Below are 70,544 nucleotides of genomic sequence, written 5' to 3'. Positions count from 1 at the left end.
TCAATTCTCCCTGTGCGAAGTTTGTGCCATTGTACGTGATTATGCTTGTGTGGGATGCCGAATCTCATCACGAGGATGCGAGACAAATTTTAGTGCCGTAGCACCATCGGCTTTCCTCACGGCTTTGCCTCGATCCACTTGCTTGAACTTGTCAACGGCGACCGGAAGGTATTCAAAACCGCCAGGAGATGATCTTTTTAACTTACCAACCATATCGAGCCCCCGGACCGCAAATGGCCAGGTGATAGGTATGGTCTTCAGCTCTTGGGCTGGAGCGTTTGGTTGAGTAGCGTAGAGCCCGACAACCTCGGCGGGTCTTGACTATTTTGTCGGCATCTTCTTTAGGCGTGAGCCGGTAAAAACCTAGCCGAAAAGCTTTTGCAACGAGTGACCTGGGGGCGGCATGATGCCCGCAATCCCCTGCATGGATCTCTCTGAGGATTTCAATGCCATCTTGATTGGAGACGCATTTGAGAAATACCCCTGTTGCACTTCGTTTGTAGAGCTGTCCATCAACAATTGTGTAGGATCTTGCTCGTCTGATGATCTGTCGCGCGAGGACCTCGTCCTCTGGCAGCTTCTGATCTGTGAGGTAGTCCATGAAAGGCTGTGTCCAAGCCGGAATGATAGCCATCACTTCCCTAGCCGGAGATACTGCCACATCTGGGTTTTCCGGGTTAGCGCCCTTCACCGAGGGTATCCGGAGATGCTCCAGGAAAATTCCAGGTGGAATTGGCTTCCTGCCGGATCCGAGCTTGGATAGCATATCTGCCACTGTGTTATCATCCCGCCTGACGTACCTGACTTCGTATCCGAGGAAATGTTTTGCGATCTCGTCAACTTCGTCTCTGTAGGCCGCCATGACGGAGTTTCTGGCGTTCCAGGTTCCGGCTACTTGCTGTGCCACCAGGTCTGAATCTCCGCAACATATAATGTGCTTGATCCCTATCTCCTTGGCGATGCGCAATCCGTGTAGTAGAGCCTCGTATTCCGCCATATTGTTTGTAGCTTCGAAGTGTATCTGCAGAACATACTGCAGTTCTTCTCCGGTGGGGGACTTCAGGGTGACTCCGGCTCCCGAGCCTTGATGCTGCTTGGATCCATCGAAGTGCATGACCCATGTCTCAGGTTCCGGCTCCAGGTTTGTATCCGGAGCTTCTGTCCAATCTGCAACGAAATCTGCCAAGACACGGGATTTGACCGCGGTCCCGGCTTTGTAGTTGATGTCGAAGGCGGATAACTCAATGCCCCATTTCTGCTGTGCGTCTGTTGCGTCGGCGTTGTTGAGAATCGTTGACGGCGGAGCCTTGCTCCACGGCCATTCTCGGATGCTCCTGGAAGTAGTGTCTCGGCTTCCTGCTGCCTAGGAATACTCCGTATGCTAGCTTCGAAAGTGAGGGTAGCGGCTTGTTTGGACTCCGTAAGGACTTCGCTGATATAGTAGACTGGCCTTTGGACTCCGTACTCGTGACCTTCTTCCCGTCGCTCCACCACGATGACGAGGCTGATGACCCTGCTGGTAGCTGCCAGGTAAAGGAGCATAGGCTCTGACTCTCCTGGAGCTGCTAGGATAGGTGGGGAGGTGAGTATGTCCTTCAACCCTTGAAGAGCTGCATCCGTTGCCTCGTCCCGGACAAACTTGTCTGTCTTCTTCAATAGCTTGTACGGGGAAGTGCCTTCTCGCCAAGACGGCTAACAAACCTGTTGATTGCTGCGACACAACCAGTGAGCCGTTGCACGTCTTTGAGACAAGTTGGCCTTTTTATGCACAAAATTGCCTTGATTTTTTCCGGGTTAACTTCGATGCCCCTGTTAGAGACAATGAAGCCAAGGAGTTTTCCAGTGTGAGTACGCCAAAGACGCACTTCAGCGGATTCAACATCATCTTGTACCGACGGAGGTTCTCAAAGGTTTACGTGAGATCGCTGATCAAGTCGGATCCTTTCCGGGTCATGACCGCGATGTCGTCGACGTAAGCGTGTACGTTCGGCCTATTTGGTCCTTCAAGCACCGCTGCATCGTACGTTGGTAGGTGGCACTGCGTTTTTCAAGCCAAAAGGCATAGTAACATAGCGGTAAGTACCAAATGGGGTAATGAATGAGGTCGCCTTTTGGTCGAGACTCCTTCATCCGGATACGATGATACCGGAATACGCATCAAGAAAACACAGAAGTTCCGCCCTGCCGTCGAATCAATGACTTGGTCAATGCGCGGCGGGAAACGGATCTTTCGGGCAATGTTTGTTCAAGCCAGAGTAATCGATGCACATTCTTAGTATTTCAGTGTTCTTTTTGGGTACAAGGACGGGATTTGCGATCCAATCAGTGTGGATAACTTCTATTACAAAACCTGCCTCTAGTAACTTTGCTAATTCCATTCCTATGGCGCGGCGCTTCTTGTCTCCAAAGCGTCGCATAGCTTGCTTCACCGGTTTAGCCCCGGGTTTATGTTGAGGTAGTGCTCGGCGAGTTCCCTTGGTACTCCGGACATGTCGAAGAGCTGCCATGCGAAGATATCCATGTTAGCGCGGAGGAACTCGACGAGCGCGTTTTCCTATTTGGGGTCCATGTTGGCTCCGGCGAGACCTGCTTGGAATCGTCGTCTTCCTTGAAGTTGACTTTCTTGGTCTCTATCGCGGCCTTGAAGGAGTTTTTGTGCTCGGAGATCTGCTTCTTGGTGGTCTGCATCTCAGTCGGATCCGCCGCGGCTCGTAGCCTTTCGGCTCTTCTCCGGATATCACAGACTCTGCGAAGGCGGCTTCGCCTAACTCGCACTCATGAGCCTTTTTGTAGTTTCCGGATATGGTAATCATACCTTTAGGACCCGGAATCTTGAGCTTGTTGTAGATGTAGCACGCTCTTGCGTGGAACTTGTGGTAGGTGGGCTGCCGAAGATGACGTGGTAGGAGCTCTTGAAGGGCACAACTTCAAACGTGATCTTCTCTTCGCGGAAATTGTGAACATCGCCAAAATCCACGGGAAGTGTGATGCTGCCGAGGGAATTCGCCTTCTTACCCAGAACCACGCCATGAAACTCAGTGTTGCTGTGTTTGAGCTGTTCCTTGGTGAGGTTCATCCGCTCTAGAGTCTCCAGGTACATGATGTTCAAGCTGGCTCCACCATCCATGAGGCACTTGGAGAAGTCATACCCGTCTATGCGGGGACTTACAACCAAGGCGTAGCATTCTTTTGGCACAATGGCGGGGTGATCCTCCCTATCAAATGTGCACGGGACTTCCGACCACCGACATGCGCGGCACGGCCGGAAGCTGTGGCGTTCGGGATCCGGGTAGCTGACTTGGTAGCGCGGATTGTTGGGGTTCCGAGGAAAGTGTGGTAAGCCCCCACGCTCTTTTTCTCGAATGGGTTGGATTTACTGCGGACCACTGCCTTGGGATCCGGCGAGTTATCATCCTCATCCATCGCCTCGGAACTATCTTCCTCTTTGTCCTTGTTCTTGCCCTTGCCTCCCTTGCCGCGTGGGCGGTGCTTCCGGGCTCGCTTGTATCCTGCCTCCGGGTCGTTCTTTAGATCATTGACCCATTTGCAGTTGCGGTTGGTGTGAGTGGACTTCCCTGTAACCGGATCCAAGTGGGCCAGGCAAGGCATGTCTCTGTACTCCTCATAGGTTTGCGGGGCGCGGGATCCACCAGCCGTGACCTCAGTGCCATGCTGCTGACCCCTGCCGGCTCCGCCTCCGCGGCCGCGTCCTCTTCCGCCTCCTGAACCTCCGCGTTGAAACGCCATGGCGACCATCTCGGATCCGCCACTCTTCTGGTCATCAGGGTTCTTGCGCTTATGGCTCGCTCTTCGTTGCCGTTATCACGGTTCTTCTTTTGTTGATGTAGGGGGATTGTTGTAGGCTGCGAGATCACCGCCTGCATCATCATCGGCGGCGGTATGATCACCGGCAATGGAGATCATTTCATCCAAAGTTAGTTTGTTTGAGTTAGCCAAACGAGTGAGCGTATGCCTCAGCAATCCTCCCTCTGCAGTCCACCAATGAAGGCGTACATGGCGGTGGTGTGGTCGACGTTTTCGCACTCGTTCTGCATGCCAACCATTGTGTGAGGTAGTGTCTTGAGGTTTCTCCCTTCTTCCGGATGCAGGCTTGCAAGTCGCTTGCCGTGGCGAGGTCTTTTGTAGGTGCCTCCGAAGTGTTTCTCGAAAGCGGTCTTCGGGTCGAACCGGCAAAAGATGGAGTTCTTCTCGAGGTCACCGAGCCGGATCCGGGCTGGACCTACAAGGTACAAGCTGGAGCATGCGGCAGGCGATATTAGGGGTTCCTCCGGCGAAGGTTACTGCATTATAGTAATCCTCAATCCAGGTATCCGGCCTTTCGGTGCCATCATAATGCTTCAAGTTTCCTGGTAGCTTGAGGTTCATCCTTGGCTTTGGTTCCTCTCGAATCATCCTGCCAAAGCACTTCGGACCAATGTAGTCGGTTCTGTATTCGTTAAGGCGTTCCCGCGCGTCGCGCGGGCCGTGGCGAGGAGATTGTGAGCGAGAGCGAGATCTCCGGCCGTCGCCTCCGCCTCCACCTCCGCCGCCACCGCTAGGTGGTGGTGAGGGAGACCTGCGAGGTGGTCGATCCGACTTCTTGCTTCCGCCTTCCGATTCTCCTCGGCCTTCCCGGTGCTGGCTCCGGCTACGTGGCTGCCTTCGCCATGGCGCCGGCTGCCACTGGTCGTTCCGGCTCCGGCGAGGCTCCGGGTCGCGGCTCCAGCGAGGCTCCGGGTCGCGCTCATCATTCCGACTCCTCCTGGGCTCGGGCTCACGATCGTTGTTCTGGTTCCGGCGAGGTTCCGGCGAGCGCTCCCTGTTTCTGTTTCTTGGCAGCACGTTGTCGCGGATAACAATCCCACCATGCCCTGGGGGCCTGGTGTTTCCGGCTGGACTGCGACGGCGAGGGGGTCGCGGGTAACCATTAGGCGGATGAGAGGGGTTGCGGTACTTGTCTCGTCCAGAGTACATTGCATCCTTTCCCTTTCTTGGATCTGACGGAGGCGTCTTTGACGGCACTGGGATCGGATTTGGGTGTTCCCTGGCTTTTCTTCTGCGCTCCGAGGATCCGGTGTGTGATTCATCGTCGGGATGTCGATTGGCGCGAGCATCCTTCTGCGCGGTAGATACACAGTTATCCGGATTGGATTCTAACCTGCGCGAGGTATCCGCCTTGCTTTGCTGCTGCATTGCTGAAGCGACAAGTTTGCGGAGGTAGTTGATATCAACCTCTTCGTCTTTCTTTTTCAATAGCTCCGCAGCTTTTGGCATGTTATCCTTTGGGGTTTCCAGCGGCTGCTGCTCTGCGGGCATGGCGAAGTTGATTACGCGGGCGGAATTGCTTCTCTAACGATTCGATCGGCCTCCGCCTCGCGCATAGGTCATCTTTACTTCCCACTCTTGCCTCATGCTCTTGACATGCTCGAGTGTGTCGGCGATTTCGCGATCCTCGTCTTTCGAAGCGGTCCATCAAGTTTGCAGCTTCTGCCCTTTCATCCATTATTGCGGCTACGGTATTGGCGAGCTTCTTGGCTGTGGCCAGCATTTCCTTTCTCGTGGCCTCTAAAGCCTCCGGATCTGCGGCGTCGCCCGAGGTTATGGGTTTGTTAAGAATATCCGAGCGATAAAGCGCATCCATGCTCGCTTGTGCAACCATCTCTTCGGGTGACGGGAGTTCCTCCGAGGAAGAATCCTGCGGGGTCGCTCCCGTGACATTGGAGATCCTTGGCGGGATGGGCTGAGGGTCGGATTGGTTGGTTGCCCCTTCGATCCGGGTTCTCCCGGCGCGCTACGGTTGCAAGGACTTGCTTAGGCTGGGCGGAGTCGACTTCAGGCTGATCACCGAAACCGTACTCCCCTAGCTTGCGGTTGAACTCGTCACTATCCATGGAGGGGGTATCTCCCGAAATTGGGCTCAGATTGCCCAAAATCGACTCTTCAACCGGAGTTTCGCTTTCTCCGACAGGCTCAGCCTGATCCGGATCCGCGTCGTTTTCCGGTGCCTCTACCTGCTCAGGACCTGCTCCGTCTTCTTGAGGGGCGGTTCCGGCGGTATGGGCCAAGAAGTGTACGAAGTGGCACCTCGCTTTTCTAACACACGGGAGACCCGGGCGGATGCGCATTGGTCTTCCACCGTTGTTTCCTGCTCGGGGGCGGATTGGGTGGGCTTTGAAAATTCCGGATCCGAGGCGGAATCTTCCTTGGGAAGCTCCTCGCATCTCGGATCGGATCTTCGCGACGGCGTCCAGCTCGCGGCGGTCGCGTCGCGTTACTTACCGGTGGGTTTCCGTCGGAATCGACGGTTTCCCCGATGAAGATGTGTATGCCGCCAACCGGGACGATGGAGAGCTTGACGGGGTTTGTCCTAGCCGGAATCCAACACTCGTCCGGAGGGACGATCGGCAGATTTCCGGCGTAGAGGACGCGCCCCACAGCGATGGTGTCGTCGTAGCTTCCCATGGCGGAACCCTCCCGGTTCCGGCCTCCAGACGCCGCAGACCCCACGGTGGGCGCCAACTGTCGTTGCCTAATCGACGGTACCCCGGAGGAGGGATCCTCACGAGGGGGAGAAGAAGTAGGGGCCATAGGGCGGAGTGCACACGGGATGGTGGTTCGCGATTTACCCAGCTTCGGAACACCCGCACGATGACGGGGCCTACTCGTCGCTTGTCCGAAATTATCCGGGCGCTTTCGCGATATTACAATGAGTTGAGGTTCCGCCTCTAGGGCTCCCGGGATCCGGCTTATAAAGGCGCACGGATCTAGGGTTTACATGGAGAGTCCTACCCGGATACAGGTTTCCTAACTACGGTACAATGTCTTGCCGTGTACGTCAAGGATCCGCCCTTCCATCTACGTCGTACCGGATCCGGGTCCCTTAATGGGCCTCCGTGGATCCGGGTTCCTCCTCAATGTCAGTTGGATCCGGCTTCCTGCTCCTGGGCCGGACATCTTCCGTCAGGATCAACAGCAACTGGGCCGTCCGATGGGCCATATGCCTCACCACCATCTGTGGGCCACCCGGGCTTGCCGGATCTAGGTACTATCGATGGTACACCCATGAAGTATACCCACAACAGGTGGACTGCAAATCACTCATGCAAACGTAGAACTTGGCAAAGCACACGCACCGAAATAGCGAATCAATAAGTCACATCCATCCATCGGTCGATCGATCGATCGATGTGTAAGCATAGCTCGACCCACGGCATCGGTGGGTGACACGATGGATGTGAAGGACTGGACGGCAACCCGCTCGATCGATCTGCTTGCCGGAACGATCGACGCCGACGAGGCAGAACCACCCCAGCGGGTTCAGGCACCGAGCATATCCCCTGCGTGCTCGTGCTCGTCCCCGGGCATCAGGGATTCCACCGGGCGCAACGCGACGCGGCGCTCGGCTCCAACCGCGGGCGCCTCCATATCCATTAGTCAACCGCCCATGCGCGCGTATGCGTCCTGCGTGCATGCATGCGCGCGCCCTCGGGAACCGTACAAAAAGAGTGGAGTGCTTCAACGATCCATTGATCGGCTGGAGGCCCGGACCATCTCAGTGCTAAATTAGGGTGCATAGTGTATAAGGTAAAAAAACCGCTAATTTAGCACGCCTATGTTGGAAAGTAGCGCTCCAACACTCCAACACACGTTTGAAAATAGAGCGCACGGTAAAAAAAAAATCCAACGCGCGTAAAATTGCGGCCCATCGCGCTAAGTATTTGGCGCACGCGGTACTTCGCAGTAAACCAAAAGGAGAGCGCGTGAAAGCAAACTACCGCTCTGAAACTGCTTCGCCGCCGCTGAATCCTCCACCCATTTCTCCTCTGCTGACTTCCGCTCTGAAACGTGGTGTTTGAAGAGGAGGGCTTGGCCGTCGGTGGAGACGACGTGGTGGATAGCCATCGCAAGGGTTTTCACATACTAGGGTTATTCCAGTGTCTTGCTTTTCAAAAACATGGGATTTAGGTGGGATCATGCGCCAGATGTGAAAACAAGATCACGTAAGAGTTTGCATGCTTGGGAGATTCCTCGTCGCCCTTCTTCCTCGCCCGCCATGCCCCGACCTCGCCACCCTACATGTGCCCCAACCTCGCCGCACCCACTTCCTAAGCCCTGCCCCGACCCTGATGCCGCCTTTTCTTGCACGCGCGACGATGTGGAGGCACTGTAAAAATGCGGAGCAGCCGCCAAGAACGAAAATTATTCAGAAAAAGGCAAAAGTAATTCAAAAAAGCGGTGCCAATTTTTAAAAATATACCCGTGGCGCACCACGACGGTGCGGCACGACTATATGCGTTACCCCGTGGTGCACACGGGATGTTCGCCATGGGTAGCAAAAACAGGGGCACCACGAGTTAACCTTTTTGTAGTTGTGACTAGTGAGTTGATCCATATTGATATATGGATTCATAATTATGATCTCTCGGTCGGTTTAGCTCCTATGATTAAAGCTCTAGCCTCAAAAGTGAGGAATTTCATAACATCTAAAGGAATGTCGAACAACCTTGAAGGGAACTTCTATCGTGTGAGGGTGAAGTTTTTTTTTTAGACTTGTAAGGGTGAAGTTGAATGTGTAGAAGTGATGCATGTAAAATGCATACATGAATTTTGTAGTTTATTGATACATATTATCATATTTTTGCATCATATACAATGTTATATCCATGTTTTATATTTACTTTTCGGATTACCAATGCTCCTCTTTATTTATATTATACCTGCGGAACATGTAAATCATGTTTTGTTTATTCTTCTCTTTGAGGGGCCTAAACAGAGTCAAACGGATCTGGGATTTTTCGAGGATTAATATTTCATCAAGAGAAACACCTGAAGCACTGGAACCTCGCGAGCGAAGCCTTGAGAGTCAAACGGGCCAAGGTGGCGTGGCCACTTACCTTGGCCACGCCACCCATGCTCGTTGGAGCATCGAGCGTCCGCAACGGTTCTTCTTCGACCCTACATCAAGGTCTTGACCTAAAACGCCCATGTATAGGTCCCCCAATGATCAAAACCTAATAATAGCATCACAAACACCACCAATACAAGACCATAAGTCCAACCTCTCCAATAACGGCACCTCCAAGAAGGAAAACAATGCACACACACTGTCGTCGCCGATCAAAGATCATAAGTTTTCACCCTGGAGAAAGTCCGTGCTCACTAAACAATGCCTTTAACAAGGCCATTGCCAGACACAACCAATTAAGACCAGACCTTGTATTTTCACCCTGCAAGGTAGATTGTTGAACTTCTCGCATGTTACCGCCCCTACTAGCCAAAGTCGTTGCTACGAGGCTAGAACACTAAGCAAGTTCCTCAACAGTGCAGAGACTCGACCCTCCATTGCTAGTCCTCTAATCCGGCCTTCATGATATTCCCCGCCACTGACTTCACCATGGACCATAATGTCACCTGATGGTAGCACAGAACAGAGCTTCGCGCCAATACCTCGAGAACCAAACGGTCGGAATAAAAGAATGGTTGCGCACGACCGAATACCACACCATCCAACAAACTCCAGGCAATAGATGCACTGCTAAATTCGTCGGCAGAGCCTTCTGAAACTCACCGCTTCGACCAGATCAAGAAGGACATGCCTCAGGAAGATCTTCATCTTCGCTCAAGAGGACCCCTAGGACCCCCATCTTTATTCATGCCATGCCATCAGTCCACACGCCACTAGCTGGCCGCAGAAGAGATGACACGCACATAATCCAGCGACGGTTGCGGAGCACCTTGCACCTCCCGAACGGTGCGTAGCTAGCAGTGCTGACCCGCAAGAGGAGCCGCACGCACGGCAGCAGAGTGCCACCGCGCAAACGCAGAGCCCGGGGCGCCGCCGCACCAACTGCCCGAATCCTCCTGTTCGCCGCACGTCCGGGGACCGGCGTCGCCCCATCACCGTTGCCGCGCCATCAGCCACGACTGAGCAGCCCTTTGCTCGAGCAGCACCCGTGCTAGCCAACCGCCTCGACTCCCCGTGCGAGAAGACGATGCGGCGACCCGCCCACCTCCCCTTGCCAATGTTTGCCGACCAAGGCGCCACCACCATCGCCAGCACCAGCGGCGGCGACGGCGAGAGAGGCCCGGCGTGAAGGACCTGTGGAAGGAGATTGGATTGCCCGGAGCCGCACGCACGTGCAACCTGGACCGTTATGTTTCTTTTTTTTGTCCTCCTCAATACAGTTACCATAAAAAACACCAGATCCCTTAGTTTTTCAATATATCTCTTTTGCATGAAAGAAAAAGTATATACGTAAATGGTATAAATTATGTAGACTTAAATTATTTTTCCATAAAACTTATATTGGTATATATAATGTTGAATCTTAAAATAAATTAAAAATAATAAAGTGGTATAATTTGTTTATCTGTGTGGTATGTTTGAACGTGGAAGTGCATACACCAATGGGACAAACTTGCAATCCAAAACTTTGTCACAAGCGGACATATTTCATCCGTTCCATAGTTTTTGTCGCAAATTTTGATATATGTAGACATATTTTGCAAATATATATGTCTGAAACTACGACCAAACTTATAGAATGGAGAGTAACAAATACCGGAATTACAGCTAAAGAGCGACCTCCCACCAATTATATCAAACCCACATGACGGCTTTCTCTAGATAATTAAAGCAGTACTCTAAACGCACAGGACCACGCTTCTCTTGAGAGAGCTAGGTGTAGAGCTGGCATTATCGATTGGCCGACCTAGCGCTACGTACGGACGATCCCCGCCCAAAGCGAAAAAAGCGAAAGAGTGCTGCTCTCTATGTTGTGTTGCGCAGCCAAGCCACGCAAAGCTGCCAAGATCACGGGAAGACATAGATGGAAATAGAATACTCCGATAATGGCGAGCTAGAATCACACGAATGATTGCAACGCAACAATCAACCACCACGGATCGATCGATCAATCCGGTCCTTGTCAAAGCTCTCGTTGTCTAGTCTAATGTCTTTGGCCTGGCCCCTCCAGATCATAGGTTGATGCCGATGGATTTGGCCACGACGAGACGAGTGAGCTATTGTTTTGACAAAATCTTTTTTTTGCGAACTAATGCCTGGTCTACCCACATAATTTTGAAATCTAACTCGTAGGTTTGGCTTCAGTTAGAATGAAACCGAAACTGTGTTTTGTCAGCATCAAAGAAAAACAACACGAAAGCGGTCAGCGCAAAGTCACCCGACGCTAATGTGAGGTCGGCGCCAAGAGCAATAGCTCCAAACTTTCAAGAGTACTTCGGTGTTGCTTTTCTCGGCGCCGACCTGCATAACTCTGGCTTATGGTAGTTGGCGCCGAACTTAGTAGCCAGATTTTAAAATAGTTTCGCCGGAATCAAATGAGACATTAGTTTCGCTAAGCGGTCAGATTTGCCACACAAAAAAAGAGTGAGGGCGTCTCTGCATGTATTTGCACGCATGCGTACAGTGATGTACATTCATATATCCAACCTCTCGCTCCTCGAAATAGGCTTTCGCCCCGCTATATTAATATAGCAACCACGATACAACAAGCATGCTGGGGCCGCAGCACAACCAAGCCCAAAGGAACCAACAGAGAAAAAGAAAAAGAAAAAGAATGCCAACACCGGCAGCTCGACAAGAACGAGGACAACCCGCGACCGCTGCGCCTCCCAGAAAAGTCCTACCACACTCCTAGCACTCCGAACTACCGCGAACCAAACAACACCTTCAACAAGGAGGACGACGATGACGCCGCCGCCGTCCGACTAATCCTAGGGTTTCCCCGGTCCACGGAGGGGATTGGGCGAGGGGTACAACCGACGCCCTCCAGGAAGGCAAGGCGGCGCCCTCGGGCGTCACCGCGATGGCGTCGGCAAGGCCAACAAGGATTTCTCCCAACCCCCAACACCACCACCCCGTTCATCCGAAGTGCTCCGCCCAACCAACCGCCCACAAGCGCGCGCCACCACGATCTCGACGTCGTCCCGCCGTCTCCCGGTGGTCCTCGACGCAGGGCCTAGGATGAGGTGACCGAAGATGGCAGGGCGGTGGCGAGCACCATAGCCTAGCGGGAGGGAACTACCTCCACCGCACCGCGGAGCCGACCGGACATGGCAGCACGGGACAACCAGGCCCGCCCGGCCCGGCACGCCCACGCCGCCAAGCCGCTGCTAGCCGGCCATGGCGCCGCCGCCACCCCGCCACCACCGCCCCGACCACCAAAACCCGGGAACACCGCGGCCGGCCGGGGAGCTACGGCCCGCCCAGCCCGGATGGGGCCCGAACCGGCCCGGATCCGGCGCGGAGCGAGATCCGCCGCCACCACCCCGGCCGCGCCGTGCGCCGCCAACGGCGACGCCGCCGCACCTCCGACCACCCCGGCGCGCGGAAACCACGCCGCCGCGCCGCACCGCCGCCGCCCGAGAGCACCGCCGCCGTCCCGAGGCCCCCGCGCCCCGTCCTAGCCGCGGGTAGAGTCCGGCCCGCCACCGCCGGCACCGCACGGGCAAGGCCCGGCGGCGCACGCCGACGGCGGCGGCAGGGGAGAGAAGGGGAGGGGGTTCTTGCGCTGGAGGCGGAGATGCGCGCCCGGCCGCCGCAGGGGGCGGCGCGGGTCGCGAGAGGAGAGGGTCCTGCGGCGCGGGTCGCGAGAGGAGAGGGTTTTTTTCGTCCTCCCCGCCTATCCAACCTCTCGCTCGCTGTAAGTAGGTAATCCAGGACAAGCAGCTAATGGACAGCTTCTGATCACAGGTTGCCTACTGTGTCTGGGATTGGTCGTTAGCAACCGAAAGCCCTACGTACGACCGGACCCCGGCCCACGTGCGAACAGAAGCCGCCGCGCCATACGTCGTCGTCTCCCTTGCGCTGCAGGTGTGAACTTGAGTCAAGTGCCAGGTGAGGCACAGTTGCTCTTCTCTTGAACTCTTGCTTCAGGTGACTGCGACACCTGAGCCAACAGAACCAGCCGAGGCTGATTGAATGGTGCATTCATTCACTCGCTGCCTGATCGGTGGTGCTATAGTGCTATGCATGCATGCTGCTCCAGTGTAGATCAATACTATATGGGAGTTTTTGGATTCACCACTGCAAGACTTTGAGCTTTTCGCATAAGAAAACTAAGAGAGAGAGAGAGGTAGAGGATGTACATGTTATTCATGGGCCATGCATAGCTGACTCAAAATCGGACCAGTAATGCTACATCTACGTAAACTTCCTACGGGAAAAGGCTTACGGGCTGACGTGGAGTCCGACCTGGAGGCTACGATCCCTGCGGTGATGCCGTGAAAATAGATGGAAGTGGCCAGAGAAAATAACTGCCCCAGCGATTGACGGAAACCGAGAAGAATACGGGGCTGAGGTTCATTGCTGTTATGCTTTTCATCCTTTCAAATCAAAGATTACGGGGGCTGAAGATCTCGGGCTGCTTTCGGCGAGGGAGAGCCCACCGCGCCGCTGCCGACGAGGAGGAGGCTGCTTCCCAGCCCGCCGCCGCGCCTCGCTAAAATTCACCGTCTAACGCCACCAATGGCGAGCTCAGTTCGCTCCGCCGCAACGGGCACCTGGCCACCAGCGCCGCATCGGAGGACCTCGCCGCTTGCGCCGCCGATGTACGACCCGGCGACCCGCCGTAGGGAGAGAGGATGGGGATTGGGATTTTTTTTTCCTTTGCGAGAGAGACGAAAACTGCTGGCCTTTTTTTTTCGCGCCCACTTCCTTCTAAATTCACGCTAGCGAATGGTAACCTCCAGGTCGGACTCCACGTCATCCCGTAACATTTTCCCGTAGCTTCGTTTACGTAGGTGTAGCATTATTGAAATCGGACTAATTGTAAGAAAAACTCTAAGTTGTCTTTTCTTTTGGCTTTTGGATTATGTTATCTGTGATGTTATAGATGAGTTGTGTGACTTGTGTCGTGTGTGAACCAAAACTGCCCCCTTTTTTTGAAATTTTTGAAACTCGCTAAAAATTATAAAGTTACATAAATACATCGAGATTCTAGGCTAGAAATTTCTTTTGTCAATACATTGTATTTTGGAAACGGAAATATTTTTGTACTTACACGCATTGGTGTGGGTGTTACCGTCACCATCCGTTTTGCTTTGAGACTCAGATAAAATGAAGAGAGAGAGACAGAGAGAGAGAGCTACTTTTCTATCTACCATGGTGAGCAGGGATCTCGAGGAACAAATCGACGGTGACGGAAACACCCACACCCATGCTTGTAATTCAAAATCCATTCTCATTTTGGAAAATACAAAAAAGACAATTTTCTGACAAAAAATACTCGTATATAACTTAAATATATTATTATAAATTTGTTTTTTATAGCCCAAAATATAACGAGTTTTCTACGGAAACTTTGCAGTGATATATGGGCCATGTATATGTGTTCCACAATTTAATTTTGAATTTTTGGAAACTCAATAGTAAATTTTCAATTTTTTCAAAAGAAAGTCATAGTGGTGCCTCGGGGCTGCAAATTCGTGCCCAAGAAAGGAGACAAAGAGAGAATCATTTAGCAAATAAGAGAGGAGCGATTGGCCTATCTAGAGGGGAAGGCAGACCCGGCAGCAGTACTTCTGCAAACGATAAGGTCCATGTGCAATTTGCTGGCGAGACCGTAGTCAGCGTCACGAAGAAGCCGCCTTTTCTAGCGATAGTGCACGGTAGGAGTTTTTCTTTTCTTTTCTGAAGACCCAGCAAAGTGGTGGCATTTAGTGTTAAGCAGAGTAAAGAGGTTTACAGTCCAGCTCTAATGCTGTGGCGCGGGATCCGGCTATGGCTGCCAGTTTCGGCTCAACGTCGCCTTGTCCTCGATGTGTGCTGCTGCTCGTGTGGCCGTGTGTGTGTGGGGGGGGGGGTCGTTTTCTTGCCGGCGGCTAGGTGGAGTCATGTTTCTGCAGGGCCTGTGTTTGTGGGCAGCGGTCTCGTGTAGTTTGGGCTTCGAGCTGCTGGGTTGTGCCACGTTGTGGCTCGAGCTTGAGCGTGACATCTATACTGCTTTTTACTATTATACTAGAATCATCCTAAAGTATTAGGAAAAAATGTTTGGGTCAACAATGTAAAAGCTGTACTACTACTAGAATCATCGTAAAGTATGTTTTAATGTTATGTGTATTTGCTGTCAACGATGTGATATTATTTTACTATTTTTTTGGTCAACTTGATAAAGTTAGATTTTGACTAAACCTAGAACGTGAACTAAGTTTTAAAAAAAGCACCTTGGAAATTAACCGACGACAAATAATGTAAAGAAAATTGAATGTACTGCGTTAACAAATAGGACTAGGGATATATACCGCAATTTCATCCCTGTGCCTTCACAGGGACCATCGCGTCTCGCCAATCTACCGTAGCCGGTACGTCGACAGCCCTGAAGATGAAGTCAGCCACGCTTCTGGTCATAAGGCTCAGGAGTAAAAGAAGAGTGGAATTCCGCTACTAAATCTAAGTGAATGAGGAATAAAGTGTAAGTTAGTTATTCGAAGTCCACGATTCCGGAAACTAGCGGAGCTGAGTGCATGTCAAGGGGGCCCATGCCCCCCCCCCCCATGATTTGAATGTGCATTGAAGTTTTTTTTTGGAGAGGTTAAATTATAGAATTTTGTGCATTTTGCCCCCCATGAACTCATGTATTTCATTTTGCCCCCAACAACTTCCACCAAGCTCCGCCACTGACTCTGGACATTGGTACTATATACAAGAGGTAGATGAGTAGATTATTTTGTTAGAGAAATAAGAGTGTAACCCCTTTCAGTTTTTTATGGGGTCCTAAAAATTTCACGATCGATGTAAACATATTGTAACATTATCCTTTTAATTTAAGAGCGGTAGGAGCCTCTCCTGCTATATATTCTTAAAAAAATGGTAGATGAGTAGTTGTCAATTTCAAAAATATGGACATTGATTTTGTGTACAATGGGTAGATGAGTCATAAAAAACAATGTGACTGATAAATAGCTAGCATATCTGAATTTTTATATAAGTGAAGGTTGGATAGTTGAGCTAGTCAATCTTGAAGAAGATCAATGAGTTAACGTAAATTTTCTTGGTTAATAATGTAGGTAGGCTTATTTCCTTGAATTGGTCCGGGCCAACAATCTTACCAGCAAGATTAATAAGGGGAAGGAGGTGGTGCAATAACATGAAACCCATTGTGGAAACACTCGCCCTAAAATGTCCACCATGGAACGAAAACCTATTAGCACTACATAACAAGAGTTTTAACTTGTAACAACACAATGTCAACAAGATGGAAACAACACAATGTCAACAACATGAAAATTAACACCCAAGAAATAGAAAAGGAAACATGAGGTTGTAAAATACGCCTGAGGCGTCAAAGATAATAAAGCCCCTCCATCCGGTGGAGATGTTTTCATGCTTTGAACTAACAATGTGTAGCTAAATTAAACAAAAAAATCCGGTTTGATTGAAGGAGAAAATGCCTTTACAATCAACAAAACGAAGTGATAAAATAAATAGATGAATTCATGCTATATTGTTACAATGATAGTAAATATTGACATTACCGGAGCACCATGTGTACACCAACACGTGTTGGTTCCACATGGTGAAAACTGAACCCACAAATGAATGTAGTCAAATATGTTATTATTGAACTTTTTTTCAAGAGTGAGAAGGGGAATTTGATGATCACAAGAGTTGAGACTGCTTATTAGTTGGATTCTTAGTGTGAGAGAATTACTTTCATGGTGTTCATAGGAATGTTAGTTAGCCCTTGATGTTAAGTTATATTTTCCATGGTTTGATAATATTATTGTTTGAAGGCACTAAAAAATACTTGATTCATATTATATGCTTTTATACAAACCCCATAGTGCCACATCGTGATACAATTGATTCTTATGGCTTTTAACTTAAACCACTGAATGAATAAATAACTAGTATGCAATTTTTATAGTGCAACCTAAATGTCAGTTGTTTCCATAAAAACCCTCAATGAAACTTCTGGACATGATAGTATACATGTCTAACAAGACACCAAATAAAAAAAATTGCAACTCGGTCATGCAACATCCAATTTTGACGGTTAATGAAATCACTATATCGATGATAAAATCCTAAGCTATCTCAATACGTGATTTTTGTGGGATAGCCATCCCCATACCATGACTAAGTTTTGTGGTATTCAATAAATTGTCACTATCTCGGTAACAAAGGTGACCATTCCAATAAATGGGTTTCCACAAGAGTTTCTATGTGTGTGTGCGCGCCTATATTGCTCTATATTTGGCCACAAGAGTAACTCATGATATAACTTCAACAAAATAAACACGACAAAAAGAAAATGTATATATGATTCAAAATTTAAATTGCAGTGTAGTATGTGGAGCCTCTCCCCCGTCCCCTCCGGTGATACATAACGGTTGGAATGGGTTTATCAATTAAATAATAGATAGAATGCGCAGAGGCTATACATTTTATATTTTAGAAAAATGCTCTAGTCGCATGCCGATATCGATAAAAGACTTCACGATATGGTTCGACATGTTATTTAATATTTGAACCGAGTAAAGAGTGTGATTTTCATAGTCAGAACTCGTGGCAATTGGGATCATGACGATAGAACTTGGCAAGATAGCCAATCTATACATGATTGAAACTCCGTTAACCACAAGAAAATCATTGCAACATCAAAGAATTTCTTTCGAGATGATAAATGTGAGTATGTCTCAATACATGCTATTACTGGATATTCGTCAATCATCACATGATTTTTTTATGGTACTCCATAAATCGTCATGATCCAAGCAACAGATGGCGACCATGCCAATAAATGAGTTCCGCGTGGTGGGCGTCCATACGGCTCTAAATTTGTCCACACATCAACAAATGACATGAATTCCTCATGAGATCATCCAACATACCAATTTGATGTACATGTAGCTAGCATTTACGTGATTCAAAATTCAAATTGCTGCGCGTACCACATGCGGGCGTACACATAACGGTTGGATTGGGACTATCGCATTAAATGAAAAGATAGAAAGCGCAACGGCTATAATATCTCAATTTAAGAAAAGATACGCTCCAGGCGCGTGTTGGTTATGTTCTCACGGAGCTCTCGGCGGCGTCGGCGTTAGGAATTTCCGTCTCTCGAATGACGGTGACGGCGTGTAATTTGTTACTACATAGAGATATATATTCCTTTTTTGTTGGAAAAAAAACAAATATGTTGGAACGCATAAAATTTGGTCATATTTTCCTTGAAAATCAAATATCTTCTCTCCCTTTGGACGGTGTCTTCATCATGGTTAGACGCAGAGAGACACTCAAAGCACGCAAATCTTAGGTTAGCTAGAACTAGAACTATGGTAGTCAATAGGAGAATGATGAGGTGATTTGGGTACCAAGCAATGACCAGAGCTCAAAGTTTTGTTTTTCATTACAAGTGACACATATTATATAAAGCTCAAATCAGAAATCGTCACGGCCACAAAGCACAATCCCAATATAGAGCTATAGTTGCTCATCATGACATAGACAATGATGGTGAATTCAGAAAACAAGGAGAATTGAGTGATACAAAAGCACACAAAGGCGTAAAAGGGCGACTCCTGAATAATGACGCACTAACCACGGAGCAGCAATCAGCTTAGCCGGCCGGGGGAAGAAGGACACGTACTATTAGCGAAAGTCGACGACCAAACCACGGTGGACAGCGCGAGCAAACAAACGAACGTCCGTCCGTCCGTCACCGCTACCTTCACCGCCGTCAGCTCCCTAGTTAAACGGCTCCCTCGCCTCGCCTCGCCCCGCTCCGCTTATAATACTCTCTCCTCCTCCTCTGTCTCAGGCCATCGCCTTCTCTTCTTCCCCGGAAAGTTTCTTCCGCCACCGCACTCTCTCCTTCGCTTGCCACAACACACACACACACACACCCCGCTCCATCTTCACTTGGCGAGTGAGATGGCGAAGGTGGCTGCCATGGCGATGGAGAAGGCGGACGGCAAGGAGCGGGAGAAGATCGAGGCCGTGCTTAAGGCCATGCGCAAGCAGGCGCCGCTCACCGCCAAGCAGGTAGCACATCCGTCGTGCCTTCCTTCCTCCCTTCGTCTCTCTTGGGATTGATCGTTTTCCTGACATATGCTGGTTTGCTCTTCTCTCTTGTGTCTCTCAGGCGCAGTACTGCAACGACGCGTGCGTGGAGCGGTTCCTCCGGTCGCGCGGGGACAGCGTGAAGAAGGCGGCGAAGCAGCTGCGGGCCGCGCTGTCCTGGCGGGAGACCATCGGAGCAGGTTCGTCCAGCTTCCATTCCGCTCCCTCTCCTACGCTATCTGATTATCCGTCCAGTTTTTTTGAAATCCGTGGCGTGGGGCGTGAACAGAAGAAGAAAGGAAAGGGGCAGTTCATTTAATGGCGCCCGCCCTGTTTTTGTTCTGTTCTCCCACCTGCGAACCAGTGCATTTTAGTCGAGTCACTGTGGCGTCGAATTTATTGCGCCGGGTTACTTGCTTGCTTGCCTTCTTCCCTCTCATCTCATCTCGTTTGGCAATCAAGTACAGTTCGAAACAGTTGCGCCCTTGTTGTTACTATGTTCGGAGACGCAGGCTAGCGGTTTTGATTAACTGTGTTTGCGCAGATCACATCATCGCGGACGAGTTCTCCGGCGAGCTGGCCGACGGCATGGCGTACGTCGCTGGGCACGACGACGAGAACCGGCCCGTCGTGGTACGCTTCTACATGGACCTGTAGCAATCATACTCCAGTTGGGCGTAAAATGTGCACGCGAGCTTGTCTCTAACTGCAAATTTTATCGTTGTTGGCAGGTGTTTCGGATCAAGCAGGACGACTACCCCAAGTACCAGCCTCAGAAATCGTAAGTACAAGATCAAATCACCCTCAAATCCTTCATACCAACTGTCAGACTCGGACCTAACGAACACATCACTGATTGATTGTTGGATCCAGGTTCGTGCGGTTCCTGGTGTTCACGCTGGAGGTAGCGGTGGCGTCCATGAGCCGCTTCGTGGACCAGTTCGTCCTCCTCTTCGACGCAAGTAAGCACACACTCGATCCACTCCGCTCATTACCTTGAGACCAAAGAGGAAAGTGGAAGCAGAGGCAGGTAACGTGCAGCGATGGTCGCGTTTGACATTGCTCTGCAAACTGCAAACGCGGCAGAGCGCACTGACTCTGGAGTGGCATCAGTCATCAGTGCCCTCTCAGATCGGTCAGAGCGGCGCACATGCGGCCGGAGCGGTGAAACCTCAACACATTCGCATCGCACGAGCTGCACAATCGTTCTGCAACCTGCCCTCCCTGTCTCCCCCCTCCACTTCTCTTCTCTGTCTCCGGCGCATGGTCAAGCGCGGCGCGGTCCCCGACCACCGTATGTGTGCGTACCGGCCGGTTGCTTTACGCACCACGGTAGCCGTGCACGGTTCTCGCTACAGTTTTACTAGTTTGCGTGGGCTTCCCGCCGGCGCGGTTTGAACTCGTAGCGAAAATGATTGGGCCCGAGCTCAGCTTTGCCTTTGCCCGAGCTGAGCTGCGTGGAGTGCAAAGCGATGAGCCGTAGAATCTGCAGGAAAGCGGGAGTGCGTACTGTGTCTGCGTGTGGGAACGTAGCCCAAACTGGGTCGTTGACGGGACACGTCGTCGAATCCGAATCTTACTTACTCTGTGACTGACTGAATGATGTTTGCGCAGGCTTTTTCCGGTCGGCGTCGGCCTTCCTCAACCTGCTCATGGGCACGCTCAAGATCGTCGCCGACTACTACCCCGCCCGCCTCCACCGCGCATTCGTCATCGACCCGCCATCCCTCTTCTCCGTCATGTGGAAGGTAACCACCAACTCCGGCCATCACATCGATCGGCCATGCCATGATCACATTCATGCTGCAATGCTGATAAAGAAAGTAAACGCGTTCTTGTTCGCAGGGAGTGCGGCCGTTCGTGGAGCTCGCGCCGGCCACGGCGGTGGTGTGCTCGCTGGACTTCGAGGACTCGCTGGAGGACGCCTCCTTCACCGCCTACCCGCGGACGGCGTCCCTCCGCTTCGAGCCGTCGGGCGCGGCCATCCTCACCACCATGCCGAAGCCGGGCGGCGGCGGCGGGGTCGTGGGCTCCGCCTCCTCGCGCTTCGCCTTCAGCGTCTCCGACAACGCGCTCAAGCCGTGGTACCTCTCCACCACGCCAGCAGCACCCACGCCCAACCCGCGCTCCGTCATCCCCTCCTCCAGCCCGTCCCTCGTCGGCGCGTCCCCGCTCTCCGCGCGCTCCTTCTCCTTCGCGTCGCCCGCCGCGCGCTCCACCACCCCCGTCCAGCACCACCGCGTGCTGCCGACGCCGTCCACCGCCAAGGGACACAACAAGACCCCCGCTCCGGCTCCCCTGTCCACGCCGCCGCAGCAGCAGCAGTTCCCGAGGACGCCGCGCCCGTCCTTCCTGCAGTCGCCCTTCACGTTCCGCAAGGACGGACAGGGCGTCCGCCGCGTCGAGCGGGAGCGCGACTCCTTCCTGCCCTTCCTCCGCTTCTACCGCCGCCCCTACGACGAGATCTCCTACCGCGCCAGGATGCGCCCGCCGCTCGGCGGCCTCATCGCCATCGTCGACGACAAGTTCAGGCACAAGCCGGCTCAGCATCCGCAGCAGCAGCCGCGCCGGCACGCCGCGGTGCTCCACCACCATCACCAGTACCAGCAGCAGCACCACCACCATCACAACCACCACCACCAGAGGATCTGATCACACCCGTGCTGCCATGACGTGCTGGCCGGCCGCCTGGAGCCCTGAACCCGAGAAAGCGATCGAGCGTCTTCGATCTCCATACAGCTTACAACATAATCCAATGCTATATCTTGCTAAGTTAAATCTTTTTTGGCAACATTTCTCCACCCCCATTAGTATCTAGTATGCGTATGATACCTTTCTTCGTCATTGAGCCAATGTAAAATAACATCCCTGAAATTGTGAGTAAAATCGACCCCCTTTCTGCTCCAACTGTTTGTTCGCTTCTCTGACTTACCAAGCATCTTCTTCGGTCAAAACTTGTATGTTGCTCATCTCAGATTACCAAGCATGGTCGTCGCGGGTCAAAACTTTTCTTACGGAGTTTGTTACTCTTACGTTTGTGAAACACGTCACGAAAGTCATTGACTCTTTGCCATTCACAACGGCTCAACGCCACGAGCCAACACAATTGGAGGAAGAAATTTATAAACCGGAGGCAGCCAGCCGAGTTCAATGCATGATGACGATGCATCATTTGCTTAGTCAGCCTGTGATGCCACCACGGACCGTTGAAAAAAATTCAAACATCCAAAGAGAAAAGCAACTTACATTACGTGGAGAGTCACGACGGTTTCTTCCTTTTGTTTCCTTTTCCGATCTTTTACAGTAACCCTGTCGGCCACCTCACTGATTAAGCACATGTAGCCCAGCGACATGTATTGCATGGAGACTAGCTACACGTATACGTACGCTTACGAGTTCCAATACCCTTTTGGTTTGTTTTCTTCCCCTGTGTGCTACGTAAGTTGGTTTTACTTTGAGGCGATGATCAGAGCAGGGTTGCTGACGCTTTAGGACTTTTTCCCCGCAAGAGCTTACAAAAAGGAGCACCAAAGCAAAGCAGGCCGGCCGTGGAATTGAACGACGGTCGACGGAGCACATCATTTCTTACTGAATTCAAGTTTAAACTTTTGAATACTCCCTCCATCTCACAGCTTAGGGCGTAATATTTTTTGCAGTTTTTACTCATAGCTTAAGGCGCTGGGTCGTAGGCATTGCCATGATCCCGATTTTGCCCTTGTTTCCTTGTTCTCTGTGCTCCTCAAAAACTGGTCGCAGTTATTCTCTTCCATCGGCAGTGCTTCGACTTCTACGCCGAGTTACCATCCGCCGCCTCCCGCGAGCTCTCCCTCCACCAGCAGCTCCACTTCCTGCTGCCGAAGCTGTACGTCCAGCTGCAGCACCATGTCCATGTCTGCCTCCATGTCCTGCTGCTGAAGCTCCACGGCCAGCTGCAGCACCATGTACGTCCATGTCTAGCTGCAGCTCCATGTCCTACTACTGCCAAAGCTCCACGTGCAGCTGCAGACTCGCCAACGAACGGAGAGGCCCCCGCGTTCCATGTATGTCCATGTCTAGCTAAAGCTCCATGCCCTCCGCGTTCCATGGTGTGGTAGCTCCATGGTACCTCGTCCTCGCCGTTTCGTAGTCACCATGAGCAACCCAAAAAAAGTCCATGCGTTGGGAGAGAAGGTAGGGAGAGGAGACAGCGCGAGCGACAGCGCGAGCGACAGCTCCTGGGAGAAACGAAGAGCTCACGCTTCGTACGAGAAAGGAATCAAGGAGAATTACTGCCTTGCATGCAAGGGTAAAATGGGAAAGCGTCGGACTCTTTCTCTCCTGACGAACCTCCCCTTAATAACTGTGCCCAGATTTTATACGCCCTAAGCTGTGAGATGGAGGGAGTAAATCGGTAGTAAGCATTGCGATACAGCGGCGTGAACAGCTTCTTTTCCTCGAGCTCTGGTAAAGCCAAGAACGGTGGGCATGCATTACCAATCCTCTTTTGCGGCCAGCTAAACAATTGATCGATCGCCTGCGACAGGTAGTGACCAAGTAAGCTTGCTTTCATTGATCCAGAGGCAGGATCTGGTTCAAGTGTGGACCTAGATCGCGAGCTATGCAGGAGTAGCTGCTTTGGTTCTGTCCCAGGAGGATCGATCGCTGCTCCATTTGTGTTCACTAACAAGACTTATACCTCCTTTTCACGTGATTACATGAAAAATACGAAATAATCTCCCTTTTTATAGACAGCGTGCTGACATTGTCCACGCCTGCCCTGAAATGTTGCTGGACTCCAGAGCGTGTCCGGCGTAGTTAGGTGGACCATACATGTATTGTGTCTCTATGTAATGTAAGGTACGTATCCGCATGGACAATTGTGTATAACCCATCTTTCCACACAAGGAGCTCGCTCATCCAGTGCACTCCTGCCGTTGAATATGCTCCATGGTTGTAGACACCTTGATGACTTCCAAAGGGCCTCAAAAGAACAGATAAGACCATCTATATCTACAACATGATTGACATCGTCTTGGATTCAGTCTTGTGTTCGAGCTAGGACATGATGCTCTGATTTGAATTTTGGTGGCTGCACCAATAAGTAAGTAAAAACAATATGAACTTTTAAAAGCTTTCTTTTCCTGACTTCCAATATACGAAGGGATTAATTCCTCCGATTTCCATTAAGGAGGCTGATTCCAGAAGATATGTATAAAACATAGAAACAATTTCGCTAGTTCTTAGTCGACTGTGAAACAACTATTTTTAGTCGACAATATGATTTGCTCAAACCTGACATTTTGATTCACAAACTGATCATTCATTCATATTTTTTTTATTATGAATCATAGAGGATATCTTACATTCGGGAAAAAAAATTCTACATAGGTTGTCTGATTATTAAGATTGCAATAATTGGGGCCTATTTGGTGTATCTACAAATCCTTAATTATAAAAAGCACATAATAGTGATAGGAATGCATGTGTAAACCAGAATATTAAAAACACATGAATTTATAAGCTTGTATGTTTGGTTTGCAGAATAGAAAAGGCACATGAACACTAACAAACACAAAGAAATTAAAGCCAAACCACATGAAACATGTTATAATTACGATGTTATTATAAGCCAAAAAAAACTCAGTTCGATCTTGTACCTCGTTCATAGGAATTCTAAAAACAGGTCCAAGTGGATTAAAAAAATCGTATATTTTTTTAAGTGGTATTAAAGGAAAACTTTCTCCGTTTTTTCCCTTGTTAAGTTCCATTTAACCAGTCCTATGATGTTCGTCCACTTTTCCTTAGAACCAAAGAGACAATTATGACTGTTTTCGGAATTATTAATTTGCACTATATTTTGGAGAAATTTTTTATCCACTCAAATCTATTGCTATAGTTTCTTTGTTTTTTTCATGTGTTATGTTAGGCACTAATTATGCTAATTAATACACCTATGGATCCTATAGTTCAACCAAATTTATGGGGTTTTCAGTAGAATTTAGATCCTTGTGGATTTTTCATAGGTGTGTTATTTGATTCTCATGATTGGAATCCTTGGTTATTTTGTTATAGGGATCAAGAAGACGTGACACCTTTATATGTAGGATTTCCCTATACATATATTGTAAAAATCTTGTGAATCAAATAAGCACTGAGGTCCTTTGTGGTCCAAACATGAGAATTTTTCTATAGAGTTTCTTTAGTTCCACAGAATGATGTTTTTCAATATTCACAATTTCACATGCGTTGTTCTCTATACTGTAATTCCATAGGTATGTAGAAGAGGTTAGATCTCTTGGAAAAAATAATATGTGTGTATTAAAACTATGACATCTTATCAACCTATATGGATAAATATTGCGTTTTCTTGTGGTGTAACCGAACAAAGTGCTTCTTTTTTATGGATTACCATATGAATTTTAAAGAGTTCAAAATCCTTAGGAATTTCCTATGATTGTTGATCGCTTGTAGGACTGAATCACATAGAAATTATCGTCCTAAGATTTCTTTGCACCCCATTTTATAATTAATCTAGCATCCGCTCAAACCTCCCGGTAAGGCTCCTTTGTTTTCCCTGTGATGAATTCAAACAAGAATTTTTGCATAAAAGGTTATATGGGTTTGTAATGGGCATAATATCCTATGAATAAGGCCCGATTTATGTATTTTGGATTGATTATGCAGGATTACACGTTTCGTGTCGCCCCATTCCCATGTTTCGTAATTTGGATTTCTTTTTCCAAATCCTACAAACCAAAGATGCACCAAGAATATCTTGCCATCGTTCATAGGCAAGTGATTAAATCAACTGATTCCATAGTCACAGAATAAAAAATAATACTGTAATAGCAAAAGAGGTACGTAACACAAATACACAATATCGAGGACCATAGCATCAAGTCATCAGCCAAAGCTAGACTGCAATCAACCATTTCCCAGGCTTTCTGTGGGGCAAAAGGCCCTCCTATGCATTTGCAAAGATCTTTTGAGGCGTGGCACGGGCGTATGTATTTTCAGACTTTGTAGATGCTGCAGATCGTCTCTTTCCCCAATCCATGCGCCCACTGCAGCTAAAACGTGCTCAGAATCTGCGTGTGTATATGTGGTGTCGATGCACACTACAACTGCATGAGAATTCAGGCGAAGTACGTAGAGAGCTCGCACGAGTTTTAAGACGAAGAAAATAAGTGCAGAGCTACCACGAGTTTCACGAAGGCATCTCCCAACGGAGCCGACGCATTTCAGACGCGTAAAATGGTCGCGCGCGTTCATTTACGGCAGGCAGCATGCATGAAATTGGTCGTTTTTTACCACGCGTCTGTTTACGTCTAGGAGTGCCGCCAGTGGGGCGACGCATTTACGTGTCCGCATGAATTGTGATATTTGAAACAACAAAATAAACATGTTCAAATTAATCTCAGTTATTTTATCTAAATTCTTAAAAGTCTACATGAAAATAAGATGATATTGACCTCTACGCAATGTCTTCATGACCAGCCAATGCCCACTGATGGTCAATCAGATTCGTTTGTAGGTGTCTGGACATGTTCTCGTCAGTGACTTCAACATTCATATGCAAATACTGCTCCAGGAATTGGCGCAGCTAACTCACCTTGAAATCTCATTGTTGCTCATTACGGCTATCAGGACACTCGTTCTCAACGATCATGTTGTGCATGATCACGTAACATGTCTCACCTCATGCATGGTCTTCAGCGACCAAGTTCTTGCCGGGTGATGGACAATTGCCCACCGAGGTTGGAGCACACCAAATCCCGGCTCAATATCTTTCCTGCAAGCCTCTTGCATCTTGGCAAACCTTCTCGTATTTTTCGAGTTTGGATTACGGACAGTCTTCACCAGTGTGGCTCAGTTAGGGTAGATGCCATTAGCGCCCAAAAGATCCGCGCTGGTCAATGGTCACCGGCGTGGGTAGCAACCGTTGATCAATGGTCGCCCACAATAGCGTCCAAAAGACGAGTAAGAAAACTACCGGCGCAATTATCCGAACAGGTCGTGGGCGACGATGCCGGGTGGCGCAACCGGCAGATGTTTGCCCCCAAACACGTTACAGATGCACCCCAGAACCTACCCTGACTCAGACATATTCTCCGGCGCGGCGAGGCCCGAGCAGACGACGTGTAATGTGGCGGTGCGTTGGTGCGGCAGGGGTGGGATTGGGGCGGTGGCATCGCACTATGGCAGGAAAGATGGGAAAGAGGAAGCAAATCCACGCGGTCGGTTTCGTTGTCCCTGAGGGACCGGGTAAGAAAAGAAGGACGCTCGACGCGATCGCGCAGCGTTTCCGTTCAAACGTGCTGCACGGACGACCCAGTCACTATGTTCGCCCCGCTTGAATAGGATGCGGAAGCATTTTTTTAGCATCTATTTACATCACCCTGTTGGAGATGCGGTCACGGAAAATCGACAAGCGAACGGCTTAGCGCACGGCGGACACGGTGAAGTCACGGACGGAACCAGCAGGGAGACGACGTTTACAATTCGGTGGTACAGGGTACGTACAACGGGACAGTGGAGAACAACGGTCGGCCTGCTCGTCGCATCGGAGGGCACACCGCTGCGAGCAACGGTGTCGCCACGGCAAGGCCAGCGCACGCACAGGCGGAGGACGAGGACGACAGGGCCAGAAAAATAGTTGCCCACGAATGCCGGCGCGCGCGGTCGCCGTCCCTCCCACGCAGACGACCGCGCGCACGAGCGCAGCAACACTCCCAGGCAGCTCGGGCTCGGCCACGTACGGGCGCATGGTCGTGCCGGCTCGATTTGGGCGTGTTTCTTTACTCCGCTCGAGCTAGCACCGACCACTCGACCAGAGCCAGCGTAGGTTGGACTCGGGCAGTTGGTCGCGTCCGAGACGATCGATCGAGCAGCTTCTCCGTGGCGCCATTGCGCCATCGGGCCTCGGGAGCGAGCGGCGATGTCCGTAGCAAGCCGTCGCGGCGCGACGCCGGCATCGCGCTGCCGCCGCGCGCCCGGCGCCAAGCGGAAGCTCCAGGGGCCTTCCTCGCCCTGCACAAAAGCTCCATCAGATGCTGATAGTTTTGCGCGCGCGTCGCGCCGCGAACGCCGGCGTCATCGTTGCTTGGGCACGTGCACGTACGCTTCGATCCATCGAACGGGGCACGGCCGGGGTCCGGCCGTGGCGCCTTCCGGCGTGTCCGGTTCCCGTCCAGGCATTTCTTGCGAGGGTCTGACCTTGGCATCAGCATTGGCACAAGCCGGGAAGGCTAATAAGAGTAGTACAGAGTACTAAATTATCGGAGTGATAAATTTACTGGTGTTGCTCTGTTCTCTTGCTCTTGTTTCATCTTCTTCCTCGAGCTGCTAGCGCTTGGCCTGGGTGTCTTGGGACCGCCGATTTCATGGTCACGGCTCCAAAGGATCACGGCCGGCTGGTGTCAAGGACGTCATGTACTGTGTGAGAACTGAGAAGGTTACTTAATTGCGCGGGTATTTGATTCTTCTGCAGCAAGGAGCTTGTTAAAACAAGAAGAATGAGCGGAGCATTTTTTTTAACACTTGGCAGCGGGGACCAAGTTCCTAACACAAATTTGAACCCGGGTAGACCACAGTGACATTTATATAACCATGCAGATCGTCTGTTTGTACTTTGTAGGGTATCAAGTAACTAGGGATGCAAACGAATCGGATAGTTTTCGCACCGAAATCCATCTTGAATCCCATTTAAGTATCTAATTTTCAAAAATTCGATGGATAAGGATATCTGATTCCGGAGTGGTGCTGATACGGTATAGCACATGGTATACCAAATAGCATGCGTGTATGAATTATCCAAATTTTAATTAGAATAATACGATGGTTTAAACTGGATAATCTGATTTTTTAGTCAAAAGTCAATGCCAATCTCACATGGTTAGTAGTTATTAACTTACCAAATTATTTGGCGAGCATGTTTAGTTCTAAGTGTCTATTAATGCTTGAGTTTTTTTTATTGTGATTTGCAAGAAATATAACTAGATGCCAATCAGAGCAAATCCGACTATCTTTTTTCAGTCCGAGTTCGTCCTATTTCCAATTCGAATCCGCAGTCCGATATATACCTATCCGAATCCAAAACCGGTCAATATTAGCTCCAATTTGAAAGAAAGAAAATTATATGGTAAAGTATATGGTATGAGCATCTGAAAATGGACCCTATGTGAGAGATGTCTATTTACACATTCCATATTTTTTTTTAAAAACATGATTGCGTTAATTTTCTCTCTTTTTTCAAACATAGCCAAAATATGTGCCTCGTCTCATTGATTAAGAAGCAGAGTTCACAAACAAAGTTTACAAAGAAAATACCAAAAGGTGGCCACATGGAATCACTCTCCTGAATGGTAGCCCTCAAATGTCTAGCATCTTCGATAGCCCAAGAACGAGATACATAGCCCAATTCTGCGCGTCATTCTTTTTTTTATCTTGGCTATGATGCCGGAAGGTCTTGTGAATTTGTTTCGAAAACCCTGGCTTTTCTTTCGCCCCAAACCTCCCAAACGGCAAACATAACAATGGAACATATAGATTTCTTTTGAATTATGTTCACGACTAGGACAATGTTCATGCAAGTTCGTGCTACCATTCTTTCCAAAAACAAATTTTATAAAAACTACCTTTCTTTGCATTTTATTCAGATATAAAGGGTATTTGTATTCATATACATAACTGAGCATGGTAATATTACATCGAAATTTATAACGTTCAAAGTCTCCAGATTCCAGACCGGCGACATCATTGTTTCCTTGTCTGAGCGCAACAGTTCCAACAGAAGCAACTTCCATTGGCTCTTGGTTAAACAGCAGGCTGGATTCCAATGATACCTACAGTTTAGGAAGACATATCTATAAGTACCGTCATTATATTCGAGAATCGTCTAAGTAAAGCAGCGAGTTGCAAATGGATTTGATTAGTATTTGCTCTTTCTGTCCAATTCTTCCCTGCAGGTTAATAAAGAAATGGTAAGGTTGCCATTTACCACATCCAATCCTGGCTCCTGCATTTCCTGTTGATTTACTGAGTTCATGGCCACCTACAAAATATCAAAGGAACTTGGTCAGAGAATGGAGCATGACATAATGCGGCAAAAATCATGAAGATGTTTTTCTTCATCCAAAGTCTTCATATTTTGCAACACTACTGTGATTAACGGAGTAATGAGATCTCAAAAATCCTATGTTATGCACAAAACAGAAACATAATTCAGATACTGACTAGTATTTCACCCTTCAAGTATTGAATGACATTACCCGTGGTACAGTAACGCTGTAATGTGGCACTATCTTTGCCTAGGAGTTCTGTTCTGCTGCTTGCACCGCATAAAAATATTCATAAACTAATATAGGCTTGAACAAATCCCTTTCAGTAATCCTAAATTAATTCCAGTATGGTTTTACGAAACGTGACTACTGGCTAGCACTGTCAATATCCAATGAACACTAATTTTCAAGGCAAATTTCAGATACTGAACAAAATATAGTGTCACCTATGATCTCAATTAATAGGGTAATAGAACAGTCCATGTGCTCAAGAAAAAGCATTATAAATGTAGGATATCAACATTATATACACAGTACACGTCCCAGTTCAGCCGGTTGAAATGTAAGTTACAAGATTCAGGCACCAGTGAATTATAAGTTTTCTGGAAGAAGTTCCATCAATCTTATTACTGAATATAGATATGACCATAAGAAGGTAGACCAGTCTTATATCAAGTTAAAGAAACACCAGCTTTCAGTAGTGACGTTAAAATGCTTACCCCTTCCTAGGTCATCAGAATCAGCATGAACAACAACTGCCCTTCCCAGTATGGAATGAGGCCCGCTCAATGAAATCTTTATACAACAAGAGAAATGAATTACCGGTACATACAAAATAATAACAAGATGATCTTCTACATCCTTAAGTCTAACAAACCTGCATGTCCTTTATGAAGACTTCTGCAACGCCTGAAATAAACAACTAGCGTGTTATTCAAAATACAGAGATTACTTCAAGACAGTAACTTAACCCATAGTTGCCTAGCACTAAAGAGTCGTTGAATAGTCATATAGCTAACCATCTTTGTTGGCTTGTATATTTCCCAGGTCGCCCACATGTCGTTCAGTATCGATAGGTGCTCCATGGGATTTATTATGTGGATTAAAATGGGGCCCTGTTAAACAAAAAAATATCAGCACACCATAAAGTTTTCGCATAACCTGACTTGATTTTTCCTTCTTCAGAGCTTAATATTTATCTACAGAATAAGATGTTTGCAAGAAGTTATACATGATATCTCAATCAAAATCTATATATGTATGTAGCTTAAATAGTAAAGGTAAATCTTACCAAGTTTTTATCTCAGCTCCAAGAATTAGTTACACAAAATAAGCCATTAGTCCATTCTGTAAAATAGAGACTAAATCGAAGTCTAAATATGACTGAACTACAATATCCTATGAACAAACTCACTGTCCCATCTATTAGTACAGCACTGGTAGACTAATCTGAAAAGAGCAGTATCCAGTAGTCCATATGATAGCTGGCAGGAATAGAAAATTCACCACTAGAAACTACGTTTTGCAGCCAACGCAGAACTTGCAGTATTCTATGCAAGCTTACTGCCAAAACATTGCAAAATGGTCGCTTCACATTCCACCAACAGCTTTAAAGTTTGAAGTAGTTTCAGTTGTCAGAAAATGTGTGAATTTCCACAAGCAGGAAAATTCTGTTGGAAGATCCCCGCGTCAAGATCCAGGTTTCTCTTTGGCGGATGGTTCAAAATTCAATTCTACCAAGATGAATCAGATTGTGACCAACATGGCGCATCTATCACAACTGTTTCTCATGGAGTTGGGAATCATCTTAACAATCTGTAACAATTCTGCAAACTGAAGTGGGACAATTCTGGAAAGTGAAGTGGTAAACTGTTGAGAAATGCAACTACAGCACTTCCCCAAACGTTGTGTTCATAGTCATTCAGTTTGGAATGGTCTCCTAGTTGATATCTACAGGCAAACAACATACTCACAAGGTCCAACTTACAGCGTCAGATAGAATCTCAACAGATCCGAACAATCTTGGTTTTCCTATATCTGCGCATAAGACTGCTCGAGGCCGAGCACAAACAGTGGATTTTCTGATAGTGCCCGAAATCGTTTTGCTTTATTCCAACTTCTACATGTGCTAAACTATATCCATTATGGAACTAATTCAGACGGGAACCCCAATTTGAAAACAGGAAGTCTACCAGGGCTCTTGTTTAACAACTAAACAACACTTTTGGCCGGTCCACACCAGCACACAGCTGAATTTGTAAAATGAATTATAATACATTCACATCCATGACCTACGTGTGTGTTTGGATCAAAAGACAGCTCAATTCAGGCACAAACCTTTGCTTACGCAGAATATGCATCAAAACGTTGCATTTGGGAAAATTTTATGGAGGATTGGTAATTAAGTGAATTCCATTTCTACTTAATGGAGCACTTGAGTCACTTGCAGTGAAGAATCTCGGATGCAAATCTCTGTTAACTACTACCAGTATCGCCGATTCGACAGTCTAAGTACCAGAGTGAGGAATACCGCGATGAGGCTACCCACCCGTGGAGTTGCAGCCGTTGGTAGTGTCTCCGAAGGCGTGGATGTGGAAGCCGTGGAGGCCCGGGGCGAGGCCCGTGAGCTTTCCCCTCACCTCGGTGTACCCTAGCACGCACAGGGAGATCAAATCAATCTTATCAGCAAGAAGTGGCGGCTGTAGCTGTAGAGATCGCGGAGTTCTAGGGAGTAGGTACATACCGGTGGAGGGGTCTTGGACGAAGTGGAGGGCGCCGGCGACCGTGCTGTTGGCGCCACCGCCGCTGATGAGGGCGACGCCCTTGAGGCTGCCGGCTTTCCCTGCCATTTTTCCCTGCCCCTCTGCCGCAGCCGCAGCTTTGCCTCTAGTTTTTGGCCGGCGCAGGCTTGGCTGACTTCGAAGAGGCAAGTCACAGCTACAGGTTTGCTGACTTAGCCTATGTGAACCGTTGGATGAAAAATGAATAGTCTAGCCTAAATGCTAAAAAGTACTCGGATGCCGGTTTGCGAAACGAGCACTCGATTATGGTCCGTCTGATCCGCTCGAGACGATTTGTCCCGACAACTTCTACAACTACGTTTTTTTGTCGTTTGCTGCGACCGCGTTCAACTGTCCGGTACACGATCCCCACCGTCGGCGCCGCCCTGCCCTCTATGGCTCCACCCTTCTCCCGCACCGGTGGCATGCTTCACCACCCCGGCGACACTCCCCGGAAGCTCGCGGCGGGAGATCGAGGACGGCTCCCCGCGCACAAGAGAAGTGGCCGGAGATAATCTCGATTTGGCACCACCGTGAGCCGGCCGGAGGCGGGGACTGGGCAGGCCGGGGAGCCACTGGACGACGAGGGCGGTCCCCACTACCGGCGGCGTCCGGAACGACGACTGCACTGAGTACGGGCTCGCCAAGGTCGATTTCGACAGAATGCGCGGCACCTAGATGTTGCTCATCCTCGGATCCCGCCTACTGCTATTTCCGTTGCGGCGGTTGGTGGTCGCGAGGAACCGACATGGGGAGCGACAGAGGACGTTGTGCCGGAGGAAGCGGCAGCCAGCGCGGGCGTGTGCAGGGCCGGCGGCGCTCGGTCACGAAATACATTCGCATAAGCACCGTTCGTGGGAGAGAAAGAAGAGATAGCCAGATAGGAAAGCTTATCTCTTCGGCTAAACTTTCATTTGGTCCTTCAACTTAGTGTAAACTCGCACGAGTACATATACTCTATTGTTCAGGCACTTAGGGCTTAGTCAAATGTTGGATTTTACCCCACTTTTACTACTGGCTGGTGGTCGATTACGACGAGTATCCTGTAGGGTCCCGTCCCACCACTACTTGGCAATGTTACATAGGACATAGTTGCAGAAGACCAAGCATCTAAATGGTGGTGACTATTTACAGTGAAACTTTGGGTTGATTTCAGAACCATTAGTAGAGCAAGCACACGTTTTCGTTCAACCCTTTTAGACTTAGTTAAATGTTGTATTTATTCAGCAGTATTTTTAGTTTCATAGGCAAGCTAAGTTGTATTTTATACACAATAAATTGTTCGGTAACATATTTGCTATTAATTGTTACTCACACATGTGCTAAGCTCCATACCCACTATTGCTAACTTGTACACTCATTAGTTTTAGGTTGCGTACTCATTAGTGTTAAGTTGCATATTCACTAGTATTAAGTTGTAGATCCATCAGTGTTAATTTACATACTCACTAGTGTTTAGTTGAATACCTCATATTGCAAAGTTTCATGCCTATTATTGCTAAGTTGTATCTCACTTATGCTTAGTTGCACATCCATTGTTGCTAAGATGTATACCGTTTAGTGCTAAGTTGTATACTTCTAATGCTAAGTTCGTATCTCATATGTGAAGTTGCATCTCGCATAATTTGCCTACAATGGGGATGGCTACTACTGTGTTGAAGTTGCATCTCGCGTAATTTTCCTACAGTGAGAACGGCTACCATCGCTCTGAAGTTGCTTATCACTATCACTAAGTTGTCTAACACCACGCCTAAGTTGTCTAACACCACGTCTAAGTTGCCTACTGCTAGCACTAAGTCTGCTAGCACCACACATATGTTGTGTACCACTAATACTGAGTTGGCCAGGAATAATATGGTGAAGTTGGGCTGCATTATCGTGAACTTGCATATCATCGTATCATCGTGTCCTGCCTACCGCTAGTACTAAGTTAGCTAGCATCACTCTTTATCAAATGGCGTACCACTATCGTGAAGTTGCATGCCGATGCACCAAAATTGTGCACTGTCTGATATGAAGTTGTATTTTATTGCTACTAAGTTGTATACATCGAAAATCAAGTTACTAGCAATACTAGAAAGTATGACTAGCCGCTAGTAGAGCAAAGTTGATGTCTCAATACAAGTGTTGATGACGGTTGTTGCTAACTGAGTATCTTAGAAATTAAGTTGGTACAAAATATACAAAAAAATTAGTGTAACCAACTCTTTGTACGAAGTTGCTTCACCATAATACTAGAGTTCCTTTTCTACAACAACTAAATTGATTTTCGGAAAAAAGTTTGTCGAAACATATACAAATGGGATCTAGTTTCGAAGATCTCATCGCGAGAGGCCTAACGGAGAAAACGGATCGCAATTTCGACAAATGATTTAAAAGTTATGACTTTTTTTAAAAAAATCGCATGACATTAAATGCATGTGTTATATGCGAAACTTTCTATTTTAGGGCGAGTGCTTTGGTGGACTATCTAGCATCCGAGTGCTCCTTAGCAGTGTCCATAGTCTAGATAGATTTACTGCACACTGCACTGTTTCACGTTGCTTCCCGACAAAATTGCATATAAACCCATCTATTTTCACTTTGCCGCTGGGTTGTTTTCTAAGGGTGCATTTGGATTACAACCAAAACCAACCCTACCAAAATATTGGCTCGCCCTAGAGTTTTGGGAGTTGTTTGGATCGTTGCCAACAAATTGGCTCGCCCAGCTTGCCATCGTCGCGCCCGTGATTTTCTCGCCAACGAGCGGGCGATTCCAGGACGATCAAAAGCTTCGCCAAAATTTTGGCTACGCGACCAGCCCCTCTATCTTGGTGGGGCCTACGCGTTTCTTCTCTTTTTAAATGTTATCCGGTGCATGCAGACTGGTGTTTTTTGTTCTTCTATATTTTAACTAATCGGTGGCCCAACAGGATTAGCAAGCACATGCAGGTCCGACTGTGTAGCAACTTCCAGACCGTGTCATTATTTTTGTTATAGTTTTTTCTCTTTGATTGTATCTTTTTTATTCTCAAATTTAGCCAAGAATTAGATGTTGTCCAATACGCCAAAGTCAAGTATTCTTATCAGATCAGTTGGTTCCAAACCAAACATGGATCCGTTTTTGCCAAAATTTTGGAGAACACAATGGCTACAAACCAAACAACCACAACTTACCAAAATTTTGGTCATGCCCTTGAATTGGTCATGCCAATATTTTGGTCGGGCTAGCTGGGGCTCAAACCAAACATACCCTAAAAATGTTTCATTGAGGTTTCACGTAACATATACGAAACTACAAATGCATATGTGTTGTTTTCAAAAAAAAAAAAAATGCATATGTGTTGCTTCATGGAAATATGTATAAACATGTTTCATAAAAACATTTTTAGCTTTCACGGAGAGTGAAACATATACTTTCTCTTCCCCAAATGTCAGACGCGCTTTAGTTTGCACATTCTTTGATGCATGACTTATCAAATTATATGGATTGGGAATGTATTAGTGGTATCATTGCATTTGCCTTGGAAAATTATTTCATTTCATATATCTTTATACTAGTTTTGTGGGCATTCAAAGTTATAAGTTCTTGACCAACCCGGACAGCGGGAGTACAAAACTGCATGCACATCTTTATTCCTTCATGAAAGCATGTATAAAACATATATGGAATTATGTTTAATCTTCATGTATTCATCAACAAGATATGAAACTACGCATGCATGTGTGTTCTTTCACGAAAACATGTATTAAACAGATATGAAACCATGTTGAATCTTCATACATTCATAAAACCTAGATCAAACATTTATGAAATCTCACAAAGGTCGAGAGCAGGCTTATATCCATAAACATGAAGAGTCTATATGCAAAAAATATTGACAAGGAAAATTTAGCACGAATGTCATAGTATGGCGATGATTATGATGAGACATCAACACATAGGAGAATGCAATTTTTCGGTTGAAAACACACTTTTTCTTTGTAAAAGAGTTTTGAGTTGAATGCTTTGCTCTCTTAAATAGAACAAAGATAGTAACACCTTTTTGAATTTCTTAAGAAATAATATTGTTGTTTCGCCGAGTGATTTAGATGATCGCCACAATGTTTTCTTCTCAATTTAAGCATATGTCTCACACCTACATCATCTAAACCCCGGGTGCATAGGCTTGGAGCAGCATTTGGTTTGAAAGTAAATTATGTTAAATCTAGCCTAATTCCCATCACGAGTCAAGACAGACTTCATCCTTTTAGTATTGCATTGCAATGTCGGCTGGGAGCATTTCCACTTCAATATCCAGGTCTGCCTCTAAGCACAACCAAACCGTAGGAAAGAATTTTGCATGCATCTCATCTTGTGTGTGCAGAGGAGACAACCATCCCGCTCAATGTATCTAAATTATGGAACCAAAACATTAAAAAAAATTATGGAACCAAACTCAGAATGGTGAATTCAGTTTATTCTCTCTACCAATTTTCTAATTCACCCCCTCCCCCCTTCAGAGTGTATCAATGGGTTATTGTAGAGGTGGATAAATATAGGCACCATTGTCCTTGGAGAGACAAAGATTTAACCAAGAAAACCTTTCTTTGGCATATTGGGAGTTGGATCAAGGTGGTCTTGTTGGGCTTAATTTCTCAGTTCAGAATAATTGCTCGTTGATGAAGAATGTGTACAAGTTTTATAATTATGCTAATTACCCTGAGTTACACTTGTGTGGGAATTATACTATTCTACTTCTCTGTCTCCTCCAACTGCATCTTTCGGAGGAAGCTTTAGTTCAAGTGAACTTATTTTAGGCACTCTTGATAGAACTCGAACATGCTAATGCTCTAGATACATGTACTATCTTTGGGAATACAACAATGCTCAAGGTTTCCAAGGTTTACAAATCACTCATGGGTAATGACTAATGAGGGCACACATGCTACCCTAAAATGGGTACAGAAAGGCTACCGCTCACAGAAGCATACAATGTTTTTTGGCTCCTCATTCATCATAGACTAAGCACAAGAGCCATGCTGCAAAGGGATTTTTTTTATGGAGGACTACTAGTGCATCTTGTGTAATGAATCTGATCTGAAAATATAGAATCGCCTATTTTTCGGAAAATCCAATTCAACTCATGGGTACATAACTACATATGGATCTGTTGTGAGAAAACACATTTTAAAATGTCAAAAAAATTGACATAAATTTCACATGTACATCTCGACCATTCTATGTCCGTACACAAGTATTCGTGAAAAATAAAAAAATTGTGTTTCATGTAAAAAAGACATATTTTGATGCTCTAACATGACTAGTCACATTCATGTAACATTTTCTTTTTTATCTTTCTTATACATACCACATAAAATGTTATTTTTTCGAAAATTTGTGTAGGAACGTAGAATGCCTGGATGTACAAGCAAAATTTTATATCGATTTTTATAACAGTTTATTTTTATGCATTTTTATAATAGGTTCATGTGCACCGATGGCCCAAAACACTACCTCGCCATTTTTCCAATGTCCATTTGCTCAGATGTGTTGGCAGTATCTATGACCCTTCTGGTCACCCCTTATTTGGCTCACATGAATATACATGTCGTTATTGCTGCTCACAAGACTGAGATAAATCAGCCTTTCTTTATAGAAATTATCATGGTGATTGCCTGGTCCATTTGGACAACTCGCCATGATCATATTTTTTAAGGAGTGTCTCCAAGCTTAGGTAGATGCAGGAAGAAATTAAAGGATGAGCTTGCTCTGCTGGTGCACAAGGCTAAGAGAAAAAAAATATCATGGCATGCCAGGTTGCATGAACAATTTTTATAGCCTAAGTATTTTTAGGGGCCTGTGGCTGGACATGGTGTTTCTACACCCGGGTGTATATGCACCCTTTATTTGAAATTCAAATCAAACATATTTATGAGTGTTAAAAATATATAAATAAAAATTCCACGTGTATACATTGATATGTTACATGCTCACAAAGTTGTTTCAGTAAAAACAGATATGTTTTGTGCCATGTGCATACAAAACAAAATTTTGGTGCTAAAATAGTTTATTTCTCAAGGCATTATTTGTCTTTTTACACATAGTACAAAAAATGTCGATTTTATATGAGACTTTGGGTGCATACGTAGAACATGTCTCTCTATATGTTAAAAAAATTTCCTAAACTTTTTTACCTTTTTTAAATATGGTTTATGCATACCGGGTGCATATGGACCCATGATCAATTTTGGTTTTCCGCCTGTAGCCATGTTTTAGAGACTAGCACATAGCGGGAAATGCAGCTTGGCTCCCGGGTGCCACACACCCCTATAGTTGGAAAAATAAAAAGATAAATTAAAAAAAGTTAAAAAAAATTCAACTTTTTTGGGAATCAAAGATGATCAGGTACTATACTTGAAACAAAATATTTTCCTAGAAAATTACTTTTATTATATCTTGGGTTAAAAAATAAACTCAAAACGCCCCATGACCAGCTACTATTCACTATATATTTGCAATAATTTTGTCTTTTTTGCCCTGGAGACCATGGGAATAATTTCATTTCCAAACATATTTTTTACGAGTACAAACTTGATCATCCTTTGTTTCCAGGAAAATTAAAAAAAAATTGAATTTTTTAAATTACTATAAATTTTTTAGTCTATGGGGGTGCGTTGCACCCGTGCGCCAAAAGTCCGCTTCCATATAAACATTTTAAAAACCAATAAATATACACGGAGTGAGGAAAATCTGTTAATGAAAAACTCTTTACTTATTATTGTAGCGAACAATCTTCTGCACAAATCTGCCATACAAACTTGTCCACATTTCTGAAACCGGACCATCGGAGCACACGAACCAATCTACTAACATTTTGCACTCTGCTAACGCTGACACAGCACGAATACAGCAGCGAATAGGGAGACAGAGACCAACAAAACCGCGGCAGCCAGTGTAGAAGTACAACTATGCCACCAATCTTAATCAAGCACGCTTGATCGACTGACAGACTCCACCCACGAAAGTGTGTCATGTGTTTCCGGCCAAGCTGAGCTCAGTACTCCTCGCCTTCGTCCTCGTCCTCTTCCCCCTCGCCTCCGACCTCCTCGTAGTCCTTCTCCAGCGCGGCGAGGTCCTCCCTCGCCTCCGAGAACTCCCCCTCCTCCATCCCTTCGCCGACGTACCAGTGCACGAACGCGCGCTTGGCATACATGAGGTCGAACTTGCGGTCGATGCGCGAGAAGACCTCCGCCACGGCGGTGTTGTTGCTGATCATGCACACCGCGCGGCGCACCTTGGCCAGGTCCCCTCCCGGAACCACTGTCGGCGGCTGGTAGTTTATCCCGCACTTGAAGCCAGTCGGACACCTGAATAAATTTGCACGCAGCAGCCAAAGCAAGAACAGAGGAAACAGAGTCACGGTGCTGCTCAAATCCCAGCGTCAGGTGATAGATAACAATGACGAAATTTGGGACGTAATGCGTACCAGTCGACGAACTGCACGGTCCTCTTGGTCTTGATGGAGTGGACGGCGGCGTTGACGTCCTTGGGCACGACGTCGCCGCGGTACATGAGGCAGCAGGCCATGTACTTGCCGTGCCTGGGGTCGCACTTGGCCATGACGCTCGCCGGCTCGAAGACAGAGTTGGTGATCTCCGGGACGGAGTGTTGCTCGTGGAAGGCCTTCTCCGCCGAGATGATGGGCGCGTAGGAGGAGAGCATGAAGTGGATCCTCGGGTACGGCACCAGGTTGGTCTGGAACTCGGTGATGTCAACGTTGATGGCGCCGTCGAACCGCAGGGATGTGGTCAGGGACGATATCACCTGGGAGATCAGCCTGTTCAGGTTGGTGTAGGACGGGCGCTCGATGCACAGGGACCTCTTGCAGATGTCGTAGATGGCCTCGTTGTCCAGCATTACCACCACGTCGGTGTGCTCGATCAGTGAATGCGTCGAGAGCACGCTGTTGTAGGGCTCGACCACGGCCGTTGAAATCTGAAACAGGATGCGGTTTCAGGGACATGATCTCTGCCTGAAACTTGACCAACGAAATGTGGTACCTGTGGTGAAGGATAGATGGTGAAACCGAGCTTCGATTTCCTGCCATAGTCTACTGATAGCCGTTCCAGAAGCAATGAACCAAGTCCCGAGCCAGTTCCACCGCCGACAGCATTGAAAACCAAGAAACCCTGGAGGCCAGTGCAGTTGTCCGCCAATTTTCTTATCCGGTCAAGGCAAAGGTCCACTACTTCTCTTCCAACTTCAGCATAAAAAACAAGTTTTAGAAAATAAGTAGTATTTCCATTAGTAGGAGCATAGGGCTGTTTCCCAAGCATGTCAACTACTAGTAGTTTAAACTTAGTTGTCCAAGGATGAAAGAAGTGTTCTATTCCCTGTATGAACAACAACCTCAGCATGGAATTATTAAGAAAATTACATAATTTCCATCTGTAGCATGTTGATTGCAATTCTCGATTACTTCTATGTATGTTCATCAGACATTTTCAATACACATTATCTAGGCCAAAATTCTCCAAATTCCATAATGACACTTGTATACATTTTACATATTTAACACTAAGAATATTGGATATTTTGTTTCAAAGTCTTCTTAGAAATAACTAAAAAAATGCGTGCAACTTCTCTATAGAATAGTAAATACTTGTTCATTTCTAAACCTATGGCAGCACAAAAGTTGTAAGCTTTGAAACTACACAATTTTCATTGGACAACAAAGCAGTGAGCAACATTCAAGATCGTCGAATTGTAAATAAGATTTGGTCAGTGGACTTGTAACTTTTGTAAATATTCTTGGTCTCCATAAAAGAACTTTTCGGCGAAAGGTAGCTGAGGCCGAAGAATGTAAGGTACCTGTGTAGTGTCCACGGGCAAAGTTGTTAGCCGCGTCTTCGTTGTGGGAGATGAGCTGCTCTGGATGGAAGAGCTGGCGGTATGCCCCCGTCCTCACCTCGTCAATGACGGTGGGCTCCAGGTCGACGAACAAGGCCCTTGGAACGTGCTTCCCTGAACCCGTCTCACTGAAGAACGTGTTGAATGCATCCTTCGCAACCCCAATGGAGGTATCGCTGCAACAAGCCGGTGGCATGAACTTCAGGGTTGGGTATTGTGAAGTAGCATAAGACTTTATCGTTAGTAAAAGCCACATGCTAGTATGAGTATGTATCTCCTGAAGATCCTTACACAAAGGACAAAGCTGGTAGTATTTTGAGCTTTGATCATGCAAAGAGTAACAAAATTGAAGCAAGCTGTGCCATGAATTCACAAACTGTACTCAGAGACATGCTAAAACTAACATGATTATCAGATCATCTAACAAAAACCCCTTGTGTTACATCTGTTCATCATTCGTAATCAACCCAATGTCACCATCAAACGGAATTCTAATCGAGAGAAAGTTCCTCTTCTTCAGGAGAAGAATTCTAACCAAGACAGATCATCACGCAACAATCGGTATATTTCAGAGAACTCCGAAGGAAAAGACAGACAAGCGCGAGGATCGGAACAGAGCAGGGGCTGACGCTGACCTGGGCATGAGGCCGTCGGGGTGGATGCCATGCTCGAGGCAGTAGAGCTCCCAGCAGGAATTCCCCACCTGGATGCCCGCCTGCCCTATGTGGATGCTGATGATCTCCCTCATCTCTTCTCCCTGATCTTCTGCTCTGCTCTGTCGCCTCCGATCTTCAGAATTAGTACCTGCACGAACAAGAGGAAGCAGCCAGAAGGGAACCGGAAAGGGGCTGCTGGAACAGGACAGAGATAAAAAGGTTGGAGGAAGGGGCGAGGCCGCACAGCGACGTTAATCGGAGCGGAAAGCGATTGAAGATGGATTACACCGCACGCACGTCGGACGGAAAGCGACCCGTAGTAGGGACGAGATCACTGGGGTGGACCAAGGACCATTTTTCGTTCCCACCACCATCGATTCCCAAATCGAATGCCCGCAGCAAGACGCTATGATCGAAGGCGCCATCCGTGTGATGGAGACGATACTGATGACCAATGAGTTCAACAGTGGTCGGGTGCTGGTAATCCTGACTATCTAGACTTGATAGTTGCGCTACGTACGTAGGCACACAACCATGATTATTGGACTGTGCTGCTCGCGCCACTGCTCAGTCCACGCATCTACACCGGCAATTACCCCGGTAAGATTAAGGGTTCAGCTCAAATTACAGTGCATCCTGGATATATCATTTGTTCATATATACATGCTTTATTCTGTTAAAAAAAATGCTTTAGGTCTGTATCTACTCATTCATGTTGTTATAAAGTACTTCCTCTGTTAGAGCATCTCTAGTAGAACCCGAAAAAACGCAAACTGAAAACGCCGAGTTCAGTGCACCGAAAACGCGGGTTTGACCAAATTCGCAGTGGCGCAGAACAGAAACCATAAAATAGAACTGAAAAGAGAAATTCAAATTGGCGCGGGTAAATTGAGGCGATGATCGTTGATTATAGATGACATAGATGCTCCGATTGAGCATCGATACTTACATAGTTCTTGCAATTGAAACGTAAATACTGGTACACCGGCAAGCGCAACCTAGCTAAGCAAAATGCGGCCTATATGACCTATGGCGCGCGGCGGTGCCGGTGCTGGCGGAGATGGTCGGCGGCGTGGAAGATCTTCACGCGTCGTCCTTGTCAAGCTCGACTATTTCGAGCTTGACCTAGCGGACGCGGGCCTCCCGGCGGGCCGCTTCGTACTCCATGACCTGGCGGACGGCGTCGGCCTCTTCCCGGCGGAAGCGCACCCTCGCCTCCGCCTCGCTGATGGTGCAGGTTTGCGCCATTACGGCCTCCTCCTCGTCGCTGCCTTGGACGTAGTCCCCGGCGGAGAAGGTAGGCAACCGCGCAGGGGTGAGGTCGTCCTCCTCGCTGCTCGCCGCCACGGGCAGCCGCGGTGCGCGGCTAGACTGCCCGGAGGAGGAGCCCTCGCCTTGGTTGGCGAAGCGCGCGAGCTTCCCTGGGGGCGTGAGCCCCCAGTTCGTCCAGCGGCGAGCGCTCCTCTTGCGCGCGCCCTCGCTCCTCTTCCACTTCCGTCGCTCCGCCTCGGTGCGGAAGACAGGCGGACGCAGCGGCGAATCGCCGCCGCCCAATCACGCGACACAGCCATCGGAACTTCCACGAGAGGCCATCGCGCGGCAGCGGGCGGAGGATCGGTGGCTGGTTGCGCGTGGATTGCTCGTCGAAGCTGGCGACTGGCGGCAGCGGAGGGGAGTAGGGTTTACGAACCGAACTCCCCTCCGCGAACCCTTTTAATACGGGGCGGCCGCTCGATTTCTCGGGGCCCTGAACTTCGTTTATGGCCCGGCCCATGTATTCGGGCGTTGTTCTGCGCGCGTTTCGGCCAGAACCCATAAATCCGCCGGAAAAGTTCAGTTCCGGCGGGATTTACAGGCTCTGTTAGAGATGCTCTTACATAGTTTTTGTTGTAGATTCGGATGTATCTATATGTGTCTACATACATTCAAATTTGCGATAAAAATTATAGAACGGAGAGAGTAGATGCAAAATTGAGATAAGTCAAGCGATAACTTTTAACACTTTCTATGAAACAACCTCAGTTTTCTCAAAATTTCCCTGTTGGACAGGCAATTCACACCTGAGTGGGGTTTTGCCCTCTGGATTCCACCCTTATCTTCTATGCCTGCCCCAACGTCAGATCATATCCCCCTCCACCCAGCCACCTCCTCTAAAGCCCCCGCGACACTATTTTCAAGATGGAAAACTCTTGCTCTCTAACCCTTCATTCTCCCCTTAGTGTGCTCCAACTGGCTAAGTGTTGGTGCAAACCATTCCCACCTCTCGACTGCCTCTCGTCTATGTCTTAGGCTCAAACATATTCGATCGGCTGCCAAAGCTTGGGCTAAAGCTCGCAGGCTTCTCTCCGTTTACCTTGTAAACTATCGAGCTGTTATTTCTTTCCTTGGCTGTTTGGAAGAGCATCGCCCCCTCTCTCTCATGGACGGGAGGCTATGCTCCCTTGCCAAGGTTCACCTTAGAAGAAAATGCCTCGCACACGACCTACTGGTGCCAACGTGGAAAAATTAGGTATTGTACCCTTGGGGATGAAAACTCTCGCTACTTTCATGTTTGTGCCTCTGTCCGTCAACGAGTTAACCAAATCATGGTCCTCGACACTGACGCGGGGGACTCTGCCTTCTCACACCCTGGCAAAGCTTCTATCTTCACCCCTATTTCTATGACCTGTTGGGGATCTCCCTCCCCTCTTCTGACTCTATTAACATGCGCCCTCTGGTTGCTTCCACATCTCTGGACTCTTCTTAGGCAACTTTCCTCATCCACCCCTTCTCCTTGGACGAAATCTAGGCCCCCCTTCTCTCTATGAACGACAACTCTAGCCCTGGGCTAAACTGTTTTGGACTTGGTTTCTTCAAAAATAATTTGGACTTTGTTAAGGGCTGTCTCTTGGAATACCTCCAGGATTTCCACTCCCTTGACCTTGACCTTTGACCCATAAACAAATCATGTATTGTTCTACTACCAAAGAAAGTCGGCGCCAACCATCGAGACAATTTCAGGCTTATATCCCTCCTACACTATTGTCTCAAGATCCACTACTCCAAATGTCTTACTCTTCACCTCCGTGCGCTTATCCCTTTCCTTGTTCACCTTCATCAAATTGGGTTCATCAAATGTCGTTCCATTGATAAGAACTTTCTCTATGTTGCAGCCATTGTTCAATCCTGCCATAAACGGAATGCCCAGGCAGCCGCCTTCAAGCTTGACTTCCGCAAAGCCTTCGACTCCATTAGTTGGGACGCTCTTGATCACATCCTTCTTGCAATAGTGTTCCCCTTTTGTGGCACACCTAGATTTTGCGCGCCTCAACGAAACAAGTCAAACCTCGGTCCTCCTCAATGGGGTTCCTAGAAGGTGGATCTAGTTTCGTCGCGGCCTTCGCCAGGGAGGCCCCCTCAACCTTTTCCTATTCAACATTGTTGCCGATGTCATCCAACAACTCCGTATCGAGGGCTCTCACGATGGGCTCCTTCTCCACCCCCTTGTCGATGACCGCCCTCGCCCCATTCTTCAGGTAGACACTCTCACTATCATTAGCTCTACCCCCCCCCCCAGCACGTGGTCAACCTTAGGAATATCCTTGACTCTTTCACTGCTGCCACTAGTATTGCGATTAATTTCCACAAAGCACCTTTGTCCCCATCAAAGGGATGTTGCCTCTAACATGGCATCACTGTTTGGATGTGTTGTCTCTAGATTTCCCCAAACCTACCGTGGTCCGTGGCTTCCCTCTCTCAACTCATAAACTCCATTTGGCTGAGTTCAACCCCATTTTAGCCAAAAGTGGCATCCGCATTTCTGGGTGGCGTGGCCGCACTCTACCTATCGGCGGGCATCGCATGCAGGTCAACTCGGTTCTCATTTCTATGTTGTCCCAAGCCATGAGTGTCGGCCTTCTTCCGGCCAGAGTCATTTAAGCCATTAACAAAATGCGCCGTGCTTTCCTTTGGTCTGGAGAAGAAGCTTGTCACAGTGGCCACTACAAGGTGGCATGGTCCGATGTCTGCACGCCAAAAAAAACTTGGGGATTGATATTCTCTCTATTCCGGCTCAAAACTCGACTCTTCTCTCCAAGTTCCTCTCTAAGCTACACTCGAACTCTTCTGCCCCTAGGCATGTTGGTTCCGCCGTAGGTACGGTTGGTCTGCCTCCCATGACTTGGGGGACCGTCACTACCTTGACACCCCCATTTGGAAGGATATTGTTGTTGGTTCGAACTCTTTTCGCTCCATTTCCAAAGTCAAAATCGGAAATGGCTCCTTCATTTCTTTCTGGTTTGATAGATGGATTAGCAACAACCCCCTCTCTGAGTGCTTCCTTGCTCTCTTCTCCCACTCTATCAGAACGAATGTATGTGTCTCTTTCATCTTTAGCTCTGGCATCCCAACCGCGCTTGTCCAGTGATGCCACGTCGGGCATCCTTACACTTTCCCACAAACTTGGCTCTTTGGTTCTGCATTCGGACGAGCCTAATCAATCGAGTGGGCCACCTCACTAATAGCGCGCTCTTGAACAAGTGTTTCTATGCTGATTCTTTCATGCATCTGCGGGTGGACGTCTAGGCGAAAAAGGTCTGGAGAAACAGCCCCCCCTTAAAGTGTTGGTTTCTAGGCGTCGGCACCTCCCCACGAATGAAAGATGTTTCCGACATCTACTTGCATCATCTGCCTCCTGCCCCTCCCGTGATCAAGATGAAGATACCAACCATCTACTCATCGGATGCTCCGGGGCTCATGAAGTTTGGACAATATTCTTCCCACAGTTTAGCTCCTTCCCGATGAGCTTTGAAGAATTATGTTATCTTCGTTGCTGCTCCTATGAAGACTCTACCATCATCATTGTTGTTGCTTGGAATGTTTGGAAGCGAAGAAACGGTCTGGTCTTCGATTCTCTTGATGTGTGCGTCCATGTGGTGATTCGTAGATGTACTGAGGATGTTTGTCTTTGGGCCTTTCGTTGCCCTACCCCTCCCCCACCTCTCTCCTAAATTCGTGGTGTAATGGTTATGACCCCCCTGATTCTCCCCCTCTCATCTCATGTTACTCGCCTTGTGCGTTGATTTATGTGATGTTCAGACTAGCGTAAGCCCGCCGTAGTCCCGGTAAAAAAAAGAGATCGAAGCGGGGGCAAAATTACGGCAACCACACACAAGAGGGATTCTGATATGGGTGTGTCTATGTCTAAGTTGACTGAGATTTTCTTAAGTCTCAGTCACCTCAGAAAAGTGCAATTGCAGTTCAAAGAAAAGTGCAACTCGGTCCAGTTGCACATTTCTGGCAGAAAAGTGCAATTGCACTTTTTTAACAGAAAAGTGCAACTCAAACACTTTTTTTTGTAAGTGACTTAGACTTAAGAAAATCTCAGTTGATTGAGACAGAGCAAAACAGTTCTGATATACCTACCGCATGAACCCGTAGACTGTGTTGAACAAAGAGTGGTTCCTTCTAAGACAGAAACAAAACAAAAATTGGTGGGAGGCTTTGCATTATTGAGCACTTTGTTGGTTCATCGAGTATTCAACCATGTCCATGTCGATCCAATGATAGATGATGATCCCCTTCCACGTTCTAAACCTATGTCGTGTACCAGTTCGATCTGTGAAAATTCCTACTACATCACGCAGCGCTGCAGCATACACCGAAGCAAGGTTTATCGGTGTGCAGTGCTACTGCGAGAGGTTGCACATGCCAGGGTGCAGCGGGCACCAGAGCGGCTGGAGCGGCTCGGCGCGGATGCCGCGCGCCACCATCCGGTACCTCCAGTCGTTGAGCCGGTCGGTAGCATTGGCGTAGCGCTTCCTCCCGCTGGCGCCCTTGTTCCCGGACCAGAGCGTCTCGGCGGCGGCGGCGGCCCTGGGCCAGAGCCTGCCGTCCAGCACCGCGGCGTCCGACTGCTCCGACCACAGCGCCACCTCGCCGCCCAGCACCAGCGTGGCCTCCTCCTCCGTCAGCCCGTGCAGGATGTCGTAGTCGTAGACGCGCTGCCACGTCTTGAACGGCGCGCACCAGGACCCGCCCGTGCCGCCGGGGTCGTTGAACAGCGGCGCGCCCTCGCTCTCCTTCTCCTGCTTGTCGTAGCGGCTGTCGTTGCCGACCCACCCGCCGTGCCCGCAGTCCAGGTAGTAGTACGCCGCCGAGGACACGATGGCGCGGTACCCGGCGGCGACGATCCGCTTGGTGTTCTCGGCGCCGTTGTTCCACGTCTGCAGCACGGTGGTCTCCTTGGGCAGCACCGTGGGCCCCACCATGACCTTGGGCCCGACCAGGACGTCCTCCCAGTACACCACCGTGCGGTTGAGCTCGTGCACCATGAACGGCCGCGTCGCGTTCACGAACAGCTCCAGGAGGTGGTCGTGCGTGCCGCCCTCGCCGAGGAAGCGGCGCACCACGGGGTCGTCCTCCCAGCACGCCGTGTTCACCTCGTCGGCGCCGCCGTGGAGGTAGGGGTCCGGGAACAGGGACGACAGGTCCCGCAGGACGTCCTGCGCCACGCTGTACGCCTTGGGGTTGAGCGGGTTCAGCTGCCCCGTGCAGGGCTCCGCCGCCAGCGCCGGCTGCGCCGTGGGCGCCCAGAACTTGTTCGCGCAGGTGACGATCTCCGGGTACGCTCCCGCCCACGAACCCGTGTGCCCTGCTTTCATTGTACACCACCAAAACTGCATTGAAGAGACTGCGATTGGCGTTGCAAATGCAGAAGAGGCGACGAGTTCTGAACTGTTACTACTCACCGGGCATGTCGATCTCGGGGATGACGCGGACGCCGAAGGCGGCGGCGTAGTTGACAATGCGGCGGACGTCCTTGTCGGTGTACCGCATGGCCGGGGAGTAGGAGCCGAGGTTGGCGAGGATGGGGACGGTGGGGAGGACGATGGGGAAGGACTGCGCGTCAGTGATGTGCCAGTGGAAGACGTTGAGCTTGTTGAACGCCATGGCGCGGATGGTGTGGAGGATGTCGCGAACCGGGTAGAAGTTGCGGGCGGTGTCGAGGAGGATGCCGCGGTGGGTGAAGTGGGGGCGGTCGGAGATCTCGATGCCGCTGGGGACAATGGACTGGCCGCCCGCGGCTTCGCCGCCGCCGGCCCACGCGAGCTGGGAGAAGGTCTCGAGGCCGCGGATGGCGCCCCAGGGCGTGGCCGCGGAGATGTCGGCGGAGGCGGACTCGGCGGGGACGGAGAGCGTGTAGGACTCGTCGACGTCCGGGCCGAGCGGGACGTCGGTCTCGGAGACGGAGATGGTGAGGACGCGGACGGGGACGGAGGCGAGCGTGTAGTTGGAGGGCGCCACCAGCGGCGTGTGGCGCTCGGTGCGGATGAGGCGGGTGTAGTAGGCGATGGCGTGGCGGAGCGACGGGTGGGGCGGCACGGCGTGGATGCTGAAGGACGGGGTGAGCGGCGCGTACGCGACGGACGGCCAGGAGATGGACGTCGGCTTGGGCCACACGAACACCTTCTGGTGCGGCTGCGGCGGAGGAGGATTCGAGGGCGGCGGCGCGCGGGCGGCGGGTGTGGCCGCTGGACGGAGGAGCAGGAGGAAGAGGACGAGGTACGGCAGCGCTGCCATGGCCCGCCGGCGTTTAGGAGTGGATCAGGGATTTCGGCGCTTTCGGTGGAGTGAGCAGCGGCCATCGGAGATGTGGTCAGTCGCCCTTTGCTTCGGTTGATTCGGTTCGATTGGTTTTGGCCCTATCCGCAATACGTGGAGGTACGAATCCGGAAGCCGGAGATCCTTTTCATTTCTACTCAAATCCCGTCAGGCTTTTTAGTAGAGCCCGTGGGTTCTTGCATCGGTCAAGCCTAGTAGAAAACCCAGGTTATCCGGCTCAGGACGAACGGAAGGTTTTTAATGCGGTCCAATTTGCTTAGAAACACATAATATTTTCCAAACATAATTGGAAGATGTTTATTTCCCACATTTAATGTCTGAATAATTGATTTTTCCATCAACAAACTCTAGAACCATACTGTGTAAACACTAGATGTCAGAATTGTACAAGTTTCATCCACGAGACAAATGAAACGAGGTCTTGTCAAGCAAATACATCATCCTCTCTAGTCTCCAGTAAACATTTCTTCTCCCCCGTGGCAATCCTAATATGAGTGCTCATGAAGGCATGGAATAGGGAAAATGAGGGGGAGACTTGGGTAGGATCAGGTCTTAGATAGGATCTATGAGAACAATTTTTTTGCAAAGACAAAACATGTTCAAAAAATCTGAAAAAAAATCACAACACACATCTATGTTATATATGCAACGCCAAAAATTTGCAACTTCAAATTCGACATACATTTGGAGAGACAAAAAAGATAAATCTGAGTGTGAATAGTGTGAAATACTACTCAACCAGATCTGACACTATTCATAATAGAATTTGTCTTTTTTGTTTCTCCAAGTGTAGATCAGATTTTAAGCTGAAATTTTGTGGAGTTGTAGATACAACCTATATGCATGTTGTTTATTATTTTCAGATTTTTTCGCCTGTTCAAAGTATGTTTTTTCTGGGTTGATCCTATGATCCTACCAAATGGAGAGATCCTATACAAGTCTCTCCCGGGAAAATGAGAACACCAACAGTTCCTTTGGCTCACGCACTAGCTCGGATATGTCTCAGACCGGAGCTCAAACCAATTAGAGATCCATGCAAAGTTGTGATGACGCTGACAATGCATCTGCTCTCTGGTGAGGAAGTCTACAATCTTTTTCTTCAGAAAGGGGCCATTGGTAATGATGTGAATTTCAAGTTGGATATAATAGACAACATTGATGTTGATATGGAAGTTGGTGCCTTCCGGCAAGAGGCAGAAATGGCTTTTGTTTCTAGGATGCAACAATCTCAAATAGAAGCTCAAATTGATCAACCCGAGAGGATACCTTGCCTCCCTTTGACAACATGCAAAAATATAATGATACAGTTTAAGAGCCAGTAATTGGGGTTACTATGAAGCAGAAGATGAAGTGGGTGCTATGCAACCTACTAGACAAAGCAACGGGATTGATAGATCCAGAAACATGATGGACAAAGTTAAGGAGATGAAAATAGAAAGCAACCTGGAAATTGCAGCATCTAAGAAAATTTCAGGTATAATGAGCTCCTACCCTTTTCATGTACTCCGGGTAGGAGAGTTAGATTCTATGTTGTGTGCATCTAGATTCTCGTAATTCTGCTAGACTTAGCCTAGATAATGTTGCTACTTCCCTACATGTTACTCCTCAACAGTATGATACTGGGGAGGATAGATATGATGAAGAGGAAGTTGTTTGGACAAAATTCTTAGTAAAAAACGGGACAACCACCCTACGAAGTGTTAAAATGATACATGCCTTTTGGAATGGTAGAGATATTACCGCTATAGAGAAACGGGAATGCATAAATGATACTATCATTCTTCTCCACCATAACTATGTAGGTTTCTCGTATACAAAAAAAACTTCGGTAACTCCTTCCTAAAAAATGTTATGGGTAATAGAAACTAGAGGAACAGGCGAGCTTCGCCTCGCCGTCTGCATAGCATTTTCACAACGTGGCTGTTGCAGTACACTTAAAAAGCCTTAATTTGTAACACAGTCAAGTGTAACAAATCAAAGTTTTCAGGATTAATGTCCATGACAATACTCCATCTATATTTTTAGGATTACGTATATCAGCTGCCTCCTTGCTGAGAGCGATTTAAAATGGAGAATAAAATAAAATTGCCAAGGCGCCAAGCTGGTTACATTTAAGTATAATTCACATGGTAATCAGCAAAGCTAGCACATTTGTACAGACTCCAATTGAGAGATCGAATAAAAATAGCATCTTTTGAAATTATGTCTCTACATTGCTATCATTTTCCTAAACCAGAGGTACATATACCTAAAAGTAAAAAATGCATTGAAGTGTTCGCTCTGTTCCATAAGCACTACACAAAGATTGTGTGATGTTTGCAAGGTTTATAGATGCAGGGCTTTGATATACTTCAAGCAGCTCTTGCTCGCCATGGCCATGGACATGATAGTGTACTTCGGCTTGTTCTAAGTCAGCATGGTAATTTATCAAGAAATGCATCAGAAGTCCAGCCCGTCTCTACACTGGATCAATCTTCAAGGTGTATAATATGCCTGACTGCTAGTTCTCACATGTCAACTTGCTCCATTTTTATCTCTCTTTTGGCTATGCTAGCCAAAAACTTCCAGTAATAGCACAGCCTTTGGAACACCTTATACCTGTCTAATCTACATCCTACACAATGTTTAATGTAAATTAACTTGTACGTGATCACAGGTAGTAAGATAATATATTACTGAACCTCCTGCTTTAGGGCTTGCCTCAGTCTGTTGTTGCACACTTGGCTAGTTTTTCACTTATGCCCAGTATCGTGTGGATATCGATCACGTGTTTCCGGTGGTCTCTTCGCGGCCATCTGTACCTTGTAGGGCACATTCTTTTTTACTTCTTGGACACATGCATACATGATATTTGTATTCTCAAGAACCATTGTTTTTCTACCAAATAAAAAAGGTACATTGATAAGAAAGCTTTAAAAAGCTAAAGGTAACATACCAAGTTCAATTCCACAAAAATATGAAAAGAAGTTCAATTCCACAACCAACTAACATGTTGCTTGATGAAGGTAAAAAAATGAGGTCAACAGAGCTAGATTATGAAAACCACACAGTAGGATTGCTAGGTGCTACTAAATCGATGGTTGGAACTTGTTGGAATGTAAAAGCCACAAAACAGTTCCATAACATCTGAATTCAAGCTAAACCACTGAATGCAGGATATACTTATACTAAATTTTAGAAGCTGATATACAAAGGATCTTATAATAGAGAGGAGAATAGGGATACAGATCAAGCATCAGAATTGGACCTACTACTCTAGTCATTTCGTTTTCTAAGATTCTAAAATCCATCAAAGCTATGTAGAGCGTAAAAACATAATTCACACTATTCCGCTACTTTCCACCATTTTCTTTTAAGCACATAATACCTTACGAAAATATACAATTGAGCAGAGATACAGATTCAATGTTGTGAAGAAATTATATAATAGGTACAATACAATTTTCTGTCGTAAGCATGCACTGAGATACTTTTGAACAATCCGAAGGACCCTGGACCAATAGTGTACAAGTATGAATTAGTAGACCGCGCTAATGCAGTTTTGAAAGCAGTCTTACAGGACCTGTCGTCACATTCATAAATTATGGTCCAGGGTATAGCATATCCTACATAGCACAAATAAGTCAATTAACTGCAGGTGCCTAACCTGTGATACAACTAAAAAGGTCCAGGTGCAAAGAGCATATTCTACCTGTACCTGATGCGACTCGTTCGCTTACTTGACAACACTTCTACCCCAACCACCATCACACATGGAAGATAAGTCGGGTCTTACGGCGATGATGCCAAGCCACCTAGGACGGCCACTACTCCCTGGGGTCACTACCTCCTCCGGCACCCACTCCTGCTACACACGTTGTCGCCACAGTGAATTAAAGGTGGTTGAACCACACAAATATATAAGAACCCTCTCCCATTTCACACCCACCGTTTCCATCACTGTGAAATATAAAGGGTCGCTAAAGAACACAAACATATAAGAAAATATTTTTACCAGCGCCAAGTTATTGCCCACTTTTTTTGAACACGGGAAGAGATCCAAACAAATTCGAGGTAAAGAAAAAAATGAAACAAACATTTTGTGAACACGGGAAGAGATCCAAGAAGAGCACACTTAAACAAATGATGATGGCCAAATCCTTGTAGAATTCTTTAGTACTCCCTCCGATCCATATTAATTGATTTCAATATGGATGTATCTAGAACTAAAATGTGTCTAGATACGTCCATATTAGAGTCAATTAATATGAACCGGAGGGAGTACAAAAGAATGAAAGGTGCATGACAGATGATATAGGTATACTGAAGTTACCCTGCAGCTTGACAGTTGCTAGATATGCAGTTAATTTTTTCTTTGACTGAGTTGATAATGTTGAACATGATTCCAGCATTTCAGGGGAAAAATAATATCAAGGCATAATAAGCTTAGCAAAGCTCACTGTCAATAAAATAACAGAATATGATGTAGATGATCTGGGTATAAAATCTAGATTATGTAGGAAAATATAAATGACAGTACCAAAACAGTAGCACTAATCTGACATGCCATCCATCATGCAAAAACGAATATTTATTCAAGAAACATGTATTTAATGATAATTAGAACTCCTGTGCAACTAAGGTGTTGATAAACTGATTTATATATTGCTATGTATTGCATCTAAGAAGCTAAGAATAAATTTGTTGGTCCAAGTCTAGGAAGAGTCAATCATGTACATGCAAGATAAATATTGAGTATAGCTTATAACTTAAACACATTCGTTGTGAAGATTGAAAATGCATTTGTGAGAAATATTTCTTATTCTACTTAAATCAATAATTTGGATTTCTTGACAAAATTGGTACATCAGATAATTCACCTAATAATTGTGTCACATGAAAAGGGGGTAGACTTGTAACTTCGTGTACCTCTGATGTTGGATCCCTCGCCATCTATTGATCTTTATACTCTAAGCACTCTTATGCTCAAACCTCATGACCATTTGCAACAATGCGGAAAAAATATGAGGTAAACTATCTAAAAGTGAAATGCTATTAGATATCAATAAACCAATCTGCAACCCCTCTAAAGCTGCATTAATCCTTATACTAAATTCCAGTCAAATATTTATTATCTATGTTAGGATCGCATCTATGTATGCATTTCTATAGTAAGAAACACAAAGTTGGTACACACTTCTCACTATGGAAGTACGAATATTATTCGTTACAGTGGCTTTGTTGATGTACCTATGCAGTGTATTAATGAATACTCGATACATGTTTAAAAAATGCATACATAGATAAACACGCAACAACGTGCATGTAGCTTTTCTGCCGTGTCCCTGCCATGTCCAGAAGCAGCAACGCGCGAGCCCAAGACGTTTGAGGCTGTTGGACATACAACGGGCGGAAGGTACCCAGCTTGTTTGGCAAATCAATGGAAAGGGAATGGGAGTTTACGCACATTCCACATCCCCCGTCTTAATTACCTTTCCACTTCCCTACTTACCTCCCACTCCACCCAAACAATCAATGGATTAAAAAGTCCCTACATCTCCAACTCCCATTCCCTACCTCTAATCCCCAAACCCCCAACCCCCAAGCAAACACGATAATTTCTCGCCCCATAAAGAATGACGCGGTATAGGCCAGCGCAACGCCATCCCACCACCTCTGATGGGTCTTGTAGGGACCAACATGGAGGTGGGTGGCCTCCTGCCGCTCATCCATAGAAGCCTCCCTTTAGGTCGCCTCCATTCCCCGCTTGAAACCAATGAAGTCGACGATGGACAGCGGCACAACCTAGGTTGGCTGGTGATTCGGGATGGAGGGCGGCAAGGAGGTATGGTGGGGGCAAGAGATGGGCAGGGGTTATGCAGCGCACGGAGGCTGTGTGGGGGCAGTGGCCAAGAGCCCTAGTAGGGGATGAGGAATGAGCGGCGGAGTGCATGTGAGATATGATCGAACCTCAGCACACGACGCCCAACCGACGCACCAACACCGGTCAAAGTAAACCCCACAGTGGGGCACACATCGCGGCAGCACAGACCAGCCCATGGAGCGGCAGATGCCGATAGAACACATGCAGCTCAGGCTTACACTATTTACTAATTGTAGATCATCCACACATTATTATTTTCAATCTACGCACTTCTTAGAGTTAAGTCAATTCTATGTCAAAATCCCTTAACTTGGAAAGAGATACATGGAAATGTCATTGGTCTACACTCTACAATTGCTCTAAATACGTCTATTTAATTTATAGCAGCTACAGAAGCATCTCATCTTCAGCTCTCCTTCACAGCACAAGGCATGTTTCATTGTATAATTAAACAGAACAAATTATGTTCAAGTGAAAAACTGTCTGAACTCTATCCCAGTAACTGAACTTCGAACAATCCTAATCTGAACAGAATTGTTCATTGATCTGTTTTGATGGTTTCTCCATTGATGCTCTAAATAGGTTGTGCTCTAGCAGAAACAAAATTAAGAAACATGCTTACAGGGAAAAACATCGTTTATCCGTTCTAAACAATCAAATGCAAAAAAGAATGATATGGCTTTCTTAGCAAGGAATTAGAATCAAGTAGATGCACAAGGGATTGCCAGAATTGATCACACTGCACCGACCTCTATGAACTAAGGAAACAATGGTGATGGCACATCAAATTGCACTAATCTAAGATCCACTATATGAGTTAACAAAGAAAGTTGTTCAATATTTTATGATAACAAACTACTCTGAAATACAATTGGATTACCTTCTCTGCATCAACCTCGCAGGACCGCAACATGTCCTTCACATAACGCGAGAAGCCGCTGCCAAGCCCGGGGACAGTGGAGATCACCCTCGAGGTGACCGTCACCCCCTTCCCAGCAACACTAAACCTCCCGTCCCTAGACTCCCCGTCATCCCCGAGGGTGCCGACAGCACCAGTTGCGAGACGTCCGGGAGCAGCACGGGCTCCTCGCCACTGCCCCCTTTTCACCCCTTCAGAAACCCTCGGGGCGCACCGCTCCAGACCATGCCCCATCACATCGAGAGCAGCACGATGATCTCCCCCGGCGCGAGCTCGCCCACACACTTCCTATCCCCGCCGTCCTCGTCGGGCTGGAACCTCACGCCGCAAGGCGCCCCCGTGGCGGCGCAGGCCGCGATAGACACGCGGAGGAGCTGAGCCGGCAGCAGCGAGGCCTGGGCTTGCGCGCAGCAGGCGTTGAATCCCCTGCAGAAGCCGAGGCAGTTCGCATCCCTAGGAGGTGGTGGCACCGGGGGCGAAGAAGAGGACGTTGATGGCGGGGCCGAGGGCGACGAGGAGGTCGTGGAAGTGCGCCGGCGGTAGGGAGTCGGGCGGGATTCTACGTGCAGCAGGAGGGGGAGGGGAGAAGGGATGCGGGCGTTGAGGTGGAAGGCGGCCGCCGCGACCTAGGTTTCAGAGGTGGGGAGGGGCGGTCGAAGGGGAGAACTGAGGCGGGGTGGAGGTGAACGCGATTCAGGAGGAAGCGCTATTTTTTTTTACCAAATTGTCTCGGTGGGATGAGACTGACGTATGGACCTATATTACGCCGGATCCAGTTACAGTGACCATAAAAAGACAGCCTAGCGTGAAAGATCTCTGATGAAACGGACGGTATGGATTGTTTCAACCTTGGATCGTACAGTCCAAAACCACGCGCGCGGGAGTGCCTTCACCTGGCTCCGATCTCAACAGGATTATATCTTTTAGTAATATTTTATTTGGAACCATTTGCCTGCTGTTGGCTCTGCTGGTGGTATCTTTGTACAACATATATAGATTTAACTTTACTAAGATTTAACTTTACTATTTAAGCTACATACATATATAGATTTTGATCGAGATATCATGTATAACTTCTTGCAAACATCTTATTCTGTAGATAAATATTAAGCTCTCAAGAAGGAAAAGTCAGGTTATGCGAAAACTTTATGGTGTGCTGATATTTTTTTGGTTTAACAGGACCCCATTTTAATCCACATAATAAATCCCATGGAGCACCTATTGATACTGAACGACATGTGGGCGACCTGGGAAACATACAAGCCAACAAAGATGGTTAGCTATATGACTATTCAACGACTCTTTAGGGCTAGGCAACTATGGGTTAAGTTACTGTCTTGAAGTAATCTCTGTATTTTTCATAACACGCTAGTTGTTTATTTCAGGCGTTGCAGAAGTCTTCATAAAGGACTTGCAAGGATGTAAAATATTCTTTTGATCATCTTGGTATTATTTTGTATGTACCGGCAATTCATTTCTCTTGTTGTATAAAGATTTCACTGAGCGGGCCTCATTCCATACTGGGAAGGGCAGTTGTTGTTCATGCTGATTCTGATGACCTAGGAAGGGGTAAGCATTTTAACATCACCACTGAAAGCTGGTATTTCTTTAAAAAAAAATACAAGACCGGCCTACTTCTTATCATCTTATCTATATTCAGTAATAAGATTGGTGGAATTTCTTCTAGAAAACTTATGATTCTTTGGTGCCTGAAGCTTGTAACTTACATCTCCACCTGCTGAATCGGGACGTGTACTGTGTATATAATGTTGATATCACACCTTTTTTTTGCCGAGAAAACACAAACGACCTGCGTTGGATTACAATCCTCCTAGGAGGCAAGATACAAAAATTACAGGGTAATCAGTGCACGTCCAAGCACATGGATATCGTACATTTATATTGCTTTTCCTTGAGCACATGGACTATTATATTCACCTATTTAACTGGGATCAGCCTATCAGAGGTGACACTAGATTTTGTTCAATATCTGAAATTTGCCTTGAAAATTGGTGTTTCTTGGATGTTGACGATGCTAGCCAGTAGCCAGCAGCCACGTTTTGGTAAAATCATACTGAATTAATTTAGGATTACTGAAAGGTATTTGTTCAAGCCTATTATTAGTGTATGAATATTTTGTTGTGGTGCAAGCAGCAGAGCAGAACTCACTAGGATAGTGCCGCATACAGGATAACTGTACCATGGTCCATGGGTAATGTCATTCGATACTTGGAGTTGGAAGGCACTGAAATACTAGCCAGTATCTGAATTATGTTTCTGTTTTGTGCATAACATAGGATTGTTGATATCTCATTACTCCGCTGATCACAGTAGTGTAGCAAAATGTTAAGACTTTGGATGAAGAAAAGCATCTTCATGATTTTTGCCGCATTCTGTCATGTTCCATTGCCTAATGGTCAAGCAATGCTGGGTGCTGTATTCTAGAAGAAAAGCAGTGCTGTGTGTTGCATGCATGTCCTGCTACACGGTTAAATTTGCACAAGAGTCATTTGGATGCTAGAATTGACTTCGATTTTGCACTCAGTTTATAAAAAGAGTATGATACATGCAATGCTTGGTGCAGTGTTTCCTCTGCACTCTGACCAAGCTTTACCAATGCTGTGCTGCACTTCAACTATTTCCTTGTTTTCTGTAACAATTGGGACACTTCAGATTCGTGATCATCTGCATTACTGTTCTGTATATGTGTGGGCGGCATCCGCATGTTTTACTGCCCCTGACCAAGTTCCTTTGATATTTTGTAGGTGGCCACGAACTCAGTAAATCAACAGGAAATGCAGGAGCCAGGATTGGATGTGGTAAATGGCAACCTTACCATTTCTTTATTAATCTGCAGGGAATAGTTCAACAGAAAGATCGAATACTAATCGAATCTATTTGTAGCTCGCTGCTTCGCGTAGATGATTCTCGAATATAGTGACGGTACTTACAGACATGTCTTCCTAAACTGTAGGTATCATTGGAATCCAGCCTGCTGTTTAACCAAGAGCCAGTGGAGCTGCTCCTGTTGGAACTGTTGAGCTCAGACAAGGAAACAATGATGTCGGTGTTCTGGAGTCTGGAAACATTCAACGTTATACAGTTTGATGTGATATTACCATGTTTAGTTATGTATATGAATACAAATACACTTTATATCTGAATAAAATGGAAAGAATAGTAGCACGAACTTGCATGAACCTTGTCCCAGTCGCGAACTTGCCAGCGAAAAATTCAAAGGAAATCCTTATGTTCCTTTGTTATGTTTGCCTCTTTGGGAGGTTTGGGGCGAAAGAAACGCAAGGGTCGTCGTTACCTTCTGGCATCATAGATTCATAGCCAAGATAAAAAAAAATGACGCGGAGAATTGGGCTATGTATCGTTCTTGGGCTATCGAAGATGATATATATTTGAGGGCTATCATTCACGAGAGTGATCTCATCTCCAGTTGCATCCCCAAACGACGTCCGATAAAAGCGCCAGATTGATTGTTTGGGGGACGTCCGGACCAAATTTACGTTTGGAGGAGGTCCTTTTCCTAGTCACGTCCCCAAACGCGACCTCCAAACAAAAAGCAAGTGTAAAAGTTGTTTCCGGCATCCCTGATAGAGCCTCTATACGCAGGGATGGGCTAGGGACGCCGAACAATATTTAGGGCACGTCCGGACCGAAGCAGCCTTTAGAGCGCGTGACTAAAAGAGGTTAAGTGTTCGGTGTCCCCCAAATTCCTTTGGGGTACGCGGCTGGAGATGCTCTCACGTGGTCGCCTTTTGGTCTTTTCTTTGTAAACTTTATCTGTGAACTCTCCTTAATCAATGAGACCAGGCACATATTTTGGCTATGTTTGAAAAAACAGAGCAAATACCCAATCACGTCTTGTTTTTTAAATATGGAACACTACGGGAAAAATAGACGTCGCCGTGCAAGCTTTCTTTGCCGTGTGTTCATGCACGGCAAAGATTTCTTTGCCGTGCGCACAGATAAAAACGCACGGCAAAGATCTTGGCGCACGGTCTTTGTCTAGTGTTTTTAACAAACGCACGGCAAAAAAGGCTTTGCCTAGTGTAAGCGCACGGCAAAGATGTAAAAACTGGATTTCTTCTCATCTCAAAAAGTGTGGTGTGGTATAGTTATCAACAAACAAACACTTAGCCCAGTGGCAAGGTTGCATGCTTTCTCTACTCTGCGTCGTAGGTTCGATTCCCAGACTAGCCAATTTGGACCTTTTTTAAATAAAACATGTTTGGCACACGGCAAAAAAACGAACTTCGGCAAAGCGTTTGCCGTGCAACGTTGGCGAGTCACGCGGCAAAGAATAGTTGCACGTCCATTTTCAGACTACGGGAACTTTGTTACGGGATTTTTCTACAAAATGAGGTGGAGCAATTCAGTTGGTGCATTTTTTTTTCTCCCATGATTTTAGGAACTGAAACTCCACCATGATTCTCCACGGTTGCCCATAAGGGCATGTACAACGGGGGCGCTTAGCCCCCGACGCTAGGATCCTAATCCCAGTTGATGGACATTTAAGGTTGGAAATCCTAGCGCCTGTGTGGTGTTGACGCAAAAGGAGGAGCCGACGCTTAGTCTCTGTTGAACGCGGAGGGATGAGAGCATGCAGCCCAACATCTGGGCAATTTTGCATTGGTTGTTAAGCGTCCGGCATTGGGAGAACAGACGCTTCAATGATTTTTTAAGTTGATGTCAATTTTTTTTTCTCTTTAAGCGTCTTGATAAGCGCTTCCCATTGGACATGCCCTAAGTAGGATCCCATAGAAACAGCCCGTAGGTGTAGCATTGTTGCTGTTACTGGATATCTACAAACAATAATATCATCATTTAAATTTGGAATATGTGAATATAGACATTCTCTCATAAGTTTTTTTTCCCTTCCTCCCCACCAGCTTTCGTGCATGATCAGCACTCACTGCGAGCTCTGGCTCCATCGCCTCCCGAAGAAACTGTCTAGTCCTCCCATGGAAGTGTGGTGTGCGAATGTCTGTGAGGCCCTAAACCCGCTCGTTTAGCCTCGTGTGTGCGTTTTTCTCCCGGTGTGGTGAGGCTTTAAGTGTCGCTTTGTAATCCTCCCTCTCGTTTGCGGTCTTCCTCCTTTGTTTTGGATTAATAATAAAGTTTCAGGTGGGGCTTTGCCCCCACCGTTGACCCGTCAAAAAAAAAGATGGTAATGTTACTGAATGTCTACAAATAGATATGGACTTTGCATGGTTATATCCAACAAGTGTCACTGCGGTCTACCCGGGTTCAAATTTATGTGTTAGACACTTGGTCCCCGCTGCCAAGTGCTAAAAAATGGCTCATCCATCTTCTTTGTTTTAACAAGCTCCTTGCTGCATAAGAATCAAATACCCGCGCAATTAAGTAACCTTGTCACAGTAAGTACATGACGTCCTTGACACCATCCGGCCGTGATCCTTTGGAGCCGTGACCATGAAATTGGCGCTCCCAAGACACCCCCAGGCCAAGCGCTAGCAGCTCGAGGAAGAAGATGAAACAAGAGCAAGAGAACAGAGCAACATCAGTAAATTTATCACTCCGTGTACTGCTCCTATTAGCCTTCCCGGCTTGTGCCAATACTGATACCAAGGTCAGACCCTCGCAAGAAATGCCTGGACGGGAACCGGACACGCCGGACTGTGCCAAGGATGAATGAGCCGGACACGGCGGAAGGCGCCAAGGCCGGACCCCGTGCCCGTTCGAACGACGCGTCGCCGGCGTTCGCGGCGTGTGACGCGCGCGGGCAACTATCGGCATCACCAGCGCGCGATCGGCCCGAGGCGAGGAAGGCCCTGGACCTTCCGCTTGGCGCCGGGCAGCGCGATGCCGGCGTCGCGCCGAGACGGCCGCTACGGACGCCGCCCGCGCGCGCGCGCTCCCGAGGCCGATGGCTGCTCAATCGATCGATCGTCTCGGACGCGACCAACTGCCCGGGTACAACCTCCGCTGGCTCTGGTCGGTGCTGGCTCGAGAGGAGTAAAGAAACACGCCCAAGTCGAGCCGGCACGACCATGGCATGCGCCCGTACGTGGCCGTTGGCCGGCCTGGAAAATGGCTGGGATTGCGCTCGTGCGTGGGAGGGACGGCGACCGCGCGCGCCGGCATTCGTGGGCAACTATTTTTCTGGCCCTGTCGTCCTCGTCCTCCGCCTGTGCGTGCGCTGGCCTCGCCGTGGCGACACCGTTGCTCGCAGCGGTGTGCCCTCCGATGCGCCGAGCAGGCCGACCGTTGTTCTCAGCTGTCCCGTTGTACGTACCACCGAATTGTAAACGTCGTCTCCCTGCTGGTTCCGTCCGTGACTTCACCGTGTCCGCCGTGCGCTAAGCCGTTCTCTTCTCGATTTTCCGTTAGAGCATCTCCAACGGAGCGACGCCCGTCCGCGTGGTTGAAAAATGCTTCTGCACCCTGTTTTAGCGGAGCGACGCATAGTGACCAGGTTGTCCGCGGAGACTCAAACGTGACCCAAATATGGGCATGTTTGAACGCAAACGCTGCACGGTCGTGCCGAGCGTCCTACTTTTCTTACCCGGTCCCTCACGTTAGGGATAACGAAACCGACCGCGTGGATTTGCTTCTTCTTCCCATTCATTCCTGCCCTAGTGCGACGCCACCGCCCCAACCCCACCCCTGCCACACCACCACACTGTCGCAGTACACGCCGTCAGCTCGGGCCTCGCCATGCCGGAGAACATGTCTGAGTCGGGGTAGGTTCTGGGGCGCATCTGTCGCGTGTTTGGGGGCCAAACATCTGCCGGTTGCGCCGCCCGACATCGTCGTCCACGACCTGTTCGATCAATTCCGCCGGTAGTTTTCTTACTCATGTTTTGGGCGCTATTGTGGGAGACCATTGATCAACGGTTGCTACCCACACAGATGGACATGTGGAAGATGTTGGACAAGATCCGCGCTAAGGTCATGGACTCCTTTCCGACGAAGAGTCCGATCAGACGACGCAGACCATGGCTACTGCGGCAGCCCCCATCCTCCACGAGCACAATGCCAACCAGATGCCGGTGCACGAGAGCTCTGTGAAGGGTCGTTCAGAAAATCTGCCGTGCAACAGAGTGGAAGGGCACCTCCGGCTCCACAAGGGCTACTTCGATCGCACCGATCCGATGTTCCCGGAAAAAATGTTTTGGCGCCGGTACAAGATGTTAAGGGACCTGTTCATGGTTATTCTACGGGGTGTCAGAGACTATGACCCTACTTCCAATGCAGGCTCGATGCAACATGTGCACTAGGCCTCACCTCCTACCAAAAATCTTCCGCAGCTATTCGCATGCTATCCTATGAAATGGTTGCTGTTATTTTTGATGAGTATATTCGAATGGGTGAGAGCACCTGCCTTGAGTCCACGTACCGGTTTTGCCGAGTTGTAATTGTCGTGTTCGGAGAATATTACTGTAGGGAGCCAACAGTTGAGGATATAAGGCGGCCGTTGTCTATCAACAAGTCTAGAGGGTTCCCAGGAATGAATGACATCATAGATTGCATGCACTCAGAGTGGAAGAACTGCTCATTTGGATGGCATGGTCAGTACAACGGCCGTGCGGAGGGATGCACTGTCATTCTTGAAGCAGTGATATGTCAAGATTTATGGATTTGACTTTTATTCTTTGGCATGGCCGGTTCCAACAATGACATCAATGTGTTGCACGGATCACCTATTTTCAACATGCTTATGCAAGGCAAAGCTCTCCAACTGGGCCACGCTGGTGAAAACTGTCCGTAATCCAAACTCGGAAAAGACGAGGAGGTTTGCCAAGATGCAAGGGGTTTGCAGGAAAGATATGGAGCGAGGATTTGGTGTGCTCCAAACTCGGTGGGTAATTGTTCGTCACCCGGCAAGAACATGGTCGCTGAAGACCATGTGTGAGGCGATGATCTGTTACGTGATCATGCACAACATGATCGTTAAGAACGAACGTCTTGATGGCCGCAATGAGCAACAATGAGATTTCAAGGTGAGCTAGCTGCGCCAATCCCTGGGGCATCATCCTAGCAGCAGTATCTGGATATGAATGTTGAAGTCACCGACGAGAACATGTCCAGACGTCTACAAACGAATCTGATTGAGCATCAGTGGATATTAGTTGGCCATGAAGACAATGCGTAGAGGTCAATATCATCTTATTTTCATATAGACTTTTAAGAATTTAGATATAATAACTGAGACTAAATTGAACCTGTTTATTTTGTGTTTCAAACATCCCAATTGATGTGGACGCGTAAATGCGTTGCCCCACTGGAGACACCTCCACGCAACAGACGTGCGGTCAAAAACGACCAATCTCATGTACGCTGCCTGACGCAAAATGGTCACGCGTTCGAAATGCATCGGCCCGTTGGGAGATGACTTCGTGAAACTTGTGGTAGCTCTGCACTTATTTTCTTGGTCTTAAAACTAGTGCGAGCTCTGTACGTATTTCGCCTGAATTCTCTTGCAGGTGCAGTGTGCATCGACGCCACATATACACACGCAGATTCTGAGCACGTTTTAGCTGCAGTGGGCGCATGGATTGGGGAAAGAGACGACCTGCAGCATCTAAAGTCTGAAAATACATACGCCCGTGCCACGCCTCAAAAGATCTTTGCAAATGCATAGGAGGGCCTTTTGCCCCACAGAAAGCCTGGGAAATGGTTGATTGCAGTCTAGCTGGCTGATGACTTGATGCTATGGTCCTCGATATTGTGTATTTGTGTTGCGTACCTCTTTTGCTATTACAGTATTATTTTTTATTCTGTGAGTATGGAATCAGTTGATTTAATCACTTGCGTATGAACGATGGCGACCGGCAAGATATTCTCGGTGCATCTTTGGTTTGTAGGATTTGAAAAAAGAAATCCAAATTACGAAACATGGGAATGGGGCGACACGAAACCTGTAACCCTGCATAATCAATCCAAAATACATAAATCGGGCCTTATTCATAGGATATTATGTCCATTACAAACCAATATAATCTTTTATGCAAAAATTCTTGTTTGAATTCATCACGGAGGTAACAAAGGAGCCTTACCGAGAGGTTTGACGGATGCTAGATTAATTATAAAATGGGGTGCAAAGAAATCTTAGGACGATAATTTATACGTGATTCAGTCCTACAAGCGATCAACAATCATAGGAAATTCCTAAGGATTTTGAACTCTTTAAAATTCATATGGTAATCCTAAAAAAAGAAGCACTTTGTTCGGTTACACCACAAGAAAACACAATATTTATCCATATAGGTTGATAAGATGTCATAGTTTTTATACACACTACAGGAATGGGCCTAGACGCCGACGGCCAAACCCTACGCCGAGGGCTTTTTATCGGGGCCGTCGGCGTACGGCCTCGCCAGGGCAGCGCCGGAAGCCGACCGTCGGCGTCTAGGTACCGTCGGCGTATAGGCTCCTACGCCGAGGGCCGCCGTCGGCGTCTACCCGGCCCCTCGGCGTAGAGGTCTCCATCACCTCCCTCGCACCCGCACCGTCACCGCCCTCTCACGGCGTCAGACAGACGCCGAGGGCCACCCTCGGCATAGGGCATGGCCACCCTATGCCGACGGCCACCCTCGGCATATAGATTTTTTTTTCTTTTTTCTCTCTCTCATATTACTTTATATTATGTTTCTATTATTTATTTACTAGTATGCATTATGTAAAAATGGTTCTATTTTTTAAGAATTCCCTAACCCTAACTCTAACCCTAACCCTAACTCTAACCCTAACCCTAACTCTAGCCCTAACCCTAACCCTAACCCTAGGGTTTCCACATACATTGCTAACGCTAACTCTAACCCTAACTCTAACTCTAACCCTAACCCTAGGGTTTCCACATACATTGCTAACCCTAACTATAACCCTAACCCTTACCCTAGGGGTAGATCTGCGGGGTCCCGCCCTAGGATCTGTATGTGGAAACTCCCGCCACGGCTCAAACGGAGCCTATTTTATGGTAAAGTATGCCCAACCTATGGTTTACATGTACATATGTCCTAAACAAAGCAAAACAAGTAAAAAGTCCATTGGTAAACCCTCGCACGGAGAAAGCTATAGGGGTAGATCTGCGGGGTCCCCGCCCTAGGGTTTTCCAACCATCGGAGCGTCGGAATCGTCTGGAAAACTTGCATATGCCCATAACATATGTGTACAATTGTGATGTAAGGTTTGGCTAACCTTGCATGTACCGGCGTTGACGATTTCCGCATGCATGGGCTAGCACTTGGTAAAATCCAGGATCTGTATGTGGAATGGCCCCAAAACTTGTGTATGTCCACATGGCATGGCATGCACAAAAGTGATACATTTAAGAACTTAGCACCCACACACGAACCGAAACACTTAAAGAACTATACCCACACACAGGAACCAAAACACTTAAAGAACTACACCCACACACAGGAACCAAAACACTTAAAGAACTACACCCACACAGGGACCAAAACACTTAAAGAACTAGACCCACAGACAAACCAAAACATTTAAAGAACTACACCCACACACGAACAAAGCACTTAACACTGGGTCGACGCATGACCCGCTAGACACACAGACTCGACACACACACATATTAATCAGAAGTCGAAATCTTCATCCTCGCTGGGGGTGTCCTCCGAAGCGGTGGTTGTGAGGTTCCACGACCACCGTTCATCATCCTCCCCCATGTCGACGCCTCTCCTTTGGCGTACTCTGCTTCAACCTCGGCCTTCCTCGCCGCTTTCCCGCCCTCCTCTCTCTCTCGTACGTCGCGCTTGTCCTTCCAGAATGCGCGCTCCGCCTCGACGGCTCCGGGATTGTCTCCCGCGCCATCGTGCCATGAACTGCTCGTCCGCCTCGGTGGTATCAATCCACCGCTGGCCAGACCTGTACCGCCGCGCTTCACCCTGTGAGCGAAGTAGCGGCTCAGTAGAGAGACTCTGAGCTTCCGTCAGAGACCTGACCTCCGGGAAGTTCATTTCGTGGCGCGGCCGGCCAAACCTCCAAGCCGCAACGTCGTATGCGCGGGCAGCAGCCTCCTTCGTGTAGAAGGTGCCGAGCCACACACGCGTACCACCGGCGGTGATTTCAGCCGCGAAATGTCCCGCAGGCCGCGAGCGAACGCCGATGAAGCTCGTGTTGCTACGGCGACGAGGAGCCATCTCAGCGGCAGCTCAGCTCAGAGGATTTTGTGGTTCTGTTGGATGAGAGAAGCGATGAAGGGAGAAATGTTGCTGGTGCTGTTAGTAGAGAAGACATGGCTATATATAGGCCGACGAGGGGCTGAAACGGCGGGAAAACTTGGCGGGAGAGAATGGGCGGGAAAGGGTGGGCGGGAAAACTTGGCGGGAGAGAATGGGCGGGAAAGGGTGGGCGGGAAAACTTGGCGGGAGAGAATGAGCGGGAAAGGGTGGGCGGGTAAACTTGGCGGGAAATCATGGCGGAAAAAAAGGGCGGGAGAGAAGCAGCGGGAAAGGGTGGGCGGGAAAAAGGGTTTCGTCAGAAATCTAGCGTCGGATCTAGGGAATGGCCCCAAAACTTGTGTGTGTCCACATGGCATGCACAAAATTGATTTGAGATGGTTTTATATCCAAGGCTACCCCCCCAGGTGTGTCCGGCTTCTCGGACGGGGGTTCCTACACTTGGGCGGATTCCGCATGTATAGGGGGAACTCCTCGTACGTGAACCGGAGAGAAACTTGATATCATATGGGATGATTTTTGTTTCCACATGTACCTATGACCTAACCAAGCTCAAATGGAGGCATATGCCCACCGGGGACCCCGATGGGATGCAGTCAAAGGGGTAGACCGCGCGGTCAACAAAACTAGGGTTTCGTCAGAAATCGAGCGTCGGATCTAGGGAATGGCCCCAAAACATGTGTGTGTCCACATGGCATGCACAAAATTGATTTGAGATGGTTTTATATCCAAGGCTACCCCCCAGGTGTGTCCGGCTTCTCGGACGGGGGTTCCTACACTTGGGCGATTCCGCATGTATAGGGGGAACTCCCTCGTACGTGAACCGGAGAGAAACTTGATATCATATGGGATGATTTTTGTTTCCACATGTACCTATGACCTAACCAAGCTCAAATGGAGGCATATGCCCACCGGGGACCCCCGATGGGATACGATCAAAGGGGTAGACCGCGCGGTCAACAAAACTAGGGTTTCGTCGTAAATCGAGCGTCGGATCTAGGGAATGGCCCCGGAACTTGTGTGTGTCCACATGGAATGCACAAAAGTGATTTGAGATGGTTTTATATCCAAGGCTACCCCCCGTGTGTGTCCGGCTTCTCGGACGGGGGTTCCTACACTTGGGCGGATTCCGCATGTATAGGGGGAACTCCCTCGTACGTGAACCGGAGAGAAACTTGATATCATATGGGATGATTTTTGTTTCCACATGTACCTATGACCTAACCAAGCTCAAATGGAGGCATATGCCCACCGGGGACCCCGATGGGATGCGATCAAAGGAGTAGACCGCGCGGTCAACAGAACTAGGGTTTCGTCAGAAATCGAGCGTCGGATCTAGGGAATGGCCCCAAAACTTGTGTGTGTCCACATGGCATGCACAAAATTGATTTGAGATGGTTTTATATCCAAGGCTACCCCCGAGTGTGTCCGGCTTCTCGGACGGGGGTTCCTACACTTGGGCGGATCTCGCATGTATAGGGGGAACTCCCTCGTACGTGAACCGGAGAGAAACTTGATATCATATGGGATGATTTTTGTTTCCACATGTACCTATGACCTAACCAAGCTCAAATGGAGGCATATGCCCATCGGGGACCCCGATGGGATGCAGTCAAAGGGGTAGACCGCGCGGTCAACAGAACTAGGGTTTCGTCGGAAATCGAGCGTCGGATCTAGGGAATGGCCCCAAAACATGTGTGTGTCCACATGGAATGCACAAAATTGATTTGAGATGGTTCTATATCCAAGGCTACCTGATACGTCCAAAACGTATCTACTTTCCCAAACACTTTTGCTATTGTTTTGCCTCTAATTTGTGTATTTTGGATACAACTAACACGGACTAACGCTGTTTTCAGCAGAATTGCTCTGGTGTCTCGTTTTTGTGCAGAAATCCAACTTTCGGGAAAATCCTCGGAATTTCTTCAGATGGCCCTATTTTACCAGAATACTGACGGAGCCAGAAGGGCAAAAGAGGTGGAGGCCCGAGGGCCCCACACCATAAGGCGGCGCGGCCCAGGGGGGGCCCGCGCGGCCCTATGGTGTGGCCCCCTCGGCTGGCCTCCGACGCCCCCCTTTGGACTACTTATCGGGTTCGACCTAAAAACGCACAGGGGGAAGTCGACATCGCCAGAAACCCTCCAGAGAGCCGCCACATCGCGAAACTCCGTCGCGGGAGCCAGAAGTCTCCGTTCTGGCACTCCGCCGGGACGGGGAATTGGAGGAGATCTTCACCGCCATCACCGCCAACGCCTCTCCATCAACCAGCCATGTTTCCCCCATCCATGTGTGAGTAATTCCCCCGCTGTAGGCTGAAGGGGATGGTAGGGATTGGATGAGATTGGTCATGTAATAGTCATAAGATTGTTAGGGCATAGTGCCTAGTATCCGTAGATGTCACTTTTATGATATTGTTGCAACTTGTTATGCTTAATGCTTGTCACTAGGGCCCGAGTGCCATGATCTCAGATCTGAACATGTTATTTATTCATGAAGATATTCGTTGTTTATGATCTTACCCGCAAGTTGTATACACATGTCGCTGTCCGGAACCAATGGCCCCGAAGTGACAGAAATCGGGACAACCGGAGGGGATGGTAGTGATGTGA

At 47.9% G+C, this 70,544-nt stretch overlaps 5 protein-coding genes across 5 annotated transcripts; 2 read left to right on the top strand and 3 right to left on the bottom strand.

Annotated features, from left to right (window-relative positions):
• The first annotated feature begins 18,916 nt into the window (after positions 1-18,916).
• LOC124695039 (SEC14 cytosolic factor-like) lies at positions 18,917-21,679 on the top strand. Its single transcript, XM_047227936.1, has 7 exons — positions 18,917-19,009; positions 19,110-19,227; positions 19,572-19,660; positions 19,759-19,808; positions 19,901-19,989; positions 20,642-20,775; positions 20,873-21,679. The coding sequence occupies exons 1-7, from the start codon at positions 18,917-18,919 to the stop codon at positions 21,677-21,679; spliced, it is 1,380 nt and encodes a 459-aa protein (XP_047083892.1).
• Positions 21,680-29,628: 7,949 nt separating this feature from the next.
• Positions 29,629-32,941, bottom strand: LOC124696838 (superoxide dismutase [Cu-Zn] 2-like). The gene is made up of 7 exons (XM_047229499.1): positions 32,810-32,941; positions 32,615-32,716; positions 31,086-31,181; positions 30,944-30,975; positions 30,786-30,861; positions 30,006-30,059; positions 29,629-29,850 (listed from the first exon to the last, which is right to left on the bottom strand). Exons 1-7 carry the CDS (start codon positions 32,913-32,915, stop codon positions 29,822-29,824), a joined length of 495 nt encoding a protein of 164 aa, XP_047085455.1. The 5' UTR covers positions 32,916-32,941; the 3' UTR covers positions 29,629-29,821.
• Positions 32,942-39,559: 6,618 nt separating this feature from the next.
• On the bottom strand, positions 39,560-42,571 carry LOC124701796 (tubulin alpha-2 chain). The gene is made up of 5 exons (XM_047233892.1): positions 42,354-42,571; positions 41,680-41,894; positions 40,869-41,068; positions 40,295-40,803; positions 39,560-40,175 (listed from the first exon to the last, which is right to left on the bottom strand). Exons 1-5 carry the CDS (start codon positions 42,464-42,466, stop codon positions 39,863-39,865), a joined length of 1,350 nt encoding a protein of 449 aa, XP_047089848.1. The 5' UTR covers positions 42,467-42,571; the 3' UTR covers positions 39,560-39,862.
• A 5,262-nt stretch (positions 42,572-47,833) lies between these two features.
• LOC124701795 (beta-hexosaminidase 2-like) lies at positions 47,834-49,958 on the bottom strand. The gene is made up of 2 exons (XM_047233891.1): positions 49,103-49,958; positions 47,834-49,005 (listed from the first exon to the last, which is right to left on the bottom strand). The coding sequence occupies exons 1-2, from the start codon at positions 49,932-49,934 to the stop codon at positions 48,041-48,043; spliced, it is 1,797 nt and encodes a 598-aa protein (XP_047089847.1). The 5' UTR covers positions 49,935-49,958; the 3' UTR covers positions 47,834-48,040.
• Positions 49,959-57,010: 7,052 nt separating this feature from the next.
• Positions 57,011-59,954, top strand: LOC124695038 (superoxide dismutase [Cu-Zn] 2-like). Its single transcript, XM_047227934.1, has 6 exons — positions 57,011-57,089; positions 57,938-58,033; positions 58,144-58,173; positions 58,250-58,327; positions 59,524-59,577; positions 59,733-59,954. Exons 1-6 carry the CDS (start codon positions 57,011-57,013, stop codon positions 59,759-59,761), a joined length of 366 nt encoding a protein of 121 aa, XP_047083890.1. The 3' UTR covers positions 59,762-59,954.
• Positions 59,955-70,544: the final 10,590 nt, after the last annotated feature.

Source organism: Lolium rigidum, chromosome 3 (assembly GCF_022539505.1).
Source record: "Lolium rigidum isolate FL_2022 chromosome 3, APGP_CSIRO_Lrig_0.1, whole genome shotgun sequence".
NCBI classification, from domain to species: Eukaryota; Viridiplantae; Streptophyta; class Magnoliopsida; order Poales; family Poaceae; genus Lolium; species Lolium rigidum.
This window is presented reverse-complemented; position numbering and strand designations above follow the sequence as displayed.

Coding starts and splice junctions, on each gene's coding strand:
- LOC124701795 (XM_047233891.1), bottom strand. CDS start 49,934: ATGGCAGCGCTGCCGTACCTCGTCCTCTTCCTCCTGCTCCTCCGTCCA. Junction 49,006..49,102: donor CCCCGAGATCGACATGCCCG/GTGAGTAGTAAC, acceptor CAATGAAAGCAG/GGCACACGGGTTCGTGGGCG.
- LOC124696838 (XM_047229499.1), bottom strand. CDS start 32,915: ATGGCAGGGAAAGCCGGCAGCCTCAAGGGCGTCGCCCTCATCAGCGGC. Junction 32,717..32,809: donor CGTCCAAGACCCCTCCACCG/GTATGTACCTAC, acceptor TGTGCGTGCTAG/GGTACACCGAGGTGAGGGGA. Junction 30,862..30,943: donor TCTTCATAAAGGACATGCAG/GTTTGTTAGACT, acceptor TGTTGTATAAAG/ATTTCATTGAGCGGGCCTCA.
- LOC124695039 (XM_047227936.1), top strand. CDS start 18,917: ATGGCGATGGAGAAGGCGGACGGCAAGGAGCGGGAGAAGATCGAGGCC. Junction 19,990..20,641: donor CGTCCTCCTCTTCGACGCAA/GTAAGCACACAC, acceptor ATGTTTGCGCAG/GCTTTTTCCGGTCGGCGTCG. Junction 20,776..20,872: donor TCTTCTCCGTCATGTGGAAG/GTAACCACCAAC, acceptor TCTTGTTCGCAG/GGAGTGCGGCCGTTCGTGGA.
- LOC124701796 (XM_047233892.1), bottom strand. CDS start 42,466: ATGAGGGAGATCATCAGCATCCACATAGGGCAGGCGGGCATCCAGGTG. Junction 41,069..41,679: donor TGCCCGTGGACACTACACAG/GTACCTTACATT, acceptor TTTATGCTGAAG/TTGGAAGAGAAGTAGTGGAC. Junction 40,176..40,294: donor ACCGTGCAGTTCGTCGACTG/GTACGCATTACG, acceptor AAATTTATTCAG/GTGTCCGACTGGCTTCAAGT.
- LOC124695038 (XM_047227934.1), top strand. CDS start 57,011: ATGATCTCCCCCGGCGCGAGCTCGCCCACACACTTCCTATCCCCGCCG. Junction 57,090..57,937: donor CTGGAACCTCACGCCGCAAG/GCGCCCCCGTGG, acceptor TTGGTTTAACAG/GACCCCATTTTAATCCACAT. Junction 59,578..59,732: donor AGGAGCCAGGATTGGATGTG/GTAAATGGCAAC, acceptor CCTAAACTGTAG/GTATCATTGGAATCCAGCCT.